Source organism: Humulus lupulus, chromosome 8 (genome assembly GCF_963169125.1).
Source record: "Humulus lupulus chromosome 8, drHumLupu1.1, whole genome shotgun sequence".
In the NCBI taxonomy this organism is placed as follows: domain Eukaryota; kingdom Viridiplantae; phylum Streptophyta; class Magnoliopsida; order Rosales; family Cannabaceae; genus Humulus; species Humulus lupulus.
The window spans coordinates 14,922,255-14,984,805 of record NC_084800.1 but is presented as its reverse complement, the minus strand read 5'-3'; the positions used below and the strand labels follow the sequence as shown (position 1 = coordinate 14,984,805).

The 62,551-nt window shown below is 36.5% G+C and overlaps 2 protein-coding genes and 1 non-coding gene across 3 annotated transcripts; 2 read left to right on the top strand and 1 right to left on the bottom strand.

Moving 5' to 3' along the window:
• Positions 1-25,606: 25,606 nt before the first annotated feature.
• On the top strand, positions 25,607-26,501 carry LOC133794723 (nuclear transcription factor Y subunit B-3). Its single transcript, XM_062232102.1, has one exon. The coding sequence runs from the start codon at positions 25,805-25,807 to the stop codon at positions 26,384-26,386; it is 582 nt and encodes a 193-aa protein (XP_062088086.1). The 5' UTR covers positions 25,607-25,804; the 3' UTR covers positions 26,387-26,501.
• Positions 26,502-28,300: 1,799 nt separating this feature from the next.
• Positions 28,301-28,374, top strand: TRNAI-AAU (transfer RNA isoleucine (anticodon AAU)). The gene has a single exon. It is a non-coding gene; the product is annotated as a tRNA-Ile (tRNA).
• Positions 28,375-28,401: 27 nt separating this feature from the next.
• LOC133793502 (nudix hydrolase 2) lies at positions 28,402-31,424 on the bottom strand. Its single transcript, XM_062230837.1, has 9 exons — positions 31,354-31,424; positions 30,452-30,668; positions 30,282-30,347; positions 30,027-30,164; positions 29,729-29,800; positions 29,370-29,420; positions 29,206-29,240; positions 29,001-29,109; positions 28,402-28,909 (listed from the first exon to the last, which is right to left on the bottom strand). The coding sequence occupies exons 2-9, from the start codon at positions 30,626-30,628 to the stop codon at positions 28,799-28,801; spliced, it is 759 nt and encodes a 252-aa protein (XP_062086821.1). The 5' UTR covers positions 30,629-30,668; positions 31,354-31,424; the 3' UTR covers positions 28,402-28,798.
• Positions 31,425-62,551: the final 31,127 nt, after the last annotated feature.

Sequence of the window (62,551 nt, the reverse complement as noted above, 5' to 3'; positions counted from 1 at the left end):
TTATAAAAAAATATGTTTTGGTGATGTATTTTGTAATACACATTCTCTATAATATTTAGTTAAAACTCATAAAAACATCTTCAATCAGCTTCTTTATACATATATTTATAATAGCTATACATAATATCTACATGTACATAACATTTACATATTCTTTATATAATATTTTAATATTATTATTTTTCTTTATAAGCTTTCTCTCTCTCATTTAGTATATATTTATTATTTTTTTTCTTTTTCAATTATTTTATTTTACTTTAATTAATAAAATATGTTTAAAGATATAATATTTAAATGATGTAGAGAAATATATAGAGAAGTTGATGTATGATATAATGTAAAACTTGGAGGTAAAATAGAAAAATGTGTGTTTTGTAGATGTATTTTAAAGGATGGAGTAGATCATCCATTGAGAGTGTTCTCGCTTTTAATAATATTTGTATAAAATATGGTAAATTATTGAGGATGTTTGACTCTTTAACTAAAAAATTGTTTTTTGTTTTTAAAAACAAATATTGTGCTTGGTAAAATATTTATTTTTGAATTTTTTATTTTTAAAAAATAAAAATATGTATGGTAACTTTTTTTGTTTTGTTTTTAGAAACAAAAAATAATAAATATATTTGATCATTTTTATTTTTATTTTTTGTTTAACAATATAAAATAAGATGCTAATTTGAAGAAGAGAAGAAAAAAAAACTAAAAGTCGAAAACTGTTTAAAAAAATTTTGAAAGTGAAAATTTTCTATTTTCAAAATTTAAAAAAATAATAAATAAAAATGAAGTTACCAAACACTATTTTATATTTAATTTTAAAATTTTTAATTAATTAATTTTTTTTAATTGTTACCAAACAACACCAAAATTACAAAAAACTGAAAATCTTGAGATAAAAAAATTTATTTTTTGTTGTTCTTAACTTTTTTTTGTCTATCTTTTTTTTCTCACATCATTTTTTTTTAACTATTATTATCTAACATTATTTATCGTCACATTATTTTCTCTCTCTTCACTCTCTCTCAAATCATTTTCTATCTCCTTATTTTCTCTCTCATTACTTTCTCTCTGGCTATTTTCTCTCTTCTCACTGTCTATCTTTTCATTTTCTCTTTTATCACTTTCTATCTCCTTATTTTCTCTTGCATCACTTATTATGTAATTATTTTCTCTTTCATCACTTACTATATCCTCACTTTTTCTCTCATCACTTAATATATCATCATTTTCTCTCTCATTATTCATCTCTCATCACTTTCTCTCTACTCGCTTGTCTTTCTTCACTTTATTTCTTATCACATTCTCTCTCATTTTTTCTTGTACCAATTTCTCTATTTTCAATTTTTATTTCTTCAAATTTTCTCCCTATACTTTCTCCCTCCTTATTTTTTTCATTTTTTCTTTCAAATTATTTTATCTCATTATTTATTACAAATTCTTAAAAAAAAATTATCTTTGTAAATATATTTGTTAATTTTTTATTTAAGATTTAAAAGAAATAAAACTAAAAAATTATTTTTAGAAAACATTAACCAAACACTTCTTGTTTTTTTGAAAACTACAAAAACTGTTTTCTGTTCTCATTTCTGATAACACAATTTTAAAAACAAAAAACTGACCCATTGTTTCTTCTTCTTTACTATTAGTGGTTATGGCTAAAAGTCTAAATATTTTTTTTCCCTTTTAAATTTACATATAATGTTAATTCCTTTACTATTTAAAAATATCCCACAAAAAATATATATTTAAAAAGTTATTAGCTATTATATATCGATCAAGTTAGCACTTATTTATAATTGACTTTCAAATGTAGTACCACTTGATTTATTAGATTAAGAAATGGTGGTGGGCTGGATTTAATTAATGTTAACCATAGATTTCAATCCAAATCAGTTAATTACAATCTTAGAAAATTGCATAATATATTATAAGGTACATAATTTGGTTCTCTGGACCGTCATTGGATTAAAAAGTGGTCCTGCTATCACAAGATATAACGTAAAGTACAACAATATAGGAAGATAATATATGACCATGACATTTTTAAGTTAGAAATTTCACTATTTATGCATATATTTTGTATAATTACTAAATAATATCAATACTAATTAGTTTTTCAAATTGGTGCTAAACTTTCACCAAGTACCAAAAATACCCCTCTCATTTTTTCCCACTCAAATGCCCCCCCCCCCAAATTCTCTCAATCTCTTCCTCCTTGAAACCCAAACCAAAACCGAAGGCAAACTTACAAAAAAAAAACCCAATTGATCTCAACCTTTCTCTTTCTCTTCTTCGAAGTTGGCCACCCAACCTCATCAAGCTCGTTGAACCAACGTCGGCAACAAAGCTCTAAACCCACGTCAGCAACAAACTTGTCGAACCAAGTTCGAACCCGTCAATCGTGAACAAAGTAAGAGAGAGAAGAGAGAATAGTGTGATTGTGAATTGTATTCTGTTGAATTGATCTTGGAATATTAGTACAAAGAATATATATATATATGTACAGATAAAGGAAGAAATGACTATACACGTGTGACCCACAATAAGAAAAGAATACAAAAATATAATACAAATATATCATCACTTAACATCCCCCTCAAGCGCAAGGGGCTAGTGAGCACATTGAGCTTGGTCCTCAAAGAGTGGAATTTTGATGCAGAAAGAGCCTTAGTGAGACAATCAACCAGCTGCTCGTCTGAAGAAACAAATCGAACAGTCAAAGTGTTGGCAGCCACTCGTTCACGCATGAAATGAAAATCAATCTCAACATGTTTTGTTCGAGCGTGAAGAATCAGATTGGCCGTGAGGTAGGTCGCACTGAGATTATCACAGAATAAGATGGGAGGAGCAGGGGATGCAACACTTAAATCATGAAGAATAGATTCAAGCCATGTCAATTCGGCAGTCCCATTAACAATGCTCCGATATTCGGCTTCCGTACTAGAACGAGATACGACTTTTTGTTTAGAAGATGACCAAGAAACGAGATTACCTCCCAGAAATATACAGAACCCACTAGTACTTCGACGGTCATCTGGACAAGAGGCCCAATCCGCATCAGTAAAACATTGTAAGGAAAAATAAGAGGAACGAGAGAAATGCAATCCAAAATGAGGTGTCCCCTTTAAGTATCGAAGAAGGCGTTTGGCAGCCAACCAGTGTAGATCAGTAGGACTATGCATAAATTGGCATAGTTTGTTGACAGCAAAGGCGATATCAGGACGAGTAAGCGTGCAATATTGTAGATCCCCAATGGTACTGTGATATTCAGAACCATCAAGCAAGAGAGTACCATCATGAATGGAGAGGGTGGGGCCGGAGGCCATGGGAGTGGTGACGGGTTTGCTGTCCAGCAGAGAAGTGCACTGAAGAAGATCTGAAATATATTTAGTTTAACATAAATGAAGACCTTCGGAAGTACGACTCACCTCGAGACCAAGAAAATAATGCAGATCGCCAAGATCTTTTATGGCAAACCGAGACTGTAACTGAAGCAAGAGGTCTTGAAGATAGCTCTCCTTGTTGCTGGTAACAAGTATATCATCCACATAAATCAGTATGACAACCATACAATCATCAGACCGAAAGAGAAACACGCTGGAATCACTTTTAGATGCAACATAGCCCAAGGATAAGAGAGCTGAAGTAAGCTTAGAGAACCAAGCACGAGGTGACTACTTTAACCCGTAAATTGATTTTAACAATTTGCACACATAAGTAGGCTTAGAAGCATCAACAAAGCCGGGTGGTTGTTGCATGTAAACATCCTCAACAAGATCACCATGAAGAAAGGCATTTGACACATCAAGCTGTCTAATGGGCCAATTGAGATTAACAGCAAGATGGAGAACAACCCGTATAGTACCAGCTTTAACAACCGGACTAAAGGTTTCAAAATAGTCTAAGCCTTCCGTTTGGTGATAACCTTTAGCCACGAGACGGGCTTTGTACCTGTCAATAGAACCATCAGCTTTTAATTTGAGTCTATAGACCCATTTGCAACCAACAACTGTGGCCGAGGAAGGAAGAGGAACCAAAGTCCAGGTGGAATTCTTGATAAGAGCCTGAAACTCTTGATCCATAGCAAGCTGCCAGTGGCGTGATTTTGAGGCTTGAGCATAAGTTATGGGCTCGGGGGATGTACCTGTATACACACTCATATATCTTAGGCTTATGGATACCCGCTTTAGAGCGAGTGACCATAGGATGAAGGTTTGTGGTAGTAGTAGGTAAGACAGGGCAATGCGGACCAGGTAAGTCTTCCACTAATGGAATGATGGGAGGCGAAGAAGAAGAGGAGACATCAGAAGAGGAAGAAGAAGCAATGGGAGAATGAGCTGATGACGAAGGAGAAGGTGAAAGGGATGGTGGAGAGGGTGATGCGGAAATAGAGGGCACGGACGAAGAAGACGAAGGAGAAGAAGAAGGACGAACTGAGGAGGAAGAGAAAAGAGGAATAGAAATAGAAGAAGAGGAGGGAGGAGTAGGGGCAGCAGGAGAATGAAAAGGAAAAGCATGTTCGTTAAAGACGACATGCCGAGAGATATACACACGCCCAGTGTCTTTGTCAAGACAAAGGTACCCCGTATGGTGTGTACTATAACCAAGAAACACACACGGTTTGGACTGGAGTTGCAACTTATGATCAGTATATGGTCGTAAAAAGGGGAAGCACAAGCAGCCAAACACACGTAAATGGGAATAGGTGGGAGATTTGTCATATAAGAGCTGATAGGGAGATGAAGAATTGAGAACAGGGGAGGGCATTCGATTGATTAGGTAGACTGCTGTTTGGAAGGCTTGGGACCAGTAAAGCAGGGGCATGTGTGACTGAGCAAGAAGGGTAAGTCCGGTCTTAACGACATGGCGATGTTTGCGTTCAACACGCCCATTCTAGGCAGACGTGTGTGGACACGAGAAACGGTGGTGAATGCCGAGATTGGTAAGGAAGGGAATTAAGGGCTTGAACTCACCACCACCATCTGTTTGAATAGTTTTAAAAACTGCATTAAATTGTCATTCAGCCATGGTCTTAAATTGAAGAAAAGAATGATAAGCTTGATCCTTGGTAGATAAAAAATAAATCCAAGAAAAACGAGTATAATCATTGACAATGGGTAAGAAATAACGAAATCCATTCACTGATAAAACAGGGGCAGCACCCCAAAGATCCATATGTAACAATTCAAAAGGTTTTACAGCACGAGATGTTGACAAAGAAAATGGAAGCCTATGGCTCTTGGCCATATGACAAGCATTACAAAAAGAAAAATGAGAAGCTATAGAGATGTTGCAGGAACGTAGAACTTGATGAAGAATAGGTTGAGCTGGATGTCCAAGACGAAGATGCCACACAGTACTATCTGTGGTGCGTGTAAGGAAGAGTTGTGGAGGTGTAGAGCTGGAGGGAGGCGTTGAAGAAGGGAGAGTGACTCGGTAGAGACCATTGTCAAGAAGACCTTGGAGGAGTATGTTCTTTGATACCTGATGTTTGACAAGAAAATGTGAGGGATAGAATTCAACAAAGGCGTTGTTATCGCGACAAAGGCGAGTAACACTGATCAAATTATGTGTAATGGCAGGTGAGTGTAAAACATGTTTGAGTGAGACAGAATCGGGAAAAGAATTAGTGGAAGAAAGACTTAAATGGCCAACATGAGAAATAGGTACGGTCTTACCATCTCCTACCATAACCTGATCCGAGCCAGTATATGGAGAGGCGGAATCGAGCTGAGAAATATCAGGTGTGAAATGATGAGTGGCCCCGGAATCCATGAACCAAGCTAGATCTCCAACAGTGGATGCAGTAGCATGAAGGCCAGCCATGGTGCTTGTATGAGAAAAATCAGTGGGAGAAGACAGGTACATATTGAAGTTCTGAGGCTGATTAGGAGGAGGAGGTTGATAGTGGAGGTGCAGGCGGTGGTAGCACACAGCAGCAATGTGACCATACTTACCACAGATCTGGCATTGAGGCTTTGAACCAGAAGCAGCGGTTGGGTGGTGAGGGATCCATGGGTTGGCATTTGGTCGAGCAGGAGGGTGACCTAAAATACTGTTGTTATTTGGATATGGTCTTGGAGAAGAAGAAAATGGAGTAGCAGATGTAGCGATAGGGGAAAACTGTTGGGAAGGTCGTTTGGGGTAACGGTGTGGAGAACGATTGAGATTAGAAAAATTGGGATTAAGTTGAGCAAGGTTAGCTTGTAAGGAGGAAATTTGATTGGCGGAACTCTGGCATTCAAGCCTGGAATCAAATTGTAAGAGCAAGCTGTGAAGCTCCTCGGGGTTGGCTTTCTGAGGTCGCACGAGGATAGAGGAAACAAATGAATCATATGCTTGGTCAAGACCATTTAGGAGGTAAATTTGATGGTCAGATCTGGAAACAGGTTCTCCCAAGGCAGCCAAAGTGTTGCAAATAGATTTAAGCTGAAGAAGATACTCACGAACTGTTGAGCCTCCTTTCTTGAGTGTCTGCAGTGAGGTCCGGAGTTATGAGATTTGTGCCATGGATCTGGAAAGGTAGATCTCCTCCAATGCCTCCCAGATCTGTTGTGCAGTAGTGTAAGTGACAATTTGAGTGAGCATATTATCACTGAGAGAAGCGTATAACCAACTCAATAGTAATCGATTGTAACGCTGCCATTGGGTGTAGTCTGGATTCAACTCCCGGTGAGCTGCATCTGTAAATTTCTCTGGGCATGGGCGAGTACCATCAAGATATTCCTCAAGGCCATTAGCTACCACAATATTAAGAAGTTAATTCTTCCATATCAGGAAGTTTGTTTCATCGAGTTTCACAGTAAGTGTTTGGTTGAAGGAAGGAAAAGAAGAGGAAGGAGCAGAGGTGTTTGGAGTGAAGGGAGCTGGTGCATTGGTTACCACCGGAGTAGAGGAAGAAGCGGAGATAGGGGAAGAGGCCATCGGGTGGCTCTGATACCATGAACAAAGTAAGAGAGAGAAGAGAGAAGAGAGAATAGTGTGATTGTGAATTGTATTCTGTTGAATTGATCTTGGAATATTAGTACAAAGAATATATATATATATATGTACAGATAAAGGAAGAAAGGACTATACACGTGTGAGCCACAATAAGAAAAGAATACAAAAATATAATACAAATATATCATCACTTAACAAATCAAAACCATATTCTCATTAAGCTAAATTCTTGAACCCATATTCTCGTTATTGTTGTTTTGATCCCTTTGAATCTGGTGGTGTGGAATGGGTATGGCAGTTCTTAGGTCTGTCATTTTTTATGGGTTTGAACCAGTAACTCGATAGGTTCGATAGAAGCTCGATTGATATATGGCAATATATAAAACTAGCTCGATAGGCTCGATTATGGTTCGATAGTAGGCTCGATAGGGTAGTTTGAACAGTTCGATGGTGGATCGATAGAAGCTCGATAAGAGCTCGATGGATCTGTGGTATTAGATAAAAATGGCTCAATAGGTTCGATAGTAGGCTTGATGGATCTATGGTAGTAGATTACAAGGGTTCAATAAGTTCGATATTAGACTTGATTGTAGCTCGATGGTTATTTATGTAGACAGATTTTGCTTAGCTCGATAGGCTCGACACTGGCTCGATAGTTTCTATAGATTTAGGTTGTTGATATTGCTCGATAGGCTTGATAGTTTCTCGATAGTTGCTCAATAGGGTATGTTGCAGCTCGATTATAGCTCGATAGATCTCGATGACAACTTATTTCAGTGTTTTGATGAAATTTTTTTGATTATGTTTTCTTGCTAATTTTTTTTATGTGTTGTTGTAGATGCCTAAGTTGCTTGTTCCGTTCTGTGATCACTTTCCTGGTTGAGTGACATATTGGGGTAGTAGCACTTTAAATCACATTAAGACTAGGTTTGTGGAGCTCAAGCTGCTTGAAAGGGCTAAGGAATCCTCTTTCAAGCCGTTCTTTTTGGCTTCGGAGTTTAATTTCTCCGAAGTCTTGGTGCATCAACTGCTGTTGAGGAAAATCGCCAGCAACAACAAAGATGAGGTGCATTTCTTCTTGGGGTCGAAGTCTTGTAGATTCAGCATGGGAGAGTTTGCCCTGGTGACGGGGTTGAATTTTAGTACCTTCCCATCACCAAAAGAGTTGGAAGAGCGTAATCTCAGCGACCGGTTGATAAATGAGTATTTCAACGATGCTAAGAAAGTAAAGCTCTCACAGGTGGACCATGCTTTCAAGACTTGTACTATTGTGGAAGATGTGTACAACCTTGGTCTATGTTTGTTGGTTGAGGGAGTTATGAATGCCATTGAGGGAAAGTTGCACATATGGCGAGATATTCTTAAAATTGTTGAGGACGTAGAGTACTTCTTCAGCTATCCATGGGGGAAGTACTCTTATAGGAGGCTATTGCAGTCTTGTAAGAAGGACATGGTGAGCAAGTATGTACACTATTATAAACAGTGAAGTCAAACATCTCCGATCGCGCTACTTTTTTCCCTCTTATTCTCCAACCACAATTAGGATCCTTGCAGGTGATATACAACACATCAATACTAGATTTCTTAACCATAAACTCAAAATTATTCTTCATTACGAAGAGAGCCGCTTTGTTTTTCAATTCCATCTTGTTCTCAAAAGTCTTCCCAAGATGTAATTCCCCCAACGCTACACTAGATGAGGGTGATTCAGAACGACTAGAAGCCATGATATCTTCTTTTGTAAACATGGGAGCACTCCATTTTCTGTGATCTTCTGTTAAACATATTGGAATGTTCCCTGTATAGTTATATTCTCTTCCACCAGGGCGACTAGAGCTGGTGCCAGGTGTTTCACGTCCTTGACTTGGTGGGTTCGCCCGTGCAATATGACGTACTGGTTGTTATTGTGCTTGTTCTACTTGCAAATGTTCAGCAACTGGATCGTCATTCACTGAATTGTATCCTAAGTCCTCATTATGTTCAGCTACTGGATCGTCATTCACATAAGGGTTGTACTCATACTGGTTGTCCCTCAGGTCACCAATAGGACATCCTAAAGTACTGGCAATATGGGTCTGCAATGACAATCTTTTTAACAGGAGTGACACACAAGGCCAACCTTCTTTATATGTTACTCCTAAGAATGCATGGACACCAAGATCACTTTCAACATGAACGGGTGTAAACGGTTGGTCGCCGCATGTGTAAGGAACCTCCAATTTCAACCCATACATCTGTTTATCAACTTTAAGTTCCTTGTGCAATATGTCAAGAAGTTGCAAGTACGTTACAGTATCCTCCATCGGTATCACCGTGCATTGAGGGTCCTTGAAAATCCACTTATTCCCTTGTAATTCACAAACACAATTGTAGGATACAAAAATGTAGACAATAGAACTTGTGTTGGAAAAAAAAATATTGAAATTGTCAATAAAACTGTAATTTTTTTTTTCAGAAATTCATGAAAAAAGAACATTATCGAGCTGTCATCGAACTTTATCGAGTTAGAATCGAGCCCATAATCAAGCTCTTATCGAGTTAGTATCGAGCTGCCATTTCATAAACCAAACATAAAATCTAACCAAAACCTTCATCGAACCCTATCAAGCTCCTATTGAGCACATATCGAGAAAACAACTACACTAAATATTCTAAGGTCCAATCGAACCCTTATCGAGTTGCCATCGAGCACAATCGAGCAACAAAACCTAAACCCATCGAACTATATTGAGCAACATCGAGCTCATAAAAGACATTCTTCTACATACCATCGAGCTCATATCGAACCGTTATCGAGCTCCTATCGAGCAAAAAAGAGGCAAAAAATCGAGAAAAACGCAGATCGCAGAATCTCTCTAAAAATCCCAAAAAAACACACCAATATAAGCTCATATCTATTCAAAATAGCCAAAAAAAAATGTAAGCAAATAATACCCAACACATAAAATGTACAATCTTATTACCCATGGCTTTTCTTCTCCAAAAACCCTCAAAATAGATGTTGCCTTTGATATTGACGACTTCACAGAGACAATGGAGATGACTAACAACAATTTTGACAAGAAAATCATACAAATCTGTAAGTTTTAGGAATGATTCGTGAGAATGAAAGAGAGAGAGGAAGAGAGAGGGAAGAGAAGGTTTTAGAATTTTTAATATAATGGGAGGGGTATTTAGAGTATAAGAGAAATGTTTAGCATCAAATTAAAAAGATTAATAATACTATGATTTTTTAGTAATATTAGACATTATTAAGTATTATTTGTGAAATTTCTCTTTTTAAGTTTTATAATTAACATCACATAATTAATCTTTTCAATAAAGTATAGTCACATTATATATACCCTTGTGTGAAAAATTAATTTAAAGTAAACATAATGATTTGAAATCAAGAATTAATTCACGAGTGAGATCATAAATATAATCTTTTAGTATTATTAATTTAATGATATTATATCTCTCTTATTAAGAGAAGCTCCAAATTGAAATTCCTTCAAATTTCCTCTCCAATGTCAATAAATAAATAAAACTGAATCGACCAGCATGAAATAAGATATAAAAAAATTAAACAAAACAATCACTTAAAACTATACTTTATATATTAATGACCCACAACATATAAACCTTATCGGTAGGACTCTCAATGTTTCTTGACCCGTGAACAGTTTTCGGTGCGACTCTTTTTATGACCGTGTATATTGTAGCTATTTAGAGCATCCTGCAAATTTTCAGAAAATTCCGAATAGTTTACAGTACCGCAGTACCGAAAAACTAGGTTCAAACATGTTGTTTTTCACTCGCATAAAAAAAAAATTAGTCACGCATGCAACAACATATTTGAACCTAATTTTCGGTACTGTAAACTATTCGGAATTTTCTGAAAATTTGCAGGATGCTCTAAATAGCTACAATATACACGGTCATAAAAAAAATCGCGCCGAAAACTGTTAACGGGTTGTAAACACTAAAAGTCCTACCGGTAGAGCTTAAAGTGATGGATTTAAGGTGTGTTTGATATGTACTGTACTGTATTCTATAGTATTACATTATATTGTATTTTATATAAAATTATATTTTGTATTATATTAAATTGTATTTATATATAAATATATTTAGTATTAATTTGTATATTTATATATAAATATACAATCTATTAAGAAAAGTTAATACAGCAAGCATACAATATAATCTAATATATTATTATATAATATAGTACAATATAATACCAACACACAAATTAGTATATATATTGATAAGTTATACTATATATAGAGGACAAATCCCCCCAATATATATATAGGGCATTTCTCAAGTGGAGACTGTAAAAACGTCTCCACCGGTGGGGACGTTTATTTTGCACCCTTTGATCAAATAAAGGGGTGTGATTTTCCTAATATTTGGTCTATCTCTCTCATAACTATTCTCTCTCTCTTTCCCTCACAATCGAACCCATTCACATTCACGACTATTCTCTCTCTCTTCCGAATCTGTTTCCTGCTCTTGTTAGGCTAGTAAGACGAATCTATTTACTTCAAACTAGTCCGGCCATTGATCTCTAGTCCGGCCATTGATCTCTGTTGTACCTGGAATCCAAGTAATCCATCCGCTTGTAATCCATCTGCTGTACTTGGAGTTAGATAAATATTTTACTTTGTTATCGATAGGTATCGATAGAGATCGATGGGGACTCGATGATACAGACTTTGGGACTTGTATAGCATACCTCGATAGGCATCGATAGAGATCGATGGGGCCTCGATGGCACAGGCTTCTGGGTAGCTTAAGGAAATACCTCGATAAGAATCGATTTAGATCGATGGCGCCTCGATGGCACAGGCTTTTGGGTAGCTTAGGGAATACCTCGATAGGCATCGATATAGATCGATGGGGCCTCGATGGCATAGGCTTCTGGGTAGCTGAGGGAATACCTCGATAGGCATCGATAGAGATCGATGGGCCTCGATGGTCCGTCTTTCTGGGTAGCTTAGGGAATACCTCGATAGGCATCGATAGAGATCGATGGGCCTCGATGGTCCGTCTTTTTGGGTAGTTCGGGGAATACCTCGATAGGCATCGATAGAGATCGATGGGCCTCGATGGTCCGTCTTTTTGGGTAGCTCGGGGAATACCTCGATAGGCATCGATAGAGATCGATGGGCCTCGATGGTCCGTCTTTCTGGGTAGCTTAGGGAATACCTCGATAGGCATCGATATAGATCGATGGGCCTCGATGGTCCGTCTTTTTTTTTTTTAGCAATCCAAGGGTCCGATCGAATGCATTTGGGATCAAAGAGCTCACACATGGTCCGATCGATCACCGAAATTCTAATCCTAGCGCAACCAAATTGAGGATATTCAACAACCTGTCTCTATACCATGATGATTTTGCAACACATATAAAGGGAGCTTATGTTTTCATTGTATCAAGAAAATAGAGTTTGAAGAAGTCACAAGACAAGTTCTAATCCGATAGGCATCGATAGAGATCGATGGGCCTCGATGGTTCGTCTTTTGGGGTAGTTTAGGGAATATCTCAATAGGCATCGATAGAGATCGATGGTCCGTCTTTTTGGGTAGTTTAGGGAATACCTCGATAGGCATCGATATGACTCGATAAGGGGCTTCGATGACACTCTCAGAATTTTAGAACATACCTCGATTGGAATCGATAGGACTCGATGATACAAGACTTTTTTAATTTGAGAACAAACTGAGATGGATTACAAACAGAGAACTCTGTTTCGGAAGAGAGTTTCGGAAGAGAGAGAGAGAGAATAGTTCTCTGTTTATAATTGTGAGAGAATAGTTATCTGAATGGGTTGTGTCAATGGATTCGGAATTGTGAGGGAATGAGAGAGGGTTAGAACAAGGATAGATCACAGCCGTTAATTTGATCAAATGGTGAAAAAAAAAAACGTCTCCACCAGTGCAGACGTTTTTACCGTCTCCACATAAGAAATTGCCTATATATATATATATATATAACTCGTCCTTGTCGGCATGATTCATGCACAACATAATTAAATACCATAATGAATTCAAATCATTCACACTCCATATAATTAAGAATATTTTTTCAGGTTTACTTTGGTCTCAATTGATGTGTCAACTCTCTCTCTCTCTCACAAACACACAATTGGCTGAACAGTCAACTGGTGGCGGGTTGTTGACCAATTAACAGTCGCTCCACTTTGTGAAGTGGAAAGAAAGTTCTTATTATGTATTCATGCAAGGGTGCTATAGTACTAGTTGGTTCTCTATGATTGATAATTTAATGTAAAAATAATTAGTAGAAGGTATAGTTTTATATATCGTTACTCTAGTTTTCTTTTTTCTTTCTTTGTTTGAAAGGACTAATTTTCTTTTTCTTTCCTACTTTTTTGCACACATTTTAAACAATAGTGTCAATATATAATACTTTATAAACTACATATAGTGTGATAATCTTTATCACCTATGTATATACTTGTTATACTAAGATACTTTTTAAATAACAAAATTAATTGAAATGTGAAGAAGAAGAAAAAAGGCTTATATATAATATGACCACCATTATCATAATTATTTTAAATTTTGCTAATCTTAATTTTACAATTTACAATTTACAATTATAATAGTGAACAACCATAAAACCTGTCATAGTTGTTGTTGAGAACAATTAATTCCTATATCTATCTTTGCATATCTCTGCATCATATAGTATATCAACAATTATATACTAAATTTTTAATTATATTGTGGTGTTTATAAACACATTATGTTTACAATGACAAAAGAAAAAGCTAAAATTACCATTAATGCAAGCTTTGTTCTGTCTACACATTATAAATGCCAATGGTATATATATTTGATGACATTCAATTAATATATATTGCATGTGAGCCTTATTACCAATAGATGAAAATGTTTGATATAAATACATATATCATGTAGAAGTAGTGATCATGCCATCATTATAAAATTATTCATGATGAATTAATTCAATCAATATATAAGTTCAATAATATATTATCACTTCCAAATGAACGAGCAGCAAATGTACATTTATAACTTTGTAGTGGGAAATTGACTAAGGCAATATATATAATTGGGTAGAAATTGTATATATTTTAATAATTTTTGGGAATATTATAAACTATAATATAATTTTTTAACTTTTAAGAAAATAACAAAAATATTTCAATAATAATATTGTTTAAGTCTAACGAGCGTAAACAAATACATTAAATATTGAGAAAAGTTGAGAACTACCCATTTTTAGGAGTAGTTAACTAAAATTAGACATTAAATATATTTAGTTGAACTTTACCCATGAGATTTTCCAAATTACCCTTATTTGAGTACATAATTCTAAGTGTTGTTGTAATGTGTATTATATGTGTCATATTATAGTTAAATTGGAAATACATTCTAATTGTAGTGTGTTTAAGGAGAAAAAAAAATATGTAATTAAAGGGTTATAATGGGTACATCAATTGAAAATTTGGGTACTAAAATAAAAATTAAAAATAGTAGGTAAAAATTAAAATGTATCATTTAAAATAGGAACCAAGATCTAATTTCCACTTAAATATTTGAGCGTGGGCTCCTCTAAAGTTTTATTTTTTAGAAAAAGAAAAAAGGAAATCATAATAAGTTTCAGCAAGGAGATAATGCGAGATACAGTAATAAGTTTCAATTTAACCAATTGAAGATGGAGTTGGTGCCAGGCCAGGAGCAGGAATAAGAGAATGTTAAGGGAAATTATTATTTTGATTTTATGGAGTGATGAGGTGTGAGTGACCGACGATTGAAAAAAAAAAAAGGCGATGAAGTGGAGCCACTCTACAATCATCAATAAGGCCACGTAGAAGGACTTTAATCTTTAAGAGGGACCCACTAAGCATTTTGAAGATGGATCAGGGCCGTTGAATGTGGAGAACTTGGTGCCACCATGTACAATCTGATTTTCCAATTGGTTATTGGTCATCGAGTGTCGTGGATCGTGAGCCTGACGAGATAATCTCATTGGCTGCCATTTTCACAATTAAAATATAATATAAAATCTCATAGTCTGAGCTCGGCTGCAACCGATAAATGGAGCGGCTTCGACGTTTGGGGGCCCACAATTAATGCCAACGGCTCTTTTGATTTTGACCTTAAATTTCTTTTAACCAGTGAATTTAGAGATAGAAATTTAACCAAACAAAAATTTGATAATAATATATAATTCATATTTAATAATTAATTATATTAATAATATAAATTTAAATATTATAAAATATTATTATAATAATAATATATATGGTTATTTGCGGCAATAATGCCTATGTAGTTCATTTTGTAGCACTTAAATGCTTATGTAAAAATTTTAGCGGTAATAATGCCTACCGTTAATGTTTTGTTGCAGCCGTTGGTCCCTGAGCCGTTAGGAGTATATATGATACACGTGGCACAACCCGATTAGGTTAAATTATTAAAATTTAAAACAAAACTCTATTTATTATTCTCGTTTCTAATTTAAAACAAAAAAAAAACTAACCTTGATTAATTAATATAACTAAAAAAACTGATAGTCTAAAACCAACTTGTAAAACTAATCTAAAACCAAAAAATCTCATAATTCCATACCCAGAAAAATCATCTAAGCTTTCCCCCCCGATCGAAGAGATGACCGACCCAAACCCATACCCAGAACGGAAGAGACGATGACACAATGCCGACCATTCGACAACCGGAGGAACAACCACCCGACTACGGTGAGTTCTTTTCTGTTGTACAGAGTTCTTTTCTGTTGATTGGGTTTCATTTCTCAAAGTGTTCATGCAGTTATTTTTTGGGGAGAATGATAATGATACTATATATAGAGCAGTTTGGGCGGAGAAGAGTGTCGATTTTCAAATTTTTTGGGGGTGAGAATATTGTTGATTTATGGTAGGTGGTATTATTAAATTTGGGTAAAAATGTTGTTGGGAAGCATGTGCATACAATTGACAGAGTGGGGTCCATTGAAATATATACTTTGTTTATTGAAAGGAATCTTTGTTGTTGTGATCCATGGTTCAATCGTGTGGTAGACTATGTTGCTCTTCAAGTGTGTGAACTATATTGTGTTTCGGTTTGTGTGTGTGTGAAGTGTTGACCTTGCATTTTTTATTTCTATTGACAGGTGGTCATACTAACATCTTCACTATTGCAATACACCATGGGGGAAGCTGGTTTACTCCATTCGGCAATAGAAGATATGAAGGAGGTAAAGTTGATTGTGTTGATTGGGTGGATACTGATTACTTCACTAGGATGAAATTGGATGGAATGGCCTTGGACTTAGGACATAAACTTCCAGTGGGTTTTATGTACAAACTAATAGGAAATGTGCTTAATATGGGCTTCATGGTGGTAAGGGATAAGGAGATCCTAAGAATTATATAGGATATTGAGAGGAATCGGGTTACAAAGATTGACATATATCTTGTTTTTCCTGAAACAGTTCTACCTTTAGATTGGAAGGAAGATTCAGAAGCTGTTAAACATGTCCCTGCTGCCATTTTACCTCCTCTGAAAAGATGTATTATAGAGGAACTACCAGATGATTGTGATGTCCCTACAGATGTTGTTGGTATCCCTGTTGATGCAACCATTGATGGGGAACAAGAAGAGTTTGATGCTGATCAATATTCTGAGGAATTTCATGATGCTGCCTTTGATGAACCTGATAAAGAGGAATATGAAGAAGAATTTGACTACATGGATTATGAAAGTGATATGGAGAACCAAATACCAGAGGTGGTTGTACTTTCAGATTCAGAGGATGATATTGGTGATGTGAGGGAGGATACAGTTGAGGAGAACCAAGACCCGGTTCAAAGTGATAGAAATAGGGAAGGAAAGCAAGCTGATGTGAGGGAAAATACAGCTGAGGAGAGCCAAGACAAAGTTCAGCGTGACAGAAAAGGGAAAGGAAAGCCAGCTGATGTGAGGGAAAATACAGCTGAGGAGAGCCAAGACAAAGTTCAGCGTGACAGAAAATGGAAAGGAAAGCAAAGTGATAAAGATTTCATATTGAAGGAGGAAGAGTTTGAGCAAAATCTTGAAGCTGAGATAGAGATGGGTACACAGTCTGACCCTAGGAAGTGGTGGCGATCAGTTTCAGATTTTTGTACTCAAAATCTTGATGATGGAGACTCAGATGGTATATGTTCTGAGGAGGATTTACACGAATTGAAGTCAGATGATGAGTTTGATGCTGGTAAAAATTCCAAAGAATTCAACCTGAAAACCAAAATGCAAAACTTCCAATTTGTTCTTGGCATGGAATTTGCCACTGTTACAATTTTAAGGAATGCAATAAGGGAGTACTTTATTGAAGGTGATCGAGAATATGTATTTATTGACAATGATTCAAATAGAGTTAGAGTTAAGTGCAAGGGTGCAAACTGTGAGTGGATGTTGTTTGCTTCAATAGTTAACAAGATAGATGGCAAAACAATGAGGGTCAAAACTCTTGTTGACAAGCATAGTTGTGGCATTGTTTTGGACAATAAACAACTGACCTCAACTTGGCTTGCAAATCACTTTTTGGAGCAATTTAGGCTAAATCCGAGTATGGAATACAATGCATTTAGGGAGATAACTGCAAAGACTAAGTACTCACGTGTGTCTAGCTGGACATTTTACAAGGCCAAGACAAAAGCAAGGAAGATGTTGGATGGGTCTGTCAAGGAACAATACGCCATTCTTGATGACTACTGTAAAAGTTTGTTGGATACCAATCCTGGCTCTACTGTGAAGTTGAAAACTGATTTGGTTAATGGGAGAAGGCACTTTCAGCGTATTTATATTTGTCTTAAGGCATGTAGAGATGGCTGGTTGGGGGGTTGTAGACCTCTAATTGGTCTTGATGGCTGCTTTTTAAAAGGTTATTGGAGGGGCACTTTATTGGCTGCAGTAGGCATTGACAGTAATAACTCCATGTTTTCCATTGCCTACTGTGTTGCTGAAAAGGAAAACACTGAGGTTTGGACTTGGTTCTTGGAGCTATTGAAGGCTGATATTGGGAGTTTGAGTCCTACCAAGGTGACAATGATGAGTGATCGTCAGAAAGGATTAGAAAATGCAGTGGGAGCCATCTTTAGTGGGTGTGAGGTGAGGTATTGTGTTAGACATCTTCATGCTAACTTTAAAAAGGAATATCCTGGACTTTTACTTAAGCAAATTTTGTGAGCAGCAGCTAATACTACAACACAAGCTGAGTTTGCTCGAGCAATGCAAGAAGTCAAGGATGTCTCGGATAGTGCTTACAATTGGCTGGCAGGGAAGAACCCCACAGAATGGAGTAAGTCACATATTTCAGAGTACCCAAAATGTGACATTTTGGTGAATAATTTGTGTGAGAGTTTCAATGCAGCCATACTTGATGCTCGCGACAAGCCAATTATAACTTTACTAGAGAAAATTAGATTTTGGTTGATGTCTCGGTTTTATAACAAAAAAGCTGAGTTGGAGAAGATGACTCAACCTGTGGGGAAGAGAATTTTGAAGATAATTGAGAAGCAAAAAGAGGTTGCAAAGCATTGTCTGGTTACTAGGTCTGACAAGTTTCAGTTTCAGGTTCAATTCAGCAATGGTAGTGCCTTGGTTGTCGATTTGGAATTCAGAACTTGTACATGTAGGAGGTTTCAACTATCTGGGCTTCCTTGTGGCCATGCACTAGCTACTATCTGGTTCATGGGAGGTAATGTCTTTGATTATGTCCACAGATTCTATAAAAAAGAATCATTGCAAAAAGCATATGAAGAGAGTGTGCATCCTATGCCTAGTCCAGATATGTGGCCTTAGACAGGACTCAACCCAATTGATCCACCACCTGAGACGAAGCTGCCTAGAAGACCTAAGAAAGCTAGGAGAAGGGAGACATATGAACCTCCACCTGCTTTAAAGAAAGCTCGAAGAACTGGACAAGTTAAAACATGCAGCAATTGTCTGAAAACAGGCCACAGGAGAGAAACATGCAAATCTGCTAAGGTGGTTGAGGTATAAACTTTATGCTTTCTTCTCTTCCTAGATAATTTTTATCATTGATTAGTTGCTTTATCATTGCTTTGTGAATTTGGAGCTAAATATTTGTTTGTTCAACCTATTTTAGAATCGTGTGGTCAAAAAGCGAGGTCGTCCACCACTGCAGAAATCAACTGAATCCACACTTTTAAGGAAGGAAAAAAGACTGAAACAACATGCTAAAGGAGGAATTAGTGGTGCAAAGAATGCTCAACCCGATACTGTCTGACTGGAAGGAGTTTCATCTTTTGATTTTATTTTGAACTAGTGGTCGAATCTTGTATTTTGGTGTCTGTTATGTTGACCATTTTAGAGTCATGTACAAATCACCTTTTGATCATATCTGTTTTTTGAGTCATGACAGGGTCATGCTTGTCATGATATTGGTCATGTACAGATCAGATACATTTGGCTTTTTAGGCCTATATTTTTGTACCTATCTCTTATGGTAATGAATGTAACTAGATGTTGATCATATTTATTTCACAAAATACATAAACTAGAATACTGAATTCAAAATAGACCAAGATAGATTACATTGATTCGGGGTTTCATTTTACAACAAAATTCATTACAAATCAATGCCTAGGGTGCAATAGCTTTGTCATTGTCAATACTGCACATGAAGATTACCCAAAAATAAACTAACAATACCAACAACTTCTACTTTGATTTAGTAGCCCAAATAACCACAACCAATAGAATTACAGCAAAATACATAGTATTCAAAAAGTAGTAACACTGCATTCGACCTTCATCATTTACTCTACCCCTGCTTTCGGCACAACTTTCACAGCTTTCTCTTCCGACATTTTGAAGGTTGTGAGATTGTGTCTCAAATCCATTTGAAGAACCACTGCCTTGTCGATGACTTCCAATGTCAGTTGTTGTACTTAGGGATGTGATTTCAATTTCAAGGTCACCAATTTTTCTTAGTAGTCCAGGGATGACCACCTTTGCTCGATGGCACATTGGAGGGTCTATCCATTCAAAGAAATTACACCCACCATGAATCTGAGTTGACCAAAACATACAAAATTTCTAGTGAACACCCATAGCCATTTATTCAATGAATCATATTACAAAAACAAATGGAGACCAATCTTACCCGATACTTGTTGCATGTTCTGAATCTTCGTCCAGGATTTTTGTTTGTCCAAGCCGTTCTTTCTACCACTGGCCTTGGTGGTCGACAATGGCAATTTTTTCCAATCTCCATTAACACGATGCAAAAGATGCCCTAACCCCCAATTCGAAGTAATTACAATTTTTCTTCTAGTGGGTTCACGTGCTTTACTGTCGGGGGTGGATCGTCTGGGTGTGGTCGGGGGGAAAGCTTCATCGTTTTTCTGGGTATGGGTCTGGGTCGGTCGTCTCTTCGATTAGGGGGGGGGGGGGGGGAAGCTTAGATGATTTTTCTGGGTATGGAATTATGAGATTTTTTGGTTTTAGATTAGTTTTACAAGTTGGTTGTAGACAATCAGTTTTTTTTTTGTTATATTAATTAATCAAGGTTAGTTTTTTTTTGTTTTAAATTAGAAACCAGAATAATAAATAGAGTTTTGTTTTAAATTTTAATAATCTAACCCAATCGGGTCGTGCCACGTGTATCATATATACTCCTAACGGCTCAGGGACCAACGGCTGCAACAAAACATTAACGGTAGGCATTATTGCCGCAAATTTTTTTACATAAGCATTTAAGTGCTACAAAATTAACTACATAGGCATTATTGCCGCAAATAACCCTAATATATAATTCTAATTTTTTACTAATTATATTAATGTAAATTTAAATATTATAAAACATTATTACAATAATATTTAATACTTATATTAATGTAAATTTAAATATTATAAAATAATATTATAATATATAATACATAATTTTAATTTTTATTACAAAAATATTATTTAAGTTTAAAAATGTTATCATATTATATATATATTTAAAAATTATAATCAATATTTTTATTTAATTTTTCATTTAATATATTTATATTATTCTTTTATATATAATGTTATTTATTTATTTTTAAATTATATAATAATATAAATTAAATAAAAATAATTAATAAATTCTATCAATAAAATTAAAGTAAATATACATTACACGTACACTAATATGTAGTATATATATAAATATTTATTACGCGAGACTATTTCATTTTCATGAAACTTATTTCCGTCACTCCAAAGCATTGGCCTATGTTGTTGAAATACATAAAAAAAAAATTACAATAGTAAAATATGACACTTAATAGTTTTGATTTTTTATATTATGGACCGATACCATAAGCTCATCCTATACGAAGTCAATTAATATAAGATTATATAATTAAAAGACATAAAAGAAAATTCAATAATAAAAAGAAAAATTATAGGAAATGGCCGAAAATAAAGCCATCAAGAAGCTAATGTCCTCATTTTTAAAATTGTAGATAAATGACCATTTTACATTGTTGATTACCTAAATTGCCATTTTTTATAATTTATTTATTTATTTAGGACTGTATGACTTTAATATAGTGGTATATGTGTATTAGTTTTGTTTAATTAGTTTTTATTTTAAAGTTATATTGATTTTTTAAGTTTTTTATAGGTTGTTGGTATATTATTTTCCAATTAGTCTATATGTTTTTTATGGTATGGTATATAATTTTTTTTTGTGATATTTAATTTCTATTTTATTATACATAGTGGTAGTATATAATTTTGTATCATGGTATATACATTTTAATGGTAGTATATAACTTTGTTAGCATAGTATATACATTTTTTAGTAATAATTTTGTAAGTTTTGATGGTATATTATTTTTCAACTCAATATATATATTTTGTGGTATGATATATTATTCAATAATTCATAAAAAATGAAAAAAAATCAAAATAACTTTAAAATAAAAACTAATTAAACAAAACTAATATACATATACCATAATATTAAAATATTTAGAATAAAATAATAATTTGTTAAATGGTGCATTTGGTAATATGTGATATCAAATAGATGATTAGGCTATTTTGCTACAAAATTAAAAACATGAACATTTACTTACTTTCACAGAACATTAAGGGTCATTTTGCACCATACCCCGTAATAAAAACTATAGGCTAGTCTCTTTCTCACTCACTTTTTTTTTTCTTTCTAAATTGCCACTTTTAAAATTCTTTCTCTCTCACAAAGTTTCTTTTTATCTCTGCAAGGCCATGCCCTAAAGGTGGATTTGACGGAGGCGGGACTTGGCTAGGGTGCGTTCGATGGAGAATCCGCCTATGGTGGATTTTCTTATAAGGATGGGCTCAATGGGGATAGGGTTGAGGTTGGTGGGGCTTGGAGTTGATGGCGACTATATATAAAAATGTATTCTCTTCCCATCCATTTGTATTATATATATATATATTATATATTCATTTGGTATTTGTTCTATTTAAGATTTGGACCGGTGGTTTATGATTTTTTGTAAGTAATGAGTTTTAAACAATGGGTTTTCCAGAGTTGAGAATAAGGGATTCTTTGATATTATTTTCTATATTTTCGAGAATAGAAAACAGTTTTTGTAGTTTTTAAAAAACAACAATTATTTAGTTAATGTTTTTTAAAAATAATATTTTAGTTTTATTTTAGAAAAAATCTTAAATAAAAAATTAATAAATATATTTACAAAGAGAAATATCTTTTAAAATTTTGTAATAAATAATGAGATAAAACAATGTGAAAGAAAAAGTCATGAAAAATAAGGAGAGAGAAAGTAAAGAGATAAATTTTGAGGAAGAAAAATTATGAAGAGATAAATTAATGCAAAAATAATGAGAGAGAACGTGATGAGAAAGAAAATTGCGAAATAGAAAAAATGAGGAGAGAGAAAATAAAGATATAGGAAGTGATCAAAAAGAAAATAATGAAATAATAAGTGATGAGAGAAAAAAATAAGGATATCAAAAGTGATGTTTGAGAAAGTAAAAAGAAAAAAAAGTGAGGAGAGATAAATTACTGTGACATAATAATAATTAAAAATGTTATGTGAGAAAAAAAATTGACAAAAGAAAATTGAGAACAACTAAAAAATAATTTTTTGTTTTTTGTAACTTTAATTTTAAAAATTATTTTCTGTAAATAATGTCAAACACCCTTATTTGTTTTCAGAAAATAATTTTTAAATTTTAAAAACAAAAAATAATTTTTTAGTTACGAACTAAAACAGCCTCTAAATATTTCTTTAAGATTTGGAATGATTTTTGTTTTGGTTAGGTTTGTGTTGTTTTTTCTAGATTTGGTTTGAAAAAGATATTTTGTACGTTACATATATTAATTTGGGCATTTTATTTGATGACATGAGATAAATTTCAATATTATATACCCTGCCACGTCAGCGAGTAACGGATGCAATATCTAGAGAATTTTAATGTCAATAATTACAGCGTAGCGTGGGTTGCACAACCAACATGACTAGGGGTTTACACGGTTTGATTTGGTGCGGTTTAGAAGAATTTTTAAATCAAACCGCTCATGCAGTTTTTTCAAAATGAAAAACCAAACCAAACCATTAAAATTAAAAAACCAAACCAAATCAAACCATAAATAAACGGTTTGGTGCGGTTTGGTTTTAACCATATAACCAAATTATTAAAATTTAAAACTTTTTTATTATAAAATAATTAACTAAATAATTGTATTTAAATAATAATAATTTTAGTTTTATTTTAAGACCATAAAAGTCTACAAGAAACTTATTGTCTTTGTTGTTGTAAGTTTAAGTATTTTGAATCATTTTATAGAAGTGAGAAAAAGAAATGTTTACTTTCTAAACAATGTGGGACTTTACATTTTTTTTTTACTTTTAGAAACTTGTGCATCTATTAAATACTATTAAAAACATATTATAAACAATTAAATTGTTTGGCTTGGATGGTTTGGTACACTTTATATTAACTTAAGTGTAGGGGTTCAATCCTTTGAACGATTATTTCTAAAAATTATTTTTTTTAAAAAAATTACGGTCCGGTCCGGTTTAATTGGTTTTAAAAAATTAGAAACCGTGACCAAACCATTAAAGTTGAACGGTTCGGTTAAACCGAACCATCAAAAAACGGTTTTATTAATTACGGTTTTTGGCGATTTGGTGCGGTGCGGTTTGGTTCCAAACCACGGTTTGCGGTTTATCTGAACACCCCTAAACATGACAACATTTTCTAACTAGATTAGCTAACACAAAACAGATTGTGTGTAGCAGTGAGTAAATAAACACACACTTTCTTTGTGTCACTCTAAAATTATTGAAATCACAAAAGAAATTTGTTTGAAATAATTGAAACTATAAAACAAATGTTGTCATGTTTGTTAAATGTTAAGGTTTATTAATCAGGTTTTACTAAAAACAATAAAAGAAAATATATATTTTAATTTTTGTTCCAGACTTAAATTAAAAGAGCTAAAATCTGTGACAATTTGTGTTACACGTATTCAAAATTTACAATAATATAGGGCAAAGTTAATGGAAATAGAATATTGTGCGTAAATAAAGGACTATATTATATATTACAAGCAAATATATACACATTTACAAATAATAAGTTTCTTATCTCTAAAATGAAACATTAATTAGATCTTATCTCAAGTACTAAGTGATTCTCTCAATATTAGAAATAAATTTTTGGAAAGTCAATTATTTTGATGTATTTCTAGTCAAGTGCTCTAGTGGATAGAAATAGAGTTATTTTACAAGTGAGCATTAAACTCCTATTTATAAATCTTTGAGACATTTTGAATTTCAAATTCCATCAACCTCCATGTTCATTACCAATGATTAATTGGATGTTTATGAAATAAAAAATGAGTTTAGGGAGTTATTTAGGGTGTTAGAACTGTCCAGGGCCACGGCCACCAATGCTCCTGGCCGCGGCCACAGGCCATTTTAAAAAAATGTTATTTTTCTAAAACGTTCCAAAATATCCCAAAATCAAAACCCACATGATTTTGTAACCTCAAAACACTTAATGAGAATTAAAAAACATGTCTCCAACAACCATATTTAATAATGACTTTGTGAAATTCAATCTCAAATATGTAACATACAATCTACATATTATTTATTAATATTTGGGAGTTACAAATTTGTAACTCCAAAATATATCATATTTTGGCATACATATATGTCTAATTTTATGACTCTCAATAATATACTACAAAATGTGACAAAAATTTGTCATATTATTTAATGTAACATTATATTATATGAAATAATATAACATTAGACACAAACAAATCTAAATAAATATGAAAGAAGCTAGTTCGATTCAGAAGTAGAAATTGTATTTCACTAAAAAAAATTGAACTTATCGGTATAATATATTTTTGAGTAGTTTCATTGCGCGTATAATTGTTTCATGATAATCTAAAAATCGCACCACAAGGGAACAAATTTGTAAGTTGATGAGTGTTTACGCGGCTAAGAGACTTTAATCCGGCTTGATGAGGTCCGTATCATATCAAGTTGTGAGTCTGTCTGAATAAACCCGATCACATGTCAACGTGAGAAACAAAAAACTTATCGTTAAACGAACGGTTTATAATAAGGCCACGTGTCAGTCCTCAACTCATTATAAAGCTATAACTAATTAAACTCCCCATATATGATTATATTCACCCCTCCATTCTCTCTCCTCCCCTTCATCCATTCTAATCCCAAACACACACTCTCTCCCTATCTATCCAAAAATAATAAACCTAAAATATGCATTTTTTATATAAAAAAAAATCCAGAATCTAGCGTTTCACTGTCATATATAGTATCCAAACTGATCTCAAACCACCAAGCTGAAGAAGAACATGGCTGACTCGGACAACGACTCGGGTGGTCCAAACTCGGCGTCTCCGCGAGAACAGGACAGGTTTCTGCCGATCGCGAACGTTAGCCGGATAATGAAGAAGGCTTTGCCGGCGAACGCGAAGATCTCTAAAGACGCGAAAGAGACAGTGCAGGAGTGCGTTTCGGAGTTCATAAGCTTCATAACGGGAGAAGCCTCCGACAAGTGTCAACGCGAGAAGAGGAAGACGATCAACGGTGACGATCTGCTCTGGGCCATGACCACTTTGGGGTTCGAAGACTACGTCGATCCTCTCAAGATTTACCTCCAGAAGTTTCGGGAGATGGAGGGCGAGAAGACTGCCGGAGCCGCCCTCGGTCGCGGCCAGGGCGTCGATAGTGGCTCTGATGATCATGCTACCTTTGCAGCCAACTCCGCTGACGGCGGTGGTGGTATGTATGGTCACAGTAGTAGTGGAGTTCAGTCCACGGGGATGATGATGATGATGGGTCATCATCAAGGGCATCATCATCATCAATATCATCATATGTTTGGATCATCTGATGGTGGTGGTAGTGGAACCTCCACTGGTAGACCTAGGTAGGTTTTAACTGTACTGTACTATGTGTTTGTAATGTTAATACAGTTTTGGGTGCGTTTGATGCTCATTGTGAAATTGAGAGTACTAAATAAAAGTGAGGAACAAAAATTGTGGAGAATTGATGTTTGCTAATATTTTTAAATTGTTCATGTTTCACTTCACCACTTAATTAATTAACTACTTGTGGGAAATTAATAATTAATATGATTCCTATCAAAGATTAGTATTATTGGGATGTTCTCTAATTATCCATCACTTAATGGACTTATACATGTACATTCATAATCTCATGTTTAATAATTCTAATAGAAATTTCCCACTTGATAATTAATTATAACTAATCATCTATAATTCTCCTAGAAACTTTTCCTCTAGGAAACTATTGTTATACATTCATCTTCCACAATTTATATATACACACACACATTTAATTTCTAGGGGAAGATAATAATTTATTCTTCATAATCACCCAGAAAAGAGAGAAAAAAAAAAACGATCCGAATGAATTTGGGAGAAGAACTACTTAGCTTCATTGCCTTTCTCTTAGCTAGAGCAAATAAGGTAAAGTTATAGGCCGATCGATTAAAACAGACCGGCGGCTGAGTTGTGTGAGAGTTGTAACTTTGTTCTGATGCATGCTTAGAGAGAAAATTTATCTGGCAGATTAGATTGTAATATATGGGCTTTGAGTAGCTTTTTATAATCGATGGTTGAGTACAAATTGATAAGTTCTCTCTTTTTATTATGTACCTTGAAATATCTTCTATACTTTTTTTTATTCAAAGAGTACTTAAGCGCATGCTACTGGGAATGAGTTTTATATTAAGGTGTGATGGATCGATCCAATGGTGGTGCTGAAAGAACATTAGCCATTTTTTGGCTGTTGGTTCCGTAAATTATAATTTAGTAGCTCCTCTCTCTCTCTCTCTCTCCCGATATATAAATTAATAATAATATAAATATATTAATTCTTTATATCACAATGTGCAAGAAATCTTCCTAATTGCATATTGATTAGCAATATATATGTATTTAATTATATTTTAGATCATCATTCAGATATTATATAGGATGTTTTTTTGTCCTTACTGAAATTTGTAAGGCAATTAATTAATATGTAATAACCATTATTCTTGTGACATTTTTATTCTCAAAGGTCCAAATAATTGAAAGGGAACAAGTTGCCAATAGTCCTTTCAGATTTCCGAATGGTTGGCAAGTGCCAACTTGCCAATATTTCAAATTATATTTAATTAATAATATAGTGAGGAAGAAGGGTCCCCACCCCACCCCTTTCCTAAACTAAAATGTATATTATAATTAGGGCTTGATTGATTTTCAATACAAAATTAATTTTATGATTTCAAAACTTAAAAAATATATTAGTCTCACTAGCTAAAATTTGTGATTGATTATTTGTTTTGAAATATTAGATTCAAATATATACCCAATTTTTTTGACAAAAAAATTATATATTCTACTTTTAAGTTACATTAACATACACAGTTTTATTTACCCAAACTATTAATTTTCTCAAAATCTCCTTGCCGGTATGCTAGCTACCTTCATTCTAGCTCTATTTGTTTTTTTAATCGGTTCGTTAATTTTATTTATCATATGTATTTTATTAACACTCAAAATCTTGTTTGAGTTATTGTTTTCTGATTTGTGCATGAAACAAGATTTTGCACTAACACTCTACGTGGAGAGAAGAAGAAAAATTGTTTATTTGATTAATGGAAAGTAATAGAAGATACAAGAGAAAAACAAGTGGGAAAATATTTATCCTTCTCAAATTAGAGATAAATTTTTTATATCATCTTTACCAAACAAGATAAGAGGTATTTGGTTTTATTTGCATTCACTAAATCAAAAGATCATTGATATTTAATTAATGAAATTAAAAACTAACAAATTGGCCTATTAGCTCAGCTGGTTAGAGCGTCGTGCTAATAACGCGAAGGTCGCAGGTTCGAGACCTGCATGGGCCATTTTTTTTATCTTATTATAACATAAAGACCTTTTCTCCTATAAAATACAAATAGAAATAATCCCACACTTTTTACTCTTAATTTATATATAATCTTCTTTTATTTGTACTGTCATTTTCATACGTGCTCCTCTCTTTTTTACTTTTTCTTCCTTTAATTTTCACTTCCTTTAATTCGTCGGCCTATACACTTCTTATTATATATAGAGATTGCAAATTGAACATAAAAAATAAATAAAGAATCTGAAACGGAAAAGAAAAATAAAAGAACATTTAAGCTAACGGCTATGACTGAAGATAATATTAGCTGCTGAGTGGACTAAAGAGACAAGGATATTGATCATCCACTTTTTTTACTCCAAAGAAACCAGAGCCCGTAAGCACAGGAGAAAATGGTGTGTAAACTCCTCCGTCCAGTACTTTTTTTAATTTTTTGAAACTCCATCCACTTTTTCTCTGTATTTTTCTGTGACGTCTTTCATGAACTTGTTGTTTTGGACGTACTCTTGAGTTACATACTTCTCCAATGGCATCCACTGCATGCAAACACAATATTCATACAAATTATTTATACATAAAATAAAACAAATGATCACCTCAACATTTTAATTAGTATTGAATTATTACCTTTGCTCCCTCTATCTCTGATTCCTGTATCTGGATGTCAAAAGATTTCGGTTGTAGTATGCACACAAAGAAAATATCCGACTTCTCAAAAAATGCCTTATGCCTTTCCCTGTCGACAATGAATTCATGTTACCCTATAAATATACGTATATATATATATATTAAATATAAATCAAGTAGCAAAATTGGAAAGCAAAACCCGTACTTGAAACTAAGTATTTCCATGAACTCCGAATCAATCTGAATTAATAACCATAAAGTAAATTAATAAATAAAAGTTTCAGTGTGTAACAATTATAATATATTGTAAAGTTATATAATGATATTTTCTAAAATATAAAATTTGTTATAATAATAAAATGTTCTTACTCCGGTTTCTTCTTTCACTTCTCTCACGGCAGCGTCACGTATATTTTCTCCCTGCAGTGATAAAAGGGAAAACTTAAGCAATAATGGCTTCGTGTGTTGATGTATATATACAGAGCTTTTGTAAGAATTTATAATGGAATGTAGAATGTATAATGTATAATAAAATGTAGTTTAGACAGTAAGATGTAGGAAAGTGTTTTAAGGTATGGATAGCAATTGCAGAAATTATAATCGTAGCGGTAAAAAGTTTGACTAATACGTGATTCCATCTCAATTGATAATTTTATATGTCATACACTAATAATATTTTCAGTAAAAATAATAAGAAGTAATGCAAAAAAGAAAAAATATATGTGTACCTGATTAACCGTTCCAGTAGGGAACTTCCACATGCCCTGCAAATTTCCAATCTTTTCCTTGACAACTAGCACCTATATACAATTGAAATTTTCTTAACTCAGGTACGTAGAAGATACATACATACATCATATAAATATATATAATCACTGTAGTAATTAATTAAGGCCAAATTGGATGAAAGTATATATGACATCATGAGATGAAGTATTAATTAGAAGTGTAGATGATTTGGAAGAAGCCAAATAATTAAGGATAGAAAGACAACAGGTGTGCATAGGACAAATTTCTGAAAGATACCTCTCTGTTTTTATTCATGACAAATGCACCAATACTCACTCGGTGAGTGGCATTTGCAGGAAGAGTGTTGCCCCTTATAGGAATCCAGTACACTAGCATACTGTACGATGGTTCAGCGTGGTGATACCAAAATCCTTCCTGTTCAAGATAAACAACAATATTATCGTCAAAATTATTGAGGCGTGTTTATATATAAATTTTTCATGTACGTACCAAGATTCGAATTTTGATACTATAATATATTATTAAACTTACCTTGACAGCAGGTTCAACGAGACTAACTAGCTTAATAGGCAATTTGATCCAAACACCTTTTTTCCCCTACAGATCATGCGAAAGGATCATCAAAAAAAAAAAAATTATTAAAAAGGTTCAATTTTAGCTAATGTATATAATAGTATTTTTATAACAAGAGCCGGCACTACCTGCCGTCTCCAATGCGAAACCGAAGTTTTGAGTTTTGAATGAAAGACATTAGGATCCATTGGTTCATTCACTTCAACGATGACCCCACCAAATTCGTCATTAATTGCATGAAGTATTTTTCCATTTTGGATTTCCTTCTGATGATCGGCAGTTACAACTAGTTGCTCTACGGCCATTGATGAAGTTGCAAGACCAGACTTTTGCTCTTGTTCTTATCTATATAATAATAAAGTATAGCAAATACATGATCAGTTTGGAACCATTTGGCAAACACAGCCAATTACATATATAATAATTCTCCATCAGTTGCATCACAATGTATAAAGAGACTAATTCATTTTGTGGGGGGTACGCGCGTATCAAAAACTATATTGTGGCGAGAAACTTTTCGTGTAAAGAACTACACTTGCAAAAAGATTTTAAAGATCAATAATAGGCATCTGTATAAACGGGGCCTCCCGCACTGAGTGAAATTATCGATACAAAGCTTTTTAACCTTTTTCACTCGTCCAAATGAGAAGAAAAAAAAACATTATTCGATTGACCTGCCTTAGTACTTATAATCATCATTAATGTATTAAAAAAAAAATTGGATCCCAAACTATCATTCCCGGGGGCACACATTCAAATACGTAAGGTTTAGAAATATTATGTAATTAGTACTATTTTATTTTCAAAATAATGATGAACTTTTTGTGGAATGTTTACATGAAGACTGAGTTAAACACTAAATTGGGAACTACGCAACAATGATGAAGAGAGAGAAAAAGATAGACAGAGAAAGCAATGAAGTGTAGATAATAATTGTAGTAGCAGTCCACATATATGTACTTAAATGTATAGTACAAAAGCAAATATATATCGTCACAATAGAATTAAGTAAAGAAGAGAAAAGGCAAACCTGAATCTGATGGTGGGTATGTATAGTATACGGAGAATATATATAAAGTTTTGGAACATACAAAAAGAAAGATATTTGTATGGTTACTAAACTGATCGACTAACATTTCATATATATATGGTAATATCTGAGGCATTTTACATAGTTGATTAAATGTGTCGTGGCTTAGGGGGAATTATACTTTGAATTGACCATCAAAATTGAAGTTTTGAATCCATGCAAGACTCACTCCCTCTTCAAACCTTCAAACTTTAATTCTTTTGGTTATCATTTTTTTTTGTGAAGAATTAATTAATTTTCGAAATAATTACTTTAATCTTTTTGTTATATAATATTACCACATTTTGCGTGGGAGTAGTAGATAGTTTAAATAAAGCCAAACTCCGACCAAACGCGGTACTAGTAGAAATGTATATAGTAAACTTGAATAGTAGTAACGCGCACATGCATCCATCCTTGACGGACTTTGACTATACTTTTGATGAGTTGGTCCAATTCTCGTACGTTAAACATATGTTTCGTAGGTTGTCAAGAAATTTCAGTTACCATATTTTTCAAGGAGCCGGAACTACTTACGAGTATAATACATTTAATGAGACTAAGTTAAACAGTCTTTTGAACGACTTGACCCACTCTAATAAATATATGGACCACAAAATAGTTTGTGCATAAATCTAACTTACATTACCTGCATGGTCGATGATTTTCCTCCTCATCACCAAGTATTTTAATTTACGCTTGAACTTTCGTAAGCTTTAGATTTTGTCAAAGTGCTTATTAGTCAATAACATGATACTTATTGGTACCCGACATAATTATATTTATATGGAGCTTGACGGCAAAATAAGTTTTTATTTTTGGCTTAATTTGACTGTGTATATAATAGTTATAACAGACATTCTACTAATTTTTAAAAAATTTTAAATAATTTATGGTGTCGAGTTCAAAAGTTTTTACTTTACACACGTATAAAAAAAAAAATAAAGCACTCTTACAGCTGATTGTTTGAACACTGATTTCAGCACAGTAATTATTCATAATTTTTAAAAAATTAATGAAATATCTACTATAATTATCATGTAAACGGACTACAAAAAATAAGTCTTTTAGCTACTAATATATTAGTAGCAAATAATATTTTTTTGGTAGCTAATATAATTTTTTCTACTAAAATTTTTTGGTAGCTAGTGCGTAGCTAATATCCCGTCGTTAAAAGTATTTTGCTACCGAAAAAATTAGTAGCAAGTACTCTTTATTTGCTACTAATTTTTTATAGCAATACATATTATATTTAGTAGCAAAATATTTAGATTTTCCATCACTAATTTTGTTTTTGCTACCACAAAATGGTAGCAAATGTTTTCATCCAGTAATTATCAGAATGATTAATTAGTAATATGATTTTGATGGTATATTAATTGGTAGCAATATATTTTAAAATTGGTAGTTAAAAAAATATTTTCTACTAGCAAATTGACAAATATTTTTATTTGGTAATTTGTATTGTATTTTTTCTTTGTTCTTTTTGCAATTAATTAATTATAATTATTCAATAATTTTAATATAAATAAAATATCATGAAAAATATCAAAATAAATATAAACTTATGATAAATATATACTGTATACATTACATTGATGACGAAAACAAAGAAGGTTAGATTAATTAAAAATATTACAACTTTACAAGGTACAAAATTCATATACAAGATGCAAGGATTGCTGGATTAATTAACAAAAGAAATTACAAAATCGTGTAATGCATAGTGGCTTTCCTCCAAATTCAAGTGTAGAATAGCAGCTATTAATCTTCAATCTACCAGCTAACATTATAAACATCTTCAATTTTTTGTGCCAACTCTGTACAATGAAAAAAATATATAATTATGATGAATTATCAATGAAATAACTGAACTACATACATACATTTTCGAGTAAGACATTGCAGAGAAAAGAAATATATAATTATAAGAGAGAGATATATATGTTGCTGGTAGAGGAATTATATGAGAGAGAGAGATGTGACATTGCTTGATTCCTTTGCTCCAATGTCAAGAATGATAAGTATTTAATTATTTATATATGCATATATATATACATATATTTATATATTGATGATATATTCTATAAATGGGAGCAGTTTCTAGAGAGTGAGTATTAGTGGTGAGATCGCGTGTGGGAGACATAGTAGTGGGTGGATGTACAATTATAATTAAGTAGAAGTATGATTTATTAAGCAGAAGTATGATTTACTAAGTTATTATTAAATAGTGTGTTATATGTTGTATACTTTTAGCTACTAATAATTTAGTAGCATAATATTGATGTTCAAATATTATTTTTGCTACAAATAAATAATTAGTAGCAAAATTTTTCAATAATTTAACAAAAATAACTTTTACTTTTTGCTACTAAATGATTAGTAGCTAAACAATGTATGTTTTGCTACCAAAACAAAATAGTAGCAAATAATATATAAAGTTGTGAATTTTATATTTTGGCGCCAATAGATTTAGCTACCAAAAGAAAATGGGTAGCTAAATTTAGTAAATAGCTACTAATAATTTTAGTAGTAGAAATATTTGGTCTTATATTTTTATATTTTGTAACTAAATTATTTTGCTACCATAATTTAGTAGCAAAATATAATTAATTGCTACCAATAATATTTAGTAGCTAAAAGCTTGGTAGCTAAAAATCATTTTTGTTGTAAATTCGGTTATAAAAACAAAAATGCTTAAACAATAAGAGACAAAAATGATGCCCCACCTACAAAATTTCCATAATATATATATGAGTTAGTACTTAATGGTTACATCAATGTATACTTATAGATGATTACATTAACTTTAGCCATCGGATAATTATTATTGAATGTTGAAAGTTAGTTATTGATGTACATAGTTGTTTTCCGTTATAGAGTTTGTTAAGTCAGTTGGTTATGTTTCGTAACAGACTTATATATATAAATCTTCTGTACATTTCCATGTTAATGAGAATCAGTAGTTATTCATTTCTTCTTATGTTCTTGATTTTCCTTACATGGTATCAATAGTCTCTCTCTGCAAATTTCGTTCATCCTCTTCTTTGTTCATGGCGACTCTGTCCTCCACCATTGGCGACTCTCCAGCCTCGGCGATGGAGACGACTTCGGCATTTGCTTCGATCGTGTTCACGCACACTATCTCAGTGAAATTGGATTCTTCGAATTTCTTGCCATGGAAACCTCAGATTCTTGGAGCGATCAAAGGCCACAAACTTCAAAAATTCATTGCCAAAGATAGCACACCTCCACCGATGTATCTCACAGAAGTTGATCGTACAACATCCAAGCTGTATCAAGAATATGTTGATTGAGAGCAATAAGAACAACTTCTATATACATGGTTGCTTTCATGTCAATGACTGAAGGAATCCTAACTCGCGCTATCGGATCTGAAACGTCAACTCAAGTTTGGGAAGTCTTAGAGGTATATTTTCAAACACATACTCGAGCTAAAATTGATCAACTAACTACTAAATTGCAGAACTGCAAGAAAGGTTCTTTGTCGATTCATGACTATCTCTTGAAGATTAAAATTCTTGTTGATCGTTTGGCTTCTGTTGGTCACACCCTAACCATAAAGGAGCACATCTCAGCTATATTCAAAGGCCTTCCGACAGATTACAACACGTTTGTTGTCTCTGTCAATTCTCGGAATGACGCCTACACTGTTGTTGAAATAGAATCGTTACTTCTTGCTTTTGAAAGTAGACTTGAGTGCCAGCAAGCGGATCTTGATTCGGCTCAAGTCAATCTTACACAATCCCCATCCAATTTTCGAAAGAAGGGAAATGTAACGCCCTGGTTACTCCAAGACTGTTACTGTAAAATTTAAACAATGTTTAACTTGCTAAACGAGTCATTTGGTTATAAACGTGCATCTAGGTGTTATTAATAGGCTAAGGTGAAAAATCTCTATCAAAATGAAATGATATATTTTATTTAAAACATAAAACTGTAAATGAGCCATAAAAACATTTACAAGTTGTTTACAATCCAAAATGGTCATTACAGTGTAAAAATTACAACCCACTGACCTAAGCGGCGAAAATATAGGGTTAACCCCTAGTTCCTCTGAGAAACACCTTGGCCGTGATGGTCAAGCGGCCGCATATGTACACATCACCACCTAAGCTCTCCACTCAAGATTGGGTGAGCTTTTCTTTCCCTTTACCTGCACCACATAACACCCATGAGCCAAGGCTCAGCAACAAAACTCATTACTGCATGTATACAATATCAATTGATGATTATGATAATCATACTGGGCTTGTAGCCCTAATCAGATGGTATCGAGATTCTAATAATCATGCTGGGTAGTGTAGCCCTAATCAGATAAGTGACTGATGAGTAAGTCACGAACTTAAGCCAGATAAGTGCCTATGTGTTAGGAAAATATGTATTGCCTCAATGGATATGGGTAAGAATATTACAACTCTATGCAATAATATTACAAATAAATATAGATTGATTAAATAAGGTTACAACTCTATAACTGAAAGTACAAATAAAAAAAAATAGAAGAAGAAAAAGAGAAGAAGAATGGAATAGTGAAAAATACAACTTTAAGCAAAATATTACAAATAAAGTAAAAGTGTTTGGAACAAAAGAAAAGATGATTACAACTCTAAAAAAAATTACAAGTAAATAAAACAAGAGGAATGAGAAGAAAAGCAATAGAGGAAATTGTAAGAACAAAACAAAGAAAACTATCACTTACACAACCTAAGTGAAGAGTGTTGGGGATCACCAACTTGAACAAGGTTTAAAACCTTTGTCCAAAAGCTAATTTCCCCCTAACTCAAGCACTAAGGGATCTCTCTCAGATATTGGAAATGCTTTATGGAATTATCAAGCCTCAAGGTGTTTCTAGCCAAGTGCTCTAATGGATATAAATGTTGTGTCTTGCAAGTGAGCTATAGGCTCCTATTTATAGAGTTTAGAGACACCCTTTGAATTTCAAATTTCACCAATCCCCATGGATGTTACCAATGTTTAATTGGATTAATATGGAATTAAAAATGAGATTTAGGAGTTATTTGGGTTTTTTGAGCCGTTCAACAAAGATTGAAAAAACTGAAAAAATGGTCAGTTTTTGGCCTGTGGCCGTGGCCACTAGCCTCTGTCCCATAGGCCGCGGCCACTGACCAATTTCAGCACTTAAAAATGTGCTGTTTTTCCAAATGGTTCCAAACCCTCCCAAATGATTTTGTAACTCCCAAAACACATTATTGTGGTTAAAATCATATCTCTAACAGCCATATCACATATGGCTTTATGAAATTCATCTCAATATTGTGTAACAACAAAATTACACAATAAAGGGTAATATATGGAAGTTACAAATTTGTAACACCAAATATGTTACATTATTTGGATATATCTCATATATCTAAATATTGTAACTCTCTATTATATGTTACAATATGTGACACTTTTTGTCACATTTATTTAATCTAAAACATTATATTATATTCTAAAATAATATAACACTATGGAGTCACGAACTTGAATCAGATAAGTGACTAATGAGTAAGGCACGAACTTGGGCTCTGCACCCTTAGCCATGTGACGAAGCAGTCACCTGAGCCTTCTGGCAGTGGCTTTAAGTAACTAGCCTTTAGACTAGACAAACACTTTTGTTTTCATCGAACTTAAGATCGGTCAAGCATTTCATGCTTATGTTGATAATGCTTATGTCGATTAGATCTAATCTTTTCGGCTTGCGTTAAACACGCTAATTCCGTTCTTGACTCATAGGTCATTTCCATATGACCAGTGCTCAGTACTACTGTCGAACTTGACTAATAAGTCACAGCTTCACAGTCAATACTAACACCATTGCCGATTCCTAACGCATAGGTCAGTGCCATACACATATAAGCAAAGCAGCTATGTATTTACTATGCAATCAATGTCAATATATATAGCACTCAACATGCTTCATCAATAATCATGCATGTCACATACTGGGTGTAGTTTTCTTACCTCTGGTTCGAGCGTGAAATAATAAAAGAACAACCCTTGAGAACGATCAGCCCTTAAGTCCCTTACCATTCATGACAAAATATGAGATTCCATCAATAAAATGAATAATAAAATTTTCCCAGACCAAGACCTAACCTCCAGGACGTCGAATCCTACTAAAACGGATAGTAGGAACAATCTCGAGGCCTAAGGTTTGAGTTCCCATGACAAAAACACATTTCTGGCCAAATACGCCCTTAAGAGTCGCAACCCTACTCCACTATGCCGCGGCCCACCTCCCAAATAGAGGCGCTAGCCTCTTCTTTGTCTACACCTTGCGCCACGGCATACCAACCTAGCGCCGCAGCCCTACCTGCCCATCAGGCAAAAACCCCTATTTTCTCCCATCAAAACCTCATCAAACTTTTATCAAATCAACCCAGAAATCACAACCAATCACCAACACCTTATGTCCACTAGTTTAATCACAAAACCCAAGCTTTAAACCATTTAAAACCTCATCAAATTCCCACTTCTATAATCAAAACTCTCAAGCTCAAAACTAACACAAAAACAGAGCAAGGAACCAGAAAAAGACCTGAAACCTTACCTTAAACTTAGGATAAAACCCTCTTCAATGGTAGAACACAATCCTAGACCCTCAAGGCTTGATTCCTTAGCTTGAATCCTCAATTGGAGCTTCAAAATTGTAAAGGAAAAAGAAGAAAAAGATGATCCTGGGAGAGGAGAAGGAAGGCTCTCTTTTACTTCAACGTATGTCCTTCTATAGCTTTCTATGGTTGAATATATCCCTTGGTCAAATGACCAAAATGCTCCTAGGTCATACTTATTTCCTTAACAACCCCCATGGGCAAAATCGTCATTTCCCGTCTATCTCGTTAATCATAATTAACGTCCTCCAATTCTCGTTATTCCTAATATTCTCAAATGCTAATAAATCATATTACATTACCCTTTAATTCCCGATAATGTACTAATCATCAAATTACCCCGAGACTCACCCCGAGCCCTGAAATTACCATATTATGACCAAACCGCTAACTTGTATTCAAAGATCGTCTCATGCCGAATAACTCGAACAAATCCACATTATAATGTGGCCTCATCATAAATTACCAACATGCATGAAAATATACAAATATGCCCTCAACAGGCCAAATTACAAAAATACCCTTATAATGAAATGTGGACCCACATGCATGCATTTATCATCATATAATAATATAATTTACATAAACATGCATATAATCATTTAATGGCATAATAAATCAATTATGGCCCTCTCGGCCTACTAATCCAACCATTAGACCTCATTAGGGATTTTGGGACATTACAGGAAACTTTCTGACTTCCTCAGACGGCAACAATGCCAATCGTGTTACGCCCTAACTCCAGGGACCGTTACGGTGTGCCTTGCAAATAGTGCTAAACTCGCTAATCGAGTTATTTGGCCAAAATCGTGTAACTAAGTGTGATTAGAGGTTTAGGGATTAAAAACTTTGGATAAGATGTAACGTTTCACTAAAACGTTTAATATATACATTGGGATCCCAAAACTATAATTTCAGAGTCTATTACAGAAAAATATTTACAACAGGTCGTTCTAAGCGGCAAAACAGGGTTTAACCCTAGTTCCCCTTTAAACCTCAGCCGTGGCGGATGAGCAGCTGCATATGTACACGTCATCAACTAAGCTCTCCAACTCAAGGATGGTCCAGCTTCCTTTTGCCTTTACCTGCACCACATAACACCCGTGAGCCAAAGCCCAGCAAGAAAATACCATAAAGCTTGATATAATATCAACAATGATCATAATAATCATACAGGACTATCAGTCCAAAATAGGTAGGTGACAGTAGCCAAAGTCACAAAAATGGACACAACTCCCTTTAGCCATGTGACGATAGGGTCACTAGGGCTTAACTGATAGGTTATCCTTTCATAAGTTCAATCAGGATAGGTGTATGGTGAATGGTCACCAACATAACCTTTCTCATGACCATAGAGTCATAACCTGGGGACAGCACCCTTTGGCCATGTGATGATAGGATCACCAGGGCTTAATAGATAAGTGAACATCTCACTAGCTTCAACAGGATAGGTGCATGGTGATTGGTCACCAACATAACCTTCCTCCCGACTCTAGAGTCGTAACTATGGAACATCGTTCCCTGGCCATGTGACAAACGGTCACTGGGGCCCTATGCCCTGGCTCTGAACATCTGGTCTTAGACTAGGCAAGCGCTTATAAGTTCATCGACTTTAGGGTCGGTCCAGCATTAATGCCATAGAGCCATTCAATGCATGTTCATCGACTTTAGGGTCGGTCCAGCATTAATGTCATAGAGCCATTCAATGCTCATATCGATTAGATCTAATCTTCATTCGGCCCTGCGTCCTCGATGCTTATGCCGTTTCTGACCCTCAGGTCAGTGAAACACGACCAGTGTTCAGCTCATTGTGAACTTGATTAATAAATCACAGCTTCACAGATGGATCCAACACCATTGTCGATTCTGACTAATAAGTCAGTGTCATACACAAGTAAGCCATGCCACCAAACATATGTCACATATCCAATAGCCATAAACAAGGTATTCAGCATGCTTACTCAATGAGTATTAATACAGCTAAGACCATGCACAAACCCAGAGGCACAAGCTCTGAACAATATCATACTCAGTACTCAAAGCATGTCCTAATCACATGTTTCTTGTACATCGCATGCATTATATTTAACAATCCAACATGCACCAATAATAGCCATGCATGTCACATATCCACAGGGTGCAGTTTTCTTACCTCAGAGTCGAGCTAGAATGAATAAGAGAACGACCCTTGAGAACGATCAACTTTTAGTCCTTTAGCGGTCACCTAGTCATAACCAAACATATAGGATACCATTAATAAAAATGACCAACATAGGTTCCCAAATCAACATCTAGCCTCCAGGACATCAATCCACACTTAACCGGGTAGTAGGATTGACCCCGAGGCCTATGGGTAGCATCCCCAAGCTAAAAACACAATTCTGGCCAAAAAGTCACCAAGGGTCGTGGCCCTCCCTAGTTGCGTCGCGGCGCGCCCCTCAAACAGAGGTGGCCTTCCCTGTCAAACGCCATGGGCCGCGGCGCACCACAGCCATGCCGCGACTCATTACCCAATTCAGCCAAAAACCCAGCACGCACCAGCTCGACTTCCCCTGCGTTTTCCCTTGAAACCAGCCCTTCAAACCAGTCCCAAACCTCAACCTAACACCCAATTCAACCACCAAACATCATCTACAACTCACCCTCATCATAACCCAAGTTAAACATCAACCAAACTTCTATTAATCCAAACTTTCTACAAGGAATTCACAAGCTGAAAACTAAAGCCCAAAACAGAGTACACCATAAAATTCATGGCTGGAACTTACCTCAAGCTTGATTTTGAATCCCCTTCAATGGTTGAATAAAGTCTCTAAGCTCCCACCTTTGATCTCCTAGCTTAACTCCTCAATTTGGGCTCTCAAAATTCAAAGGAAAGAATGAAGGGAAAACTTGTACGGGAGAGAAAGGAGAAGATGAGGATGAGGCTCTGTTTTGTTTTGTTTTCCACAGCCTTGTAATCCATATAAATCCAATCCAAATGACCTAAATACCCCTAGGTCACTTAAGGTTCCTAAAGCCACCCCAAGGGCAAAACCGTCCTTTCCTGCCTATCTCGTTAATTATAATTAACGCTCTCCAATTCCCGCTAATCTCAATATTATCAAATGCCAATAAATCATATCCCATTACCCTTTTATTCCCGATAATGTTCTAGTCATCAAAATGACCCCGAGACTCACCCCGAGCCCCGAACTTAAACCCATTATGACTAGACCAAACACTTACATCTCATGATCGTCCCATGCCGAATAGCTCGAACCAATCCACCTTATAATATGGTTATATTAATTAATCACCACCATGCACCCAAAATACACAATTACGCCCACAGCGGCCACATTACCAAAATACCCTTATAATAATAAATACTCCCATATGCACGCATTTACCATCATATAATAATATAATTTACATGAACATGCATATGATCATTAAATAGCATCATAATTCAATTATGGCCCTCCCGGCCTCCTAATCAAGGTCCTAACCCTTATTAGGAAATTCGGGGCATTACAAATCGCCCCCTAACTTCCATTATTTCTCTCGCATTCCACCTAGTACAGTGACAACTTTTACTTGATCATCATGGAATTCATTTGCTGGTGGTGGACGAGGCCAACCCTCTAATTTTTCTCAAGCAGGTCGTACCAATGTTACCTCATCGGGCACCACCAAAATCATATGTCAACTCTATTCTTCGCCTGACCACTATGCTTACTATAATAGGTTCAACATAGAATTTCTTGGCTATGAGGCAGCTGTTCCAACGAAGAACTTCAACAACATGACAGCAGTGGTGGCCACTTCAGATATGGTAAATGACCCTGCCTGGTACCCAGACTCTGGTGCCACACATCATTGTACTAATGCAGCTGGAAACTTGTTCACAAAAAATGCTTACAGTGGGACTGATCAGTTACATGTTAGTGATGGTTCTAGACTTAGTGTTTTCAATGTTGGTAAGTCAGCTATTTCAACTCCATATGCACCAAAATTACTTGTTATGAATCAGATTTTGCATGTGCCTAAGTTGAACAAAAATCTAATTAGTGTCTCCCAATTTACCAAAGACAATTCAATATTCTTTGAGTTTCATTCTAATTCCTGTTTTGTGAAAGATCAGGTCACCAAAGCAGTGGTGATAGTAGGACGTACTCACTAATGGGTTGTATACATTCCCACCGTCATCATTTTCTCTTACCAATGTGCCTTCCTCATCAGTCTATCAACAGTTTGGGTGTACTGTCTCAAGCTAATACTTTGTCCTCAGATAGCTCCTTTAATAATTCTTTTGATTGACATAACTTTATAAATTTTTAAATAATTATAAATATATTTTAAAAGGGAGAATTCTTCAATCCCTCACAGGACTCAGTCCTTCAGTGTGGGGTCCAGCTTTGTGCCATTTATCAAAATTTTATAGGATTCGGTCTTTTTGTCACATTTGCTTTTGACTTGCAATGACCGGTTTGGTGAACCGGTTAGAAAGTTGTTGGTGATGTGGGTGTAAAAAGTAGGGGCAAAAAAGTAATTCCTTGTCCAAAAATATGTACAGTTGAGGAGTTGATCGTAAACTTAATATGAATTTGAGAGATATTTACGATTTTGGTAACGTAAGCATTGTGCTTCCGGCAAGTGATTTATATGTTATGTTGAGTGAGATGCACCAATAACCACGTAAGTAAAACTGATATATATTTTGTAGTGTTTTGTAAGTTTTTTTAAAGTTTTTTCCCTGGAATTGATCGTAAACTTAAGGACTTGATTGTAAACTTAATATGAATTTGAGAGATATTTACGATTTTGGTAACGTAAGCATTGTGCTTCCGCCAAGTTATTTATATGCTATGTTGAGTGAGATGCACCAATAACCACGTAAGAAAAACTGATATATATTTTGTAGTGTTTTGTAAGTTTTTTTAAAGTTTTTTTCCTGGACTTGATCGTAAACTTAAGGACTTGATTGTAAACTTAATATGAATTTGAGAGATATTTACGATTTTGGTAACGTAAGCATTGTGCTTCCGCCAAGTTATTTATATGTTATGTTGAGTGAGACGCAACAATAACCACGTAAGTAAAACTGATATATATTTTGTAGTTGTTTTATAAGATTTTTTTAAAGTTTTTTCCCTGGACAAGTTTCATTTATTCAATATTGGGATGAATAAATCACTAACTAAATTAGGTATGGAAAAATGTTATTTAGATGGTTGATTAACTAGGAGAGTCAGTACTTGCTTGATTGATATATGTTGGACACTAACATGTTAATATCTTGCAACTAGTGTTTACATAAATTAAGTGTTAAAATATTCTTAATACAATATCATAAGTTTAGTTGAAATATTCTTAATACATAGGTTTAAAGTGAAGACCGCATTGATGGCTTAGTGGATGAGGAAATTATAATTTTCTTATCAATTGCATGAAAAATTGGTTCAACCAACTGAGAAGTGTCGATTGTATGAGTGAGTCGTATTGGGGTAAGTAGAACGTCCCCAACCACGCTTGTGTAATCTATGTTGTAGTAATAAAAAACGTATACACTCATCTAGTTTAGTGTTAATACTTTTTCACCATTCGACCACACTTGCCTAATTCTTGTATCTAATTGTAATTGTTTTGGGATAAGTATGTATCCACTACCTTGTCTTGTTGCCGATAATATTTTGAAAGCCTTTATGCCAAGGATGACTGAATATCTGTTGAGGCTAATGGTGAAGACATCTTCAATTTGTTGGGGTAAGTTAATAACTTTAAAAGTCGGACTTCTAGAGTCGAACAAGAACAACACTTGAGTAGTACATTATGTGGCGTTGACACCATTCATTGTTACCCCCTTAATATTTCATAAAGTACAAATATGATTAAGTTTAAATATGATGAATGAAGCTATTTATTTTAAGAAGAAATTATGATCACGTATCTTTGAGACTAGGGTAAGAGATATTTATGACCAGTTTTCGCACTGTACTTGGTTGTCATTGAAATTTTTTACAATGGCAAAGGCCCTGACATGCCTTCCCATTGATGGGAGATGGCTCATTTGAACTGGCTGAGGTTGGCCTATATCCCATAGTTGTAGTCTCTTGGTTGAATGTAGAATGACTCCTTCATTGCTACTCCAGGCAATTGGTGTTGAAAATAGAAGTGGTTGTAAGAGAAGTCCCACATCACAATTCATTTTAATAGTCCCATTTGTAAGATCAAACAATTTAATGAAACTATCTTCGTTGTTTCCATATAGCAGTAGATGATGACTTGGGACATGGCAGTGATATGCTTCATTATCTTGTTGTTCTTGTTCTTTAGTGCTTTTGTGTACATATATGATGAGAGGCATTGAAATAGATGGTATTCCCAGCTAGAAAATCCTCCAAAATTTGTGGAAACCGTTTGTGTACATTGTGACACGTTTATATCGATCTGAATATCCATTTGTTGTGATCGTAACTTGATTCCAAATTCCAGAGGGAAGAATTTTACCAGTGCAGTACCGTCTTGAAATAAGCTATATTTTGCAACATGAAAAGGGTGAACAATTTATAAGTTATTAATCACATAATAAAACGATAATGAATTAACTTGGTAACGATCATTGTAAAAATGAGTAGATTTCATTTGTATTAAAAATTTAGAAGTTCAATTAATCATTTCGATTAATTTACGAATTTAAGGACTTACCAAACATGTGAGAATATCGTATATACAACATTGTCCTTCGTCGAAAACAAAAATGACAAGGTTTCCATCTGCATTTGTAAATTTTGAATATCTCCCTGATGGAAATGGGAGTCGTATTGCTTGTATATGACACTTTGCAAGAGAAACATGTAACAAATGTGTTGGGATCTTGTTTTTGTGTGGGTCGTAAGCACAATTCTCAGTTTTGATATTGGCAACTATTTCAATATTTTTTGTTTCCAACTCTATGTCTTGTGGGTCCGCCATTTGGAGGAGAGGTTGAGATTATAAACACCCTTCAAACTTTCAGTTAATGGAGTAAATGACGTAGGCAAACTACAAGCATATAATAAGGTTAATGTTAGTATTTGAATTTTTTATATTATACTCATTAAGTAGTTAGTGAGCAAGCTAAATGAGCAAACTATTGAAATTTTTCTACACAAGCCTTCACAATTTTTAAAAATTTCTTTACAGTTTGTTTCTTGCCCACTTGAGGAAGTGAAGTAGTCCAGTTTAACTTATCAATAAGTTTGAGATAAATGTGGGCTACCAAAGTCAAGCCCACTTGCAAAGTGAAGAACCATTGGAGTTAAAAGATTGAATTCCATTTTCAAACATCAAATTTGGTGAGGTATAGAAAATAATAGGTAACGTTACTTGTGGACATTCATAATTAAACTGAGCTGGGTGTTTAATTTTATGATTGACTATAGAAAGATTTATTGAGTACTTTGCGAAGTTATGAAAAGATGTTGTGCATAATAAAACATGAAAAATGGTGTATGAACTAGTTACTTGCCGTGCATAGAAAGCAACATCAATTGATCCACCACTTTTGACTTGTTTGTCACAGATCAACATAAACTTTTGACAACTTCTACTTGTACTGAAGAGAGGAATCTGTTATGGAATTCGTTATTTCTAGGTGAAGATGAAGGAGAAGCACATACGATGCTATGCGTGTGAACGAACTCCATCCCGTTGTAGATGAAAATTTATTGAAGTATTTTCATATTTGATATAGAAGGCAACAATTGGCGAGGAAAGTAAATGTATATTTATTGCTTGACCGTGTTATAGGTGGGTGATGCATGTACCGTTGTTTTTTGGGAAACTGAGTGATAGGTTAAATACGTAAACACTTAATAGGTTAACTTGTGGGTACAAATTGGCGAATTTCCAGGAATATCGGTCCAGCCCAGCTAAAAATGGACCTACACTCACAGATCAATTTAGGAAGAGAAGTAGTACAAGAGATTAGGGTAGCTGATTTGTGATAAGACTAATCATTACTATGTTAATACCAAATAAGGTTTAATTTTTGTGTTGTTTGACCGAAGAGAATAAGTACTACAATAATTAGTTGATCCTCTGATATGGTAAATTTGAGGATCATAATTACGTTAAGGTTTGATCATCTCAGATATGTATTATAAATGCATCACTATAAGAGATGGAATGAGTGAATTGCCAAGTAAATTACGATTTTTGAGGCCTTTAAAACCAATTTTTTTTTTAAATTGTCAGATACATATATTAGGAAGATACGTTAGCGGGTAAGAGCTGATAAGTAATTTGAAGTTGTAGTGCGTAACTCATAACTCTTACCCCCTAATAAAAACTGCTACTTTATAATTGTTCACACTATTTTATTTTATTACGTGCAAATGTTTTATTTGTGTGATTTAGGATGATTGAATTGTAACGCCCCAACTCCAGGGACCACTACAGTGCACATTGCAAACAGTGCTAAACTCGCTAATCGAGTCGTTTGGCCATAAACGTGTAACTGAGTGTGATTAGCAGTTTAGGGGTTAAAAACTTTGGTTAAGATATAACGTTTCACTAGAACGTTTACTGTGTACATTGGGATCCCAAAAATATAATTTCAGAGTTTATAACAAGTAAGTGTTTACAACAGGCCGTTCTAAGCGGCAAAACAGGGTTAAGCCCTAGTTCCACTTTCAAACCTCGCCCAAGTATTGGTCGAGCAGCTGCATATGTACACGTCATCACCTAAGCCCTCCAACTCAAGGATGGCCCAGCTTCCTTTTGCCTTTACCTGCACCACAAAGCACCCGTGAGCCGAAGCCCAGCAAGAAAACTCATACGCTCATAAACAGTCATATCATGATATCAAATCATATCTGGCATGCCTAGTGTCACAGGCCGACTATTTAGGTACTCCAACTAGATGGAACGTGCGGCACTTGCAGACTCTTCAAGCTAGCAAGTCAGCCTACAACACACACCTACAGGCAAACAAACTCAGCGGTTAGCCACATACACATCTCGGACATGTGACGGGCAATAACGAAGTATGAGCAAGCACACAACAAGTCATTCCTAGGAACGTCCACACAACACAAAGCACACAACAAGGCAAATGGCACGCAGTGGCCCAACGAAGCTAACAAACAAGCAACACATAAGCAACAAGGAAGCACACAGGGGCAAGTATGGATAAATGTTATTTCATTAATATATAGCCTTGATAGGGCAAGAGAGTACACAGCTTTGGCCCCTATCTGCTGATGGCCATGGTGCTTCCCTAAGTCACCAGGTCACCTCCCCCTAAGGAGCCTTCTAGGGAAATAAAGTCTTCCCAGGAACATTTATGATTTTTGTCTGGGAGACATATGCAATATTACAAAACTGCCACTACCCTATCCCATGAGGTTGCTTGGTGCAAGACTTGACTAATGATCAAGCACCAAGGCATGCTCATTACAAAATGGCCCCGTGTGGGTGTGCCAAAGGGCAGCACGCCACACTCTCCCCCACTTAATCTTTTGGCGCCCTCGACGAAGTAGCTTGTAGATCTTCAATCTTCTGCGTGAGCTTCTTCAAGTCTTCCGCCCTTTCCTAGCTGATTTCGTCATTAGCGAGCCCCTTCCATTTTACCAGATATTCTTTATGCTTTTTACGGTCAGTGGTGACCGTTCTTTCCACCAGGATTTCTTCAGGTTGACGCTTGCTCCTTGGCTGAACAATGACTCCTCCTCTGGTTGACTGGTTGCGCTCTGGATTTGCTAGATCTTCATGATACGGCTTCAAGTTGCTGACGTGAAGGACCGGGTGTATCTTCATCCAAGTTGGTAGGTCGACTTTGTATGAAGTTAGGCCAACTTTTGAGATGACTGAGACCGGACCCTCGTACTTGCGAACGAGTCTGATGTCTTTGTCTCCTCGGAATCTCAACTGTTCGGGCCTCAGCTTAGTAATGTCCTTCGCAAATCTCCAGCTTTTGGAACATACAAGCGCCCTCCTTTAGCCCACAGAAGATCATCCTCCCCCCAGAACTGGTGAGTCTTGCCTTCTTTTACGAGCTTCAGGATGGTCCTGACAACTGGGTCTTTCTCCAGGTTTTCTTTGATGCGTTCCTTGAGTGGAGTGTTCACCACGCTAGCCGACAAGCTAGCCATGATCTTTAGAGTCGCCAACTCTGCTTTGCGACTCAAGGCGTCAGCTGCCTGGTTTAAGCGTCCTACCCTGTGCTCAAAACGGAAGTCGAATTCCGCCACAAACTCTTGCCATCGAGCCTACTTAGGGGTCAGCTTCGGCTGAGTAAGGAAATGACTCACAGCTGCATTATCCGTCTTCACCACAAACTTTGACCCCAGCAAGTAGTGCCTCCATACTCTCAAGCAATGTATAACTGCGAGGAGCTCCTTCTTCTGGGAAGTATACCTCCTCTCGGCTTTAGACAGCTTGTGACTTTCGTATGCGATCGGGTGGTCCTCTTGTACTAGTACCCCTCCCAGAGCATAATCTGATGCATCTGTCTGTACTTCGAAGGGCTTGCTAATAGTTGGCAAGGCAAGAACAGGATCATTCATCATGGCTTCTTTCAAACTCCTGAACGCTTCAGCACACTTGTCAGTCCACGCCCAAATCACACCCTTTTTCAGAAGCTCGGTCAAGGGTGTCGCCCTTCTTGAGTTGCCGTCCACAAATCGTCTATAGTAGTTGGCTAGGCCCAAGAAGGAGCGGAGTTCTTTCACGTTTGCGGGGGCTTTCCATTCCTGGATTGCCCTCACCTTCTCCAGATCCATACGAATACGGCCACGTTCCACCACGTGGCCTAAGAACTTGATGCTCTCCTGTGAAAACAAGCATTTCTCTCATTTCACATATAGCTGGTTCTCTCTCAACTTCTGAAACACTTGAGCCAAGTGTTCTTGATGCTCTTCAATCGTGGCGCTATAAACCACGATATCATCCAAGTATACCACCACGAACTTATCTAGATACTCGTGGAATACTTGGTTCATTAGTGTACAGAAGGTAGCAGGTGCATTTTTCAACCCAAACGGCATTACCCAAAACTCAAATGCTCCGTATCGAGTAACACACGTAGTCTTTGGTTCACCCCCATCTGCAATTCTCACCTGATAGTAGCTCGATCTCAAGTCCAACTTTGTGAAGTATTTGGCTCCACTTAGCTGGTCGAACAAATCAGCGATCAGAGGGATGGGGTAGGTGTTGCGAACTGTCACCTTATTGAGAGCCCTATAGTCGATGCACAGTCTCAAGCTCCCATCGTGCTTCTTCTGGAATAGCACTGGTGCGCCAAATGGCGCCTTCGACGGTCTGATGAAGCCTGCCTCCAATAACTCTTTTAATTGCTTCCTCAATTCTTCTAGCTCAGGGGGTGCCATTCTGTATGGCGCTTTTGTTGGAGGTTTCGCTCCGGGCACCAGCTCTATCTGGTGATCAATCCCCCTCTTTGGTGGCAAGGCTTTGGGGAGTTTATCTGGCATCACATCCCCATACATCTTTAAGACCCTCGTAATTTTTAGTGGAACAATTTCTTCCACTACTTCTTCGAACACGGTGGGTACAGCTACATAAGTGGGCTCCTGCTTCCTCACACCCTTCTTGAACTGTAAAGCTGAGAGAAGCTTCTTACCAGGGGGTGGTTTCACCTTTGCAGGTACCATTGAAGGAGTCTCTCCCATTATGAGTAAGCTTCCAGTGGCAGGAATTGGAATGGCACCTTTCTCGGTTAGATAGTCCATTCCCAAAACTACATCGAAGTCGTCCATATGGACGACCACCAAGTCAGTCTGCCCCTCCCACATGTCGATTTTCACTTTTACCCCTTTAACCACGCCAGTTGTGGCCAAGGCTTTGGAGTTGACCGCTTTCATGCGGCCCGCATCTTTCTCCAGCTTCAGTCCCAGTCGCTTTGCTTCGAGCTCAGAGATGAAGTTGTGGGTGGCGCCAGTATCAATAATCACGCTTTTGGCAGGCTTGTCATTGATAGCGGCATCCACGAACATTAGCCCTTTCCCCAAGGTCTTCTTCTCTTTCTCGCCATGCTTCTTGAGAGCGTTCAACAGGCGGACAGCGCCCATGTGCGCGTACTCTTCTTCTTCCTCTTCTCCTTCACCCTGTTGTTCTTGGCCGATGAGGGCATTCAGCTTGCCCCGGAATTGGCAAACTGTCGACTTGTGTGGGCCTTTGCAAATCCAACAAGCTAGCGGCTTCTTCCCTGCAGCAGCATCTGTCCCACTGGTAGAATTGGACTCAGCTGTCCTCTTCTCTCCCCCACTCTTACCCTGCCAGGACTTCCTAGACTTCTTACTCCCGGTGCTACTTGAGCTGGCTGCAGGAGTAGCCCTTTTCGGCAGGCTACTCTTCGGAGTGTAGTCTGTTAAGCGTTCGGCAGGCTGCTCTTCGGAGTGTAGTCTGTTAAGCGTTCGGTAGGCTGCTCTTCGGAGTGTAGTCTGTTAAGCGTTCGGCAGCAGCTTGAGCGGTGGCCAGATCAAACACCCGCTGTCTTTGAAGTTCTTGCTTGGCCCACGGTTTCAATCCCTCGAGGAAGCAGAAGAGCCTGTCCACTTCGGACATGTCTTTAATATCGAGCATCAGTCCCGAAAATCTCTTTACATATTCTCGGACTGTCCCAACTTGTTTTAGCTCTCGTAACTGGCGACGAGCTATGTAAGCTACATTTTCTGGCAGAAATTGCGTCTTTAATTCCCTCTTCAGGTCCGCCCAAGATGTGATGGTACACCTGCCATTCTCTATGTCATCATACTTGGTCCTCCACCACACCTTGGCATCTCCCGACAAATACATGGTAGCCATGGCAACCTTTCCGTCTTCTGAATCAGCCCGCACGACTCTAAAGTAATGTTCCATGTCAAAGAGGAAATTCTCCAAATCCTTTGCATCTCTGGCCCCATTATAGGGCCTCGGCTCGGGTACTTTGGCTCGGCCATACTCCATACCTATCGGCCCTGTTGCAGGGGAATTCCCAACCGCTCGCATGGTCAGGTTTACCTTGGCAGATAGCTCAGCCATTTCTTCTCTGAGCACATCGACTGCCTCCCTGCAATCTTCCGTCGTGTCATTTATGGAAACTTCTTGTTCCTTCAGCATGCGCTCCACTGCCGCGATGTGCTCTTCCCACCGAGGGGAAACAGAAGTACTTGTTGGAGTGTTTCTTTTCTCCAACGCGATAATTATGGATAAGAGAACATCATTCTCCTTTTCCAGCGCAGCTATGCGATTGTTTGCATCTGACGATCCCGAGTCCTGACTTGCAGAGGAAAGATCCCTGACCCTTTCGTCCAGGCCATCCAGTTCCCCTACTCGCTTCTCAAGAGCTTCGATCCTCAGAGTGTTGCTCACCATAGTGTGTTTTGCCAAGCTCTTTCTAACTTGGCTCTGATACCAACTGTCACGGGCCGGCTATTTGGGTACTCCAACTAGACGGAACGTGCAGCACTTGCAGACTCTTCAAGCTAGCAAGTCAGCCTACAACACACACCTACAGGCAAATAAACTCAGCGGTTAGCCACATACACATCTCGGACATGTAACGGGCAATAACGAAGTATGAGCAAGCACACAGCAAGTCATTCCTAGGAACGTCCACACAACACAAAGCACACAACAAGGCAAATGGCACGCAGTGGCCCAACGAAGCTAACAAACAAGCAACACATAAGCAACAAGGAAGCACACAGGGGCAAGAATGGATAAATGTTATTTCATTAATATATAACCTTGATAGGGCAATGGAGTACACAGCTTTGGCTCCTATCTGCTGATGGTCATGGTGCTTCCCTAAGTCACCAGGTCACCTCCCCCTAAGGAGCCTTCTAGGGAAATAAAGTCTTCCCAGGAACATATATGATTTTTGTCTGGGAGACATATGCAATATTACAAAACTGCCACTACCCTATCCCATGAGGTTGCTTGGTGCAAGACTTGACTAATGATCAAGCACCAAGGCATGCTCATTACAAAATGGCCCCGTGTGGGTGTGCCAAAGGGCAGCACGCCACACCTAGCACTCATAGCTCTATTCAGCATGCAAATGAATTCAAACAGATGCTGGGGTATCCAGGATAAGAAGTCCTTCTGATTGGAGGACTATCAAGTCAACCCTAATCAAATAAGTGTCGCAAAACTTGAGGTTCCGATAAACCATGCTGAGTGACCGACAAACGAGTCACTGATTCAAGTGGAAGGGTGGCTGTTGGGTAAGCCTCTAGCCTTCAATAGGTTCTAGTAAACCATGCTGAGTGACCAACAAGTTAGTCACTGGGGCCTCGGTGCCCAAAGCCATGCATATGATGATCAAAATGATCATACAGAGCTCATAGCTCTGATCAGATGAATGAATATCACTTGAGGTTCTGGTAAACCATACTGAGTGACTGACAACCAAGTCACTAGGGGTCCAGTGCCCATAGCCGTGTAACAACACCGTTACCTAGGCTTTCCCGCAATGGCTCTTATCAAATGAGTGACTGACAAGCATGTCACTAAGGGGCCGGTACCCATAGCCATGTGTCCTAACAGTCACGGGGCTCGCTAGCCCTGGCTCTAAATGACTAGCCTTTGGCTAGATAAATGCTTGTTTATATTCATCGAACTTGAGGTCGGTCCTGCATTAATGCTCTTTGAGTCATTCAATGCAGAAGGTCGATTAGGTCCAATCGACATAGCTTGCACTAAACACACTAGGGTTGTCATGACTAGTGAGTTAGCACGACGTGACCAGTGCCCAGTACCACTGCCGAACTTGACTAGTGAGTCACGGCTTCACAGTTGATACTAACACCTTTGCCAAATCTGACTAATGAGTCAGCCTTGTGTGACCAGTGCCCAGTACAACTGCCGAACCTGACTAATAAGTCACAGCTTCACAGTTGATACTAGCACCTTTGCCAAACCTGACTAATTAGTCAGTACCATGCACAAGTAAGCAATGCTATCAATGTGTATCATATGTTAATCATCCAAGAACAGGGCATTCAGCATGCTTACTAAACAGTTGCTAGCATAATTATGATCATGCACAAACACAGAGACTCAAGCTCTGACCAATCTCATACTCATCATTCATGGCATGCCCTAATCACATGTTTCTCGTGCATCACATGCATCGCACTTAATCATCCAACATGCCTCAACAATAATCATATGCGAATGGGCAAGATTGCCAAGCATTCATTATGCTATCCATGTTTACATTTAAACATCCAACATGCATCAATCATAACCATGCATGTCACATATGGGGTGCATTTTTCTTACCTTGGGTTCGAGCAAGAATTAATAAAATAAACGACCTTTGAGAACGATCAGTCCTATGGCCCTTTAACAGTCACCTAGTCATAACCAAAATATAGGATACCATCAATGAAAAATGAAAGCAAAGGTTTCCAAACCAATAACTAGTCTCCGGGACATCAATCCACACTTAACCGGGTAGTAGGATCGACCCCGAGGCCTTAAGCTAGCATCCCCAAGTCAAAAACCTATTTTTGGCCAAATCTGCCCTGATGGGCCGCGGCTCACCATAGCCATGCCACAGATCAGCCTCAGACAGAGGCAAAAACTTGCCCAGAAGCACACTCAGGCCGCGGCACACCATAGCCAGGCCGCGACACATTACGCAAACCAGCAACAGTCAGATTTTCTTCCCCTGCATTTCCCTCGAAACCAAACCTTCAAACCAGTCCCAAACCTCAACCAACACCCAATTCAATCACCAAACATCATCTACAACTCACCCACATCAAAACCCAAGTTAAACATCAATTAAACTTCCATTAATTGCAACTAACCACCAAGAAATCACAACCTGAAACTTAAAAGAAAATAGAGTATAATCAGACTTTCATGGCTGAGTTTCCTTACCTCAAGCTCGGTTTTCAAACCCCTTAATGGCTGATTCAAGTTCCTAAGCTCCCACCTTGATTTCCTAGCTTGTTACCTCAAGTTGGCTCTCAAAATTCCAAAGGGAGAAGGAAGAGAAATGGTGCACGGTGAGGGAGAGAGGTGAGGATAATGATGCTCTGTTTTTAAACGATTCTACAGCCTTCTAAAACTCAAAGGCTGATATATATCTTGGGGGTGAAAAGACTATTTTTCCCCTAGGTCAAATAAAAGCTTCTAAACACTCCCAAGGGTAAAATCGTCATTTCCAACCTATACTGTTAATTATAATTAACGCTCTCCAATTCCCGCTATTCTCAATATTCTCAAATACCAATAAATCACATCCCATTACCCTTTAATTCTCGGTAATGTTCTAATCATCAAAGTGACTCCGAGACTCACCCCGAGCCCCGAACTTAAACCCGTTATGACTAGACCGAAAACTCGCATTCCCATGATCGTCTCATGCCGAATGGCTCGAACCAATCCACATATGATGTGGTAAAATTATAATTCACCCATATGCATGAAATTACACAATCATGCCCCCAGCGGCCAAATTACCAAAATGCCCTTGCAATTAAAGTATGAACCCATATGCATGCATTCACCATTATATAATAATATAATTCACATAAACATGCATATAATCATTAAATACCATAATAAATCATTTATGGCCCTCCTGGCCTCCTAATCAAGGTCCTAAACCTTAGTAGGAAATTTGAGGCATTACATGAATCACCAACTATATTATTTACAGGAGAATATTTTATATATTCTAGTTATATTATAACTCGTTACATGTCTTTGTTCTCCTGTGATTGATATCTCAAATCGAATTAATTAATCTATGAAATTAGTTGGCCAACATTAACTGGAAATGATCGAAAATTTCAGTCATGATTTTTTTGATAAAACAAAAGAAATTCCTAAAAGAGACGGTGACTTATAAAAACAACTATTAAAATGTTACGAAGAGATTGCTTTTCAAATTGATGAAAAAAATGTAAGTTAAACCATGTCATGAAATGCATTAACAACACAACATAGTAACTGACATTCATAATAGCCGAATTGGTTCATTGCGTACATGGTTATAAAACAACTTCAAAATAGCTTATTGAAATAAAACTACCAACCTAATTGTTTCATTCCTTATCCAACAAAACTATAATAGAGGACTGCAATAAACACAACACCACAATGAACAAAATACATTTCGGTTCCAGTCATTGATGCCTTACTAGTTAGGACTAGAGGGAGGTGGTGGAGAAGAAGACTTGCGTTCGACTAGGTTGGGATTTCCCTTTTGCTCCCCGTGACAACATTGGCAACACCATCGACTCCTAATTTCATCAACGTCGTTTCGCAGATTAAACAACATGCTAAATGTTAGATTTTGGAAGGTGTTCCTGCTCATGTACATCTCTTGGTGGGACACCTCAGAGTCTGAAGACGAGAATGAGATTGTTTTCCCATGTTGTTTTGTCCTTCGAGAAGACGAACGTTCGGGTAGAACAACCAGTTTTTTGCGAGGTCGGCCTTCAAAAATCAAAATTAATAGTTACGATTTGCAAATTATTCAAATCAGAGGAAGTTCTGAAGGTAATGTAAAAAACATAGTAAATAATATAATCATGAACTTGAGTGGATAACCTCGCCTTCGTCGTGGCTGACTTTTCGAAGCATCCCCTTTGACAAGGTCATCTTGTAAACTTTGTGGAGGAGGCACGTCTTTGTCTGGTTGTCGCTTGAGAGTGTTCTTGTTTTTACTAGGATGGCCGACCCTTGTCGGTGGAGATGGCTCAAGAGATCCATGGGGTGTGTCTTGCGTCATTAATGGGGGGTGGCCAGCCAAGCATTTAAACCTCATGTTTTAAGCAGTTAGGTTTGTGATGGGGAATATGTGAATGGTAAGGGTTTACATATGATTTACTGAAATGAAGAGATGATGTTGGGAAAGAGAAATTGAATAGTGACCTCCAAAACTACACAGTAGGCTAATCATGGCTACTATGTGGACCTGGTTGGATACTAACACACGCAAGACACATTCGGAATCCTAGTTGAATGATTATGTTTATTTTTCTTGCACCAAATTTGATTTTATAATGCCACAGTGTGTAAAATATGTAGTCCATTTTTTGGTTAAATGGGCTAGACTTATTTTGAATGGGTCGAAATCTTTGCTGGAGATGTCAGTTTTTAATTAAATTCTTGCAAAATACCACATTCCACAATACTGAAAGGAAAAAATTATAAATTACGGGACCGACTATTATTTAAAAAAATAAATTGCCTATTTATTACATTTTTAAATAGTAAGTTTCTAATAAATTACAATGCAAGTTATTGTGACATTTTCAACATTTTTAATTATATTTCAAAGTAAATGTGAAGATATAATTTTGTGAAAAGAAAAGTTGTAAACATAGTATAAAACTCTTTGTTGATATTACATTAATTGAATAAGATATTCTAATTGAAGACATGGTAAATGAAATGATTTCCGTGTTGGATTAGCTTATACAGGATCTTTATTTATTTTCATGTATATCTAATATTAAATAAATTAATACATAATAGCCTAAAACATGTTTATAAAATTGAATTGAAAGAGAAACAAAGAATAGAATACTTACAGTATACGCAGGGGAATTAAAGAGTCATTCCTTTAGTTTCTCTAACTCTTATATCCTCTCTGTCACAGAGTATTATCAAGAAACTGAACCGATTTTTTATTTTCTTCACAATCTTCCACTGTATCCTTAGAACTACCTAGACTAGTGTGGGAAATTCTGAACACATGAGATAAATATAGAGAGAAGAAGAGAAAATAACAAAGAGGCTTAGAAAATGACTTGTGTTTAGAGAGAATCTAAATCTATCAGAAAATCTGAGTTGTGACTTATGTTTTGACTTCTTTTTAAGCACTCTTTTTATAGACTCAATTAGGTCAGTTAATTTAATTAGAAAATCAATAAAATAATAGCCATTTTAAAGCCCTAGGTCAAAATTATCATGGGCTTTAGGCCTGTGAAATTTTCCATTTGATTATAAGCACATTGGACTTAAAATCAAGGCCTGTATTATTTTCTATCGATTTAATTAATTAAATAATTTTTTAAATCGTTTATCAAATTAATTATTTATAATTTGAACCTTGATTTAAACTTATTTATTAATTTATATACGAATTTATCTTAATTAATAAAGCTGCCATAATTTCTCTTTTTTCCTCAAAATTACACAACTCTGTGAAACTATCCAAAATTGACCTGGTCAACTTTGATAATTAAATCAATTAATTGAGACTATGTAGATGATTTTATCCAAGGTACAACGGGGACCATGGGCCTATGAAATAAAGCTCCAATAAGTTATCATAAATCTAACAAATAAATTTATTAACTTATTAATTCCTTGTGACTCCACTATAGACTCGGAATTGCGCTCTTGAATTCATAGAACACTCTATAACAAATATAGATACGCTATTAATTATCCATTGTTACAACCGTAATTGTCACTCAATCCTCTATAGACGGTCTACAATGAGATATGACTAAAATACCATTTTACCCGTCATTGTATTTTATCCTTAAAACACTTAGTTCCTTGTAAATGATATTTCAGTAAACTAATTTAATTACTGAAATGAGATCTCTATCATTTAACACCTTGAATCAAACTAAAAAGAAACCATCGTTTGACTTCTTCATCAGAAGCTATAGATGTTCATATCTATGATTAACACTCCCACTCAATTATACTACCGAGTTCCCAAGATGTAAGTATGGGCTAGTCCTTAGGGTAAGCTGGTAACGAACAAGTCAAAGAACTCAAATAATACAATCAGTTATAATACTAACCACTCAGAATTTAGATTGAATTGACCTATGGTCAACTATATCATATGACTAGAATATATAATAACGGTATGTTTACTTATCTTATCAACTGTCAATATCGGTCCAGTCCAATGTAACAAATACATCCGATCTTATCTACTTTGGTAATGTTCTGGAAAGAACATAACACTGTAATGTGTAAGTAGATCATATCGTAGATTGGCAAGTCAGTGTAAATCCTGTGCACTGACTAATCTTAGGACTAACTTATTTTGAAAGGGCATCCTGGAATAGAATCCAAGACCATCGCATTGGTGTGTTGCATACTCCTAGATCGCGCCATCCGATGCCACCCGAGATGCAATGAAGAGGTCGTGGTTCCCAAGTCCGAGATTAGATCGGGACGACTATGGATGAACCCGCGTCCTGGTAAACGAACCGGGACCCTGGTAAATGAAGAGGGATGTTGGTAAACGGACGTGGACCCGGTGTCGAAGTTGGGTGTGATAAAGTGTCCCCGATACTGACATCACTCCAAGAAGTGTGTAGCTATGTCCCCATAGATAACCTGCAGAAGAGGTTACATCAGGAATGTACGGCGTCGGTTGAGAACTCCACTGCCATTACTCTGACAGATCCTGTCCCTGAATCTCCCTCTAGAAAATAGGCAAACAGAGGTCGTCAACAAGATGTTGAAGGGAACAATGAAGAAAAAGCTTCAAGCCTGCAAAATTAAGTGGCCAGAGGAGTTGCCCTGTGTACCTCTTCATCGTCCAAGGGTTCCGCATCAGTTTTCTCCTTGGCATCAAACTCGGCTCTTTTCGTGGTGGGGTCAAGGTAAAGCAGGAGGTTCGTGTTCTTGTCATGGAGCCAGGCCATATAGATGGCCTCGTTGAAGGTAGCCTCCAGCAAGGCGTCTGCTTGTGTAACACCCTAGTTACCCCAGAACAGTTACGGTGAATCAGAAATTTGACTCGCTACCTGAGTCATTTGGTTAAAAACGTGATTGTAAGTGTTACAAACAGACTAAGGTGGAAAACAATAAAAAGGAAAGGATATATTTTATTAAATACATAAAATTGTTCATGGGCCCATAAAAACATTTACAAGTTATTTACAACTCAAAAAGGTCATTACTGTTTCAAATTTACAACTCGCCGACCTAAGCAGAAAAAATATGGTAAACCCCCTATTTCCTTTAAGAACTCCTTGGCCATGGTGGTTAACCAAAACAAGGCAAACCAGAGAATTCAAGGTATAGAAACTTACCCAAAGATCAGCTTATGATGCTCTTCAATGGAGGAACACTGTCCCAAACTCGTGAGGCTTACTTCCCAAGATTGAATCCTCAAGAATGGCTCAAAAATCTCAAAGAAAACTGGAGGAGAAAAAGATATGGGAAGGCTCTTAAAGATGCTCTGTTTTTCTACCTCTTTCATAGCCTAAAATGGTTTATATCAATCCTATGGGTGAAAAGACCATTATACCCCTAGGTCAAATAAAGGTTTGTAAAGGCTCCCAAGGGAAAAATTGGTATTCCCCACCCATTTGGTTAATCATAATTAACGCTCTCCAATTCCTGTTATTCTCGATAATCTCAAGCACCAATAATTAATATCCCGTTATCCTTTAATTCCCGGTAACGCTCTTGTTATCCCCATTTCCTGTCGTGGCCCCGGGACGATGGTCCAGGCCATGGTCTGGGCGATTGGATATGGGCCCAGCCCAGGCCCGCTTAGCACGGGAGTAACCAAGGACGACAGCCCAAGTGTGGTTCCGGACCTGGATGGTGTCCAGGAAGATGATCCATGACAGTCGCCCGGGAGACGTATGGCCAGCTGGGGATACGGTCGCGGTATACACAAAATGATCCCGGAGTCTGGTAAACGGTCCGGGCCTGTGGTAAACGAAGAGGGACAAAGGTAAACGAACCCAGGTCATGTCCTCCAGGTTGGCAGGAAAAGGCATCCATGACCCTGAAGCCGCCCCACGACGAGTGGGAGCTGCCCCCACTTTTCACCTGCGGAAAAGGCCACCTCGGGATTGCACGCCGCTGGTTCAGACCTGCGCTGGCAGTGCACTGACCGATCTTGTCTCCTGAATCTGCCTCGTAACTCGGAATGTCCAAACCAAAAGCCCTATTTTGTCGGGCGGAGCATAGGCTTTGGGCTGCCCCAGTGGGCTTCAGTCTCTCTTAATCTTTTGTGTTTTTATCCTTTGTACTGGGCTTCCATTATAGAAGCCTAGGGTATTTATCCTTGATGGGCCCGGGTCATACCCGGTCGAAGGCCCATGCTCCTGTGAGCCTATAAATACAGATGGCAGAGCTCTGCAGAAGGGATCTCTCTTCGACTTATATACAGTTACTTTGTCAAAACATAGAGAGAAACTCCATTGTAAAAGACTTTCCAAGCTCTAATACAACTGACTCGTGGAGTAAGGCTCGTTAACGCCCCAACCACGTAAAAATCCTATTTTTATCTTCTAAATTCCATATCATTAGTCTTACCTAATATTCATTAATATAATTTCTGAAAATTTCGGTAAACAGCTCTAATCATTAAAATCACCCCGAGACTCATCCCGAGGCCCAAACTTAAACCTGTTATGACTAGACCGCTAATTAATATTCCATGATCGTCTCTTGCCGAATAACTCGAACAAACCCACAATATAATGTGGTCTCAACACTATATCACGGACATGCTTACAAATAGACAATTATACTCTCAACGGGCCAAAATAACCAAAATATCATAATAATTAAATGTGGACTGACATGCATGCGTATAACATCATATTATAATATAATTGACATAAACATTCATATTATCATTTAATGGCATAATTAAACAGTTATGGCCCTTCCGACCTACTAATCCAGCCATTAAACCACATTACGGATTTCGGGGCATTACAGCTTGTTCTTTCCCTTGACGGGTGTAACGCCCTGGATAGCCAAGACCGCTACACTGTGTACTTATAAAGGTGCAAGACTTGCTAATGAAGTCATTATTTTAAAAACGTGTCACTAAACATGTAAGAGCTAGGGTTAAAAAGGTTTTGGTCTCAAAAGACTCATTTCATATATTTAAACTATTATAAACACGGGATCCCATAAGAAAACGGAGTTAAAATGAGTTTACAGACTCTCAAAAGTACATGAGTAACCACTAGCCATATTAAGGAAAAATAGACAGTCTTCAGGTCTCGCGTCCCTACCTAAACCTCAACCGTGGTGGCCGGGCACCTGACTATGTACATTCTGCTCGCTGAGCTCTCCAATCAAGGCTGATCTAACTTGCCCTTGCCCTTACCTGCACCACGTAGCACCCCTAAGCCAAGGCCTAGCAAGAAAACATCTTATACAACTCAATCAATGATAACAGACAATTAACTCATTAAGCATGTATTTCCCATCAGACAATCCACAACATATATTCAGCACATACATTCAGATTCAAGATACAATCTATCACATATTACACCCATATCACATAATATTCAGGGTCAACGACTTAGGCCGCACCCTCTGTTTAACCCACTGACTCCAACCCACTTAAACCGAGCTCAGTGCATAATAAGCTGTCCTTGGCTACCAGTGGCCGAGCCGCGCCCTGTGCGCTAGTGAAACCCTTGGCACATATGATGGTCGTTGGTTTACTAAATGGCTTGCATGGCATAATTCCATCTTTTCAAGCATTTACAATAGGGAGCCCTTAGTCCCGTCACTTATATCCAACCAGGTGCAGTTTTCTTACCTTTAGTCTGTACAATTATTGATTATGAGCAACGCCCCTGAAGCACGATCTGTTCCCGAGCCTAAGCCTTTATTACCTAGTCACAACCAAAGTATAGGGTTCCATTAATACTCAGATATAGGTTTCCAGTTACAAAACTAACTCCCGGGAAACCAAATTCCACCAAGCATGGTGGTGAAACCAATCCCGAGCATACTAGACCATTCCCCCGTGCCTAAAACCCTCAAAAACTCATGTGTGCAACCAAGGGCTGCGGCCCTTGAAGCTTAGCCGCGGCCCTAGGCTCAAAACAGAACCAATCCCATCCTGAACAAGATACACATTGCGACCCTTGCCTTGGGCGCCGCGGCGCCCTCCCATGTCCGAGCCTCCTTGGCCTTTTTCATCCTAGGGCCGCAGCGCTCAAGAACAGAGCCGCGGCCCTCCCCTTCGTGCCCAGAAAACCCATCAACGCTGTAATCACCAAATTACCCGGAGACTCACCCCGACCTCCGAACTTAATCCCGTTATGACCAACATGCATGAATATACATAATTACACCATCAGTTGGCCAAATTACCAAACTGCCCCTATGATGAAATGTGGACCCACATGCATGCATTTAACATCATATTATAATATAATTCACATAAACATGCCCTTCATCTGTTTTTAACTACATAAGACCACGAAGTAATCAACCTTTTCTACCGTTTCATTTTTACTCGACTTCTCTTTAATAAGTTACATCAGAATAACGGGGACTTCTCTTTAATAAGTTGAAATAGTAATGTATTAAAAAATTATGATACATTAGTGTTTCAGTGAAACTCCACATCATTTTTGGAAAACGATCTCCGCATTTTGTAGCTATGTTCATAACTACAAAATTAAATTTTTAATGATGTATAACTGTATTCTATAATTTGTTTCACCATAATTTTTTTTAAAAAAATATCTTTCACATATGGTATTAATATATATTTATAAAATTCTAATGATTTCATGAAATTTTGTTAGCACAACTGGAAAGGTGCTACTGAG

Excerpts from the sequence above, each read along its gene's own strand:
- LOC133794723 (XM_062232102.1), top strand. The coding sequence starts at position 25,805 with ATGGCTGACTCGGACAACGACTCGGGTGGTCCAAACTCGGCGTCTCCG.
- LOC133793502 (XM_062230837.1), bottom strand. The coding sequence starts at position 30,628 with ATGGCCGTAGAGCAACTAGTTGTAACTGCCGATCATCAGAAGGAAATC. Across the intron at positions 30,165-30,281 it reads TCGTTGAACCTGCTGTCAAG|GAAGGATTTTGGTATCACCA; the intron begins GTAAGTTTAATA and ends TATCTTGAACAG. Across the intron at positions 29,241-29,369 it reads AAGTGAAAGAAGAAACCGGA|ATTGATTCGGAGTTCATGGA; the intron begins GTAAGAACATTT and ends TTATTAATTCAG.